We start from the raw sequence: 72089 nt of genomic DNA on the forward strand, positions 1-72089 counted from the left end.
TTTGTATCTTCGCGTAGTCTGCAGATATTGATTTTTATTGCACAGCTGATTTTTATTTTGTCAATTTATTTATTTTTTTTTAATTAAATGTTTTCCGTAAGATTAAAAATTTGTTAATATTAGCCTATCGCCATAATGTAGAATGTGTGCGTAATACATACGTACATAAGAAACGAAAATAAAATCAGCTGTGCAATAAAAATCAATATATGATAGATTGGTAAGTGTGTATGTATAATTAATTACGGGCCTGAGCGTGCGAATTCTACGCGATGTATCATTGAGTACATTTATACGGCACCCTTAATCGGGTTTAATAACATCCGTAGTTGTAAGACTGGCCAATCACAGCCGTTCCATTCTTCAGGGAAATGGCTGTGATTGGCAAGTTTTACAACTACGGATATTATTAAACCCGATTAAGGGTGCCATGTAAATGTACTCATAGGCAAACTTTCATTGCTTATAACTCAAAAACTATTACAGCCTCAATAATTTTGTCTTAGAATTTTTGACTCTATTTCACCTCTAGAATACGTTCATAAAGTATTGTAGGGAAAGTTGTGAGATATCTGGATAACTGACAACATCAACTATTTGCATTGCTTTTATGACTATTATTTTTCATTGAAAGTAAGCATTTTCACTATTTTTGTCCATAAGAAACTATAGTGGCCACAATGAAAGATATTTCATAGCTGTTCGGCATATTTTTTTTAAATTCAGGATACTTAAGAGTATAAAAAACATAAAAAGTAAATTTTTTTGTTGTTCTTTATAATTGTTCTTTTGGATCAAAGTAAAAAATGAAAAAATCGCTAATGTTTACGTTATTTTCATTCATTTGAATAATATCTATATGTTTTCTAAAAAAATTAGCAATTATACTGTTTTATAGAGCAAAGTTTCAGCTTTAAGAATCTGTTTTTTGAATTGCGATACGATGATTTTTAATGGAATTATAAGCAATCAAATTCAAAATGCTAATTTTTTACTTAATCCGCGATAACTTAAAACTTAAACAATAAACATTTTTAAAAAACGATTTTGTAGGGAAACCTTTAGCTTTCACAAGAAAAGTCGAAAATTGTCGCAAATTTTTTCTGAAAAAGTTACAGGCCCACAAATTGAGACGTTTCATTTTGTCTAGCTCGTGGTTTTCTTTATGTGAAAATTACGAAACTTATAGAAAATAAAAAGCATAAAAAATATAGACTTTTTGAAAGTAGATATTTCAAGCTCTTAAACCCTTTTTTTATTTAAATTTTATTCATTTGTACCGAAGTTATAGCTGAATTTTGCCTACTTTTTCAGAAAAATTAAGTGTTCTCTTAATTTTTGTGAGCAGTATACAGGGTGGACAAATAACTCTGTCCCCCTGGAATATCTCCGTTATTTTTAAAGATACAAAAATATTGTACTTACAATTTGTACGGTATCAAGAGAGCCTATGCTACTAATAATTTTTTTGTATTTCAAGGTCATCTCCATTTTATCCTTAGTGTAATAGCGATTTTAGACAATTTCAACGATTTTGAAATCTCTGAAGCGCTTCCACCTACAAAAAAACTATTAGTAGCATATTATGGCTCTCTTGATACCGTACAACTTTTGTAAGTACAATATTTTTGTATCTCTAAAAATAACGGAGACATTTCCAGGAGATGATTCCAGGTGGACAGAGTTATTAATCCACCCTGTATATTATACAAAAGCATTGTTGTATTTAAGAACAGGAAATAGACAAAATTGTTTTAAAAAACATTAATAAAATAATAATTGAGTCATTAATTTCCAAATTGGATCTGTTACGTCCTGTGGACTCCACGATTCTTTTCTTTCGGAGAACGCAAAGCGATATTTTAAATATCGCAGACGCGCAGATAAACCGACGATCTGACAGGTGAGGCAAACATATTCCGAGACAGTTCCATCATAAAAGTAAAGAATATATACAGAACTTGAGAAGCAAACAGATTAACTCATAAAATTCAAAACTGTAACTCGTAACTGTATACTCTAAGAAGATAAACTATAGTCGACAATTCTTTAAACAAAACCAACACTTGAAAACTAATAAAAATTTTAAGAGAGAGACTAATAACAGTAATCGATTCCAAACAATTCTCGTCTGACAGATCATCGTTACGCGATATCGGCCCGAGACAAACTCAAGAAGGTAATAAAAATATCAACCACACTTGATAGCAACAAATTCTCCATTGGTCGAAACGTAAGCGCCTAAACAAAAGCCCTGACCAACCATGATAATTGTGAAATCAAAAGCGACGCCTCCGGGACCCTAAGGGCGTCATTGAAAAATTTCCTATTCGTCAGGAAATGTTAACAAACCAATGGAGAGGAGGAGCAAGGAGGTTGATAGACCCGCGACATCCCTCGGGAGAGCAGATTTTACTCCGGACTTTTGAGCGTAATTTTCCGCACACGACCTATCCGGCCTCGTACTTATGTTAGACTTTTTCGGACTTTTCGAACACAATCATTTTCGAAATTCAGCCTCGCTCAAACTCAGATTCCGACGTTCGTTTGGTGCGTGAGTGCAAGAACATAGTTCAATTCCGATAGACCGCATATACAACCAGACCAGAACGATCCAGCAGCCATTGTTAACAACGCACCTCACAAACAGTAAGTCAAGACACATACGCATAACAAAAGGAAAATGCAAAAATAAATATTTCACCCACCGTACCGAAATAATTCTTGGACTCAAGATAAAACCATCTTTTTAAATTTCTTTTTGCGCGAGTTCTATCCTATCCAACCCTAAACCTCTCTCTCTCCCTCACTCTTTCTTCCATTCCGAAATCACTCAGGATCTCCCGTGACAACGGCGAGATTCGTGATTTCGTCCATTCTGGAAATCACTCAGGATCTCCCGTGATAACGGCGAGATTCGTGATTTCGTCTATTCTGGAAATTACTCAGGATCTCTCGTGATAACGGCGAGATTCGTGTTCCCGTTTTCCATAACCTTCCCCTATTCAACATTATCCAGTCTCTTCTCTCTCTCACTCTAAAATTATACATGCGCAGAGAATAGGAAATAGAATTAATAATGGCAAAATAGAAAAAAAATAAGTATTCCAAGAATTATGTCTAACACACACGAACACGTTTTATATATCTATTATTTGTTTATTGAAAAATTATTGTAATTACCAATCGGGACCCTAAATTTTAAACAATAACTCCCCTCTCTGTCCCGATTGAAGACCTCCGTACTCATGTATCACCCGCGATCCACACTCACTCACTCATACACAGGCGCATCTATTTGTTTTCTGACTTGCAGAGCAACACTATTAGAATAAGGAATAATAATAATAATATATATGTGTAATAATTCCGATAAATCTAATTTTTCTTTTCTTGTCCTCTATAAGAATAAAATAAATTAATTATCTTCGTGCCTAATACTCTTTAATAGACCCGATCTCATTACTTCCTTTCCCGAAGTCGCACTAGGCCTTGTCCCGCATAATAAAGATTAAATTTTTTTACCGAAAAGAGGCCACCGACCGAACGACCCTTTAAATAGAGTAAAAGCGACCTTCCCGGTCGTTGACCTATTTAGGCCTTTTTTTTTTTTTTTTTTTTTTTTTGCGCTGTGGAAACCTCATGGTACCACTCACCCCCCGGGTAGGGGATGAGGGTTATGTGGGACTCCTTGTCCCCCATCGCCGATCCACGTATAGATCGGCGGTGGGGTCCAAGACTTACCGCACTAAAACCACAGCGGGTACCTTCGCTGGCGCTTATGAGGATGGCAAGGAACTGCCGGAGCATTACATCTTGCCATCCCCTGGGACCTATTTAGGCCTAAGCACGTTCGTTCGAGTCGAACAGACGGATAGTCTGCCGTCGTTCGAAGTAAGTTTAGTTACGCCCTTCCGCTGACTCTTCCTTCCACGAGTCTGGACGTAACAGGTCATAGAATTAAGTTTCATTTGAAATGGAAAGAATGGTTGGAAAATAATTCATTAATTATTGAGCAAAGAGAAAGAAGATCGATCAATCTGTGACACTTACAATTGACCAAAACAACACAAAAGATGAAAATAACACAGAAATTATTCTTGATTTGAATTTACCAGTTACCAGTTATCGGGACTGCAAATTAAATTAAAATAATTAGTATAGATGCTTCTGATAAAACAGAAAAATATGTAAATATCAATTATTCTGCTATTTGTTCATATATACATGTCATAATTTATTAAAATTAATTCCTCACAATTTATGTAGGACCTAAAACGAATATTATCTGAGAGTATCGAGGAAAGGAAGTACTATCATTTTATAAACAGAATGGTCAACTCATTGATCGTCTCTCTTTGTAATTATGTCGCGGATTGCGTTCTCTCTGTCGAGCTTAGTGCAGATGTCGATAAAAGGTACATTCTTATTAATATTAATTTCAAATAAAAATAAATTAATCGTAAGGCTCGTATGATGCAAAGCAAATAATTGAGAAATAATATAAATATAAAACCAAGGCCAACTTTCGAGCATAAATAAACAGGATGTAATATTGATTAGTAATTTATTTCAAATATTACATAATACGTATACGTTTCGACTTACTTAGTCTTCCTCAGTACGTGAGTAGAGTTAATACAAAGAGAATATAATATAAAAAGCAAATATAATATAAAAAAATTGTTTAAGGTTCCGCCGAGCGAATGAGTTGCCATTATATGTAAGCTTAGGTAGTATACAGATAATTTATAAGAAACCATGGCAAAAAGGTTGTAACAATCCATTTGAACTTAACAAGTTTAAAAATTTTATAAATGGAACGCGTACGATGGTGATGATAAAACCCATTCTTCGTTGGAAGGCGAGAATAAGTTAGTTCGGTAAGATCAAATATTAATGTCATTGTATAAAATTGGTATGTTCCATGATATTCGATTGATACTTGTCTTTAATGATAAACTGGAATTGTGGGTAAAAAGAAGCGTTAAAATTTTGCCACGAGCTCAATATAGTGAAAAAAGTCACTTACAATTATATCTTGAGATATGTTAAATTTCTTGCCATTAGCCTCTCACTTACAGTGTATCTTAAAATCGACTGTGGGGAGCATATCTGAGTACCAAACAATAACTCTAAAAAGTACAAATCATCGTGTGTTAGTTATTTCCTCTAGGATGTCAAAATAAACATTGTCGAATAATTCTGTGTCCTTGTTTAAATTAATGCCGTTTTTTTGTTCTTTAATGTGTATCATTTCGGAAATAAGTCTTTTTTGATAATTATGTTCAAAATCTAAAATTTTAATATTGTTCCAATTGAATGTATGTTTTTCACTCAGAATATGCTCAGAAATTACCGAATGTCTTGACGAATCTAATTTAATGTTATTAATGTGTTCTGTGAGTCGAGTGCGTAATTGTCTTTTTGTTTGTCCGACATACGTTGCATTACAATCATTGCAGTTTATTTTGTAAATAACATTTGAATTATGTGGATGGTAGTTCCTATCCTTTTGTATCTTGACAAATTTCTCTAGTTTATTAAGACATCGATAACCAACAGTCATGTCCAATTTTTAAATCGATGATGCAATTAATTCAGAGATTGTATTGATGTAGGGAATAACAAAGAATTTTTTATTGTTGTTTTCGCTATTGTTAGATTGATTAATGACATTCAAGTTTTTATTTGTTATATTCAATTTGTTAAAAATAAGATTCTTTATTCTTCTATTGATCCATTTAAAAGTGAAGTCCAGGGGGTAGCCATTGTCGAGCGATATGTTAATAATTATCTCCAAGTTTTTTCTATGGAATTGAGGGTGTGAGAGCAATAAAGCTCTGTCGACTAAATTGTATATTATTCCTATTTTATGGCACATTGGATGGTTAGAAAAATATGATAAAATTCTGCCTGAGAAAGTTTTTTTATGAAACCAATCTATGTATAATATATTGTCTATTACTTTTAAATGTAAATCTAAAAAGCTTATGCAGCGGTCCTCCTCATATTCTACCGTGAATTTTAATCTTTCGTGATAATCATTAAATTTGTCGACAATGTTCGCAATTTCATTCGCCTGAGTTGCTAATATAATATCATCCACATAACGGTAGTAAAATATTAAGCTCGTTCCTAGACTATTTAAGATTGATTCCTCTAAATCCTGCATCACTAGATCCGCGACTGTGGGTGATAATGGGGATCCCATAGGAGTCCCATAAGTTTGTTTATAAATTGTGTCATTGAAAGTAAAAAATGTGGATGATAGTATAAAATTGGTAGCTGATATAAAATCTTTTTTTGGAATTTTTGTGTGGAATTCGATATGATTCCATCTATTACTGATGCTATTGATTGCAAGATCCAGAGGGATGTTAGTGAAGAGAGATACGACATCTAACGAGACCAAAATGTCAGAAGGTCCCAATGTTTTACCAGACAGTGTTCTGCATAAATCGAAGCTGTTGTTCACATGGCTACTGGTTTTTGGTAGACTCTTTAGTAATATTTTGTGAATATAAGAAGCCAGGGAATATAGTGCTGTATTGATCGACGAGACTATGATTCTGAAAGGAACGTCGTTTTTATGGATCTTGGGGAGACCATAAGCTTTTGGTAGGAGCGAATCGCTTGAATGTAGTGTATAATATTCTTTTTTAGTGATGTATTCTTTTTTTAGCCATTGTTTTATCGTGTTATTTAACTCTCTTTCGATTCGTAAGGATGGGTTGCTTTTAATAATGGAATAAGTGTTGTGATCTTTTAACAGGTCTTCCACCTTTTCAATGTAATATGTTTTATTCATTGCAACGGTGACGTTGCCTTTATCCGCTCGTGTAAATATGATGTTTGGATTATGGCGGCAAAATTCTGTTGTTGATTTGTGCATTGTTATTAATTTTTCATGTGTTGGATTTTTAGGGATGTCTTTATGTAAGTAGTGAGAAAATTGAGGAACCGCAACATTTCGTATCGTTCTGAGATTTTTAATATTATTGCGTTTTGAATTACCTTCGATGTCCTTGATGAATTCGTGAATTGTTACTTTTTTATTTTTATTGATTGGAAGGCTGAAATTAGCACCTAGTTGTAGAAGATTGGAGAACATTACTCGGAATAACTGAATGCGATAGATTAACAAACCATTTATTATTTGTGTGATCTAAAGGATTTACTAATCAACATTACATCCTGTTTATTTATGCTCGTTAAGTTGGCCTTGGTTTTATATTTATATTATTTCTCAAATATTAATTTCATTACTAAATTTTAATTTGAAAAAATATAGTATTTTTTAAATTGGCTCACTTTTTTAGCTGAAAATATTATCGAGCTATTTCCTAATAAACATATGGTACAGTTTTACTTTTTTATTAATTTTTGCTAAATATATAATAATGTATACCATGCTATATAATACTTTCAATACAAAAATGTAAAAGAATACAATTTCTAAAGTAAAATTATTAAATTAATATTTTAAGAAACTCATTAATTAAATCTGGATTGATCAATAAATATAATTCTACATCTGAAATTTTGCCTGTTAAAAATATTGCGAAAATATTGAAGGTAACATCCTCATACATAGATTTATTTAAAAAATTAAAGCATTAAATTCATTGATATGTTGTATATTCTTTAGAGCAATATCCGCAAGACATAATAGATCATCTTGATTAAAACATAATATACAACCATGATCAAGAGTTCTTAATTCTTGGGAAATAACTTCAAAAGCTAGAATTGAACAGTTAAGGCTCCTGGCTCCTCGCCGACCATGTCGGAATCGTGACGTCAGAGGCGAGAAAGCACACGCTAAAAATTCTTGAGTGCCATTTTTAAATAAAAAGATATTTTAATAAAACAATACTACAAAATTCTTTGGCACACTTGTAAAATTGTCCGAAAACTATCTTTTTCCCTTTATAATCAATCAACAACTGTAAAATGACCGTAATATGAAGTCCAAGTCGTCTGGTCTTTGCGCATGCGCAGTCATTCCACATGACAAAGTCCGATATCACACTCATTTTACGGTTGTTTATTAACTGTCAAGGGAATAGCATAGTTTTCGGACAATTTTATAAGTGTGCCAAAGAGATTTGTAGTGTTGTTTCATCGAAATATCTTTTTAGAATTTGTGAATTTAAGAATTTGTTAAGAGGGAAGAGCAGAAAAAGATTTAATATTCATGATTTCATCATACAGTATTCTGCTTTAAATACACTAATAAGATATTCATTGGTATATATGTTTTTATCAATGTGTTATTGTTATTAATATTTGTATTGTCTTATATAAAATTATTTCTTTAATTATTTATTTTATTTAATTATTTCGGTTTGAAATAGATTTAGATAAACTATCTTGGATCTGTTCAAAAACGTGAATCGCCAAAGCTATATTATTTTATTTTAAAGAAATTACAAAATAATAGTATTATATATTGCATGAACAATCGACAATAGGTTAGAATTTTTATTATATACAATCAATTAAATTTTTTGGTTACAGATTGGATATGTTTTATATACAGGTACGTATATTATGTATATTGTATTGTAATACAAATTTATTTTTAAATATAGAGAACAATACAGTGTCAATCTTGATGTTATTAAGCAAATTGTTTCCAGTTAATACTGCTATAAAGTAAAAAGCAGAAAGGAGTTGGTCAGTGGTAATCTTCGCTTCAAGAAATTACAGAAGACTTTATTTTTCATATAAAAGTGAGTTAATATCTCAATAATTAAAAATATGAATAATATATATATTTATATATATACATTATATATTATTTATTTGTCATATATTTAAATTTAAACATAAAAATGACAAAAAAAATTTAAAAAATTTTTTAATTTATAAATTATAATATTTCTGCATATACAGGATGTTTTAAGAGTAAAATCAGCATTCTATGACATAATTGTACACGCATCATTTTAAGCAAAAAGTTTAGAAAAATGTGCCTTATTCTGCACGATTATAAAAATGCCTGTTCAATATTAAGAACGAATATATTTATCAACTTGCAATTAATAGAAATGTTATGAAACAATCACATTAAATTTTCGTCGTTTCTTGTTATCATGGTTATGAATGTAAACATTAGGTCACATATATGATAAGTTATGTGTTAGTTTGAAATTTTTGGTTCCTGGTATAATTATAATAATGTTTCAAGTTCACTGTTAAAATTATTATTAATTAATTAAAATTATTATTTAATAATTATTATTATTCAAATTTATTGTAAACAAAATTTAATGTAATTGTTTCATAGAATTTGGTTCTATTAAGTTAAAAAATGGATTCGTTCTTAAGATTGAACATGCTATATCTTTATAACCGTCCATAATAGGACACATGTGTATATAAACTTTTTTGCTTAAAATGATGTGTACGATCGTGTCCTAGAATGCTGCATTTCTCCTGAAACGCACCCTCTATACTATAAGACAGAGTTTTCCAAATCTTTTTAGCTTACCGCCCTTTTTCAAACATAATTTTTTTCAGCGCCCCCCTCGGGAAATCTATCTCTATCTCTTATCTTAACTAATAATATAATTGTAAGCGTAGTTGAAATAAAACAATTTGGAACTGAAATTGTAAAGATATAATCAAGTGGATAAGTTTGCTTAAAAAAATATTTCAACGCCCCCGTACTACCCCTAAAGCAAGCAAAGCCCCCACAGATCCCTCCAGCGCCCACAGGGGGGCGGTAGCGCCCAATTTGGGAAACTCTGCTATAAGACATATTATAGAGTAATTAGCATATTTTGTTCGTTGTATTAAGAAATAAAAGATAATTTTACGTCTATAAGTGTACATATACATATCGGGTGTTCAAAACGTTACAAATTTTTATTGTCAAAAATATTGTTTCCAGAGAAAAATGTTTCGAATAGAAGTTGAAATATTTCAAAAAGGACATAAGTTGATGTTATAGGTATATTTGTAAGTGATGGTTTTAAGGTCATTTTAAGGTCAACTTGATTTTTTTAAATGCACAATGGTAAATATTGACAAAAGGGAACCCAGCCCCAATCACCTTGACCTTGACATATGTTGTCAAGGTCATAGGCCTGAGTAACCTCCAACAAATTTTAGCCGTCGCTCCTTCTTAAGAAGAAAGTTATTAACAAAAAAAGATTTGTAAAAATTAAAATTTGTACGTAGTCTAAAGGCTCATTCAGACAGGACGCGTCAAGCGTCAAGCAGCGAGCAGCAACCATTCAACAACCAATAAGCGAGGTAATATTAGCAATGGCGTAAAAAATATTGCCTCGCTTATTGGTTGCTGCTCGCTGCTTGACGCTTGACGCGTCCTGTCTGAATGAGCCTTAACAATGAAAAACTTGATGACAGAGTTCATAGAAATAGCTCTACCTATACTATATATCTATATATACCTAAATAAACATTCAATTTTTTATATAGAGTGTTCAAAAATAACATATTAATATGATGAATTAATTATTTACTGAATACATTTTGTTCATTATTTCAAAAAAAGCATCAATACGTTTATCTAAGAAAGTTTACTAAACACACACACACATACACGGGGGGGTGCAAGGGGGGCCTTCGGCCCCCTTCCCGCACCCGCCCCAACGGTAGGCAGGGTGGACCTCGCTTTACAACTTACAGCATGTGTCCATTGTGATTGAACTCTTCGCAATGCATCCCCTACCGGCGGGGAGGGTGCGGGAGGGGGGCCAAAGGGCACCTTGCACCCCACCCCCGTGTGTGTGTGTGTGTGTATGTGTGTGCATATACGTTTGTGATATTTTATATCTTCTTTGCAATTTCTTTTATTAATAACTTTTTATTAAACAACAAGCGACGGCTAAAATTTGTTGGAGGTTACTCAGTCCTATGACCTTGACAACATATGTCAAGGTCAAGGTGATTGGGACTGGGTCCCCTTTTGTCAATATTTACCAAAAATTGAATGATTTACGAGATATTTTATATCTTAATTTGACATGTTTTTTTATATAAAATACAAAATATCTCTAATATCTGTAAAATATTTAGTTCTCGATAATTTTACCTTAATATTTTTATGCATAGAATAATTAGACAAATCAATTGGTGTAAAGAAAACGCATAGTTATGTTTAAGAAAAAATATACAATTTGTAACATGCAGCTACATATTTTTTAAACATTCCTATAACATCAACTTATATTTTCTTTGAAATATTGCAACTTTTATTTGAAGCATTTTTCTCTAGAAACAATATTTTTATAGTTAAATGTGTAACGCTTTATTTTGAACACCCGGTATAGTTATAAATTGTTTTACTTTATTTGTGCAATATATGGTGATTATTATTTAGTAAATTATTATTTGCTATTATTACTATTTCTTATTCTTATTTTTTATTGTTTATTTCTATTAATTATTATTTTTGCTTATTTATTTCAATGAAAATTGTATATTAGCTTCTAAATATATAATAATGTGTGTAGACCCCTGAGATTCAACCATCTTTGGATAAAAGAAGAAAAATTAAAAAAGTTTTGGTTTAACATTACCTCAAACAATTATTGTCGGATCTACATTACAAAAAATTCATCAAAATATTTTTGTTTTCGACGATGCCTTATATGAAGTGGAAACGTCGTTAAAGACTATCGACATTACTTTTAAAGCTTTCCATACACTTCACGCAAATTATCCTGTAAAACACAAATATTTAGCATCTGCTAATGTGGTGAATAAAATTGTAATCGTACTTTTGATCAATGAGCAATTTTAAAAAAACATTTAATGAAAAAACTAAAATAATATTTTGCCAAGTAAGAGGTAAAATATAATATCAAAAAAGCAAGAAAGCAAATTTTTTGTTGTTGTTGTCTTTTTCTTCTTTTTTTACACGGGGTAATCTTCATGGATACCCTCCGATCCCCGAGGAAGTAATACCGAACTCGTACGGCGAAAATCCCGCGAATGTTTTACTCGGACTCTGTTTACGCGAGATGCCCTGCATGATTTGCATCGCTTTGGGACAGCCCGCATTCAATGCAACATTCTTAAATAGAATTGCAACAGTTCGAATTGATAAAAATAGCAGATACATATTTTAAATCATAATTTGTCGTTAAAAATTCGACTATTTTCAAATTGAGATAACAACGAAAAATTATCGTATCGAGTTTCGCCAAAGTGCATTTTAAAGAGAAAATTTTGAATTTTTACGTGATTTTTATCCCATTGAGCTACGTCAACTGATTCACGCCGTGCAATTCAGGAAAGTGGACCTTCTATTTATCAGTTTTGTAGGTTCTTACTCTGTCACTTGTCAATGCAAAACTGATCATTCCACGTAATCGGAACTAAAATTTTCTTAAACTACAGACTTCAAGCTTCATTTTCATTTTTTAAACACCTTGATATAATAATTATTAGCTGAGTTATAAGTTTTTAAACTTTCACTATTTTTTATTACTTTTCAAGTGTGCCGCTTTTTTTTTGGCCGAGTTTATACATGTATATATAACTCATGATTGACATGCAAAAGTCATTGTCATATAAGCGTGTAAACGAAAGACTTATTGTTCATAGTTAATTTCCCTATTTTTGCAATTTACAATGAGTTATATTAGAATCCCACCCTTTGCTTCATAAGGAAAGTCCCTTAAGGGTTTCTGGGCAAAAATCAAAATCATCTCGATATATTAGCACATAAATCGAAAAGTTAAGCACAGAGAACCCAAAAAAAATTTGTTTTGAATTCCATATTTTCAAAAAGAATTCTTTTTCCATCCCATTTCTGTTCTAAAAGCATTCTTAAGAATTCCAAACGAATTCACTTTTATGTCACCAATTCTGAGCCCTTTTTCGAATACAAAAGGAAATCTTTTTATATTCTATAAGAATTCTATTTTATATTTTATAAAAATTTGAAATAGTATTTTAACAGAGCTCCATAAGAGGTCGCTTTATTTTCTTTCTGGATTTAAAAACTGTTCTTGGATAGATTGTAAAGGATTCTTTTGCGATGCTTCGAATAAAATATATTTTACGTTAAAAATATGTTTTATGGAAAAATGTATTTTATACGATAAATCTTTTTTTAATTCACGCTATATAGAAATATACTGCAACAAAAAATGACAATACGGAGAAATCTAGTAAAATATTTGTATTATAGTAACAAACTGATTTATCGTATAAAATACATTTTTCCATAAAATATATTTTTAATGCAAAATATATTTTAATTTATATTTCTTAATTTTAAAGAATAAATCATACTTTGATTTTTATTACAAATTAAATATTACTTTTATTAAAAGTATTATATGTTTGTACATTTTTGTACGTTTTTTATATTCTTTGGTTTCAAACCTAAATCACATTGTTTCCATTAATCGTTTTAATATCACAGATTGATTTACAATATAAAATAATGAGTATATACTTTTATCAAAACGACGTACACAAATTAGAATAATACATTAACAACAAAAAGTTCAAATACATTGAAAAGAACAATACATATATGGCAATGTTCAAAATATTATAAAACTAAACGTTAAATAAGAGTTAAGCCACACACAAAATAATCTTGAAAATATTCTGTGATAAACTTTGAATCAAAAACAAAATGTATGAATCACTATATTATATTTTAATAAACTATGAAAGAAAAAATAGTTTTTATACCGTTATTGAAAAAGTAAAAAAAATCAATTTTTACTTTTTAATCGGTCATTAGCGTGCTCCAGCCACTTCTTTATTATTATTTCAATATCGTTTTTAGGGACGCTTTTTATTTTCGAAATAGTTTCTGTAAGAGAAAATTTTCTAATTAGTCATATAGATATGACAAAAGAATTCAATATTAATATTTGATTACTGATTCAATAAAAAATGATGATTTGAAAAGAATGGATATTTTTTCAATTAATCGCTTATCACTGTGTAAAAGCTGATTGTGAGAATATGCAGACAAATTTGCATAGCGCATAAAAATACGCATAAAGAAATAGACCAATCCATTTCTTTATGTATATATATTATACTTATGTTATGTTATGGATCTATGACAATTTATTTGGATATACCTTAAATATTACCTATAAAATATTAAACCGACAATAAGTTGGGAAATTAATATCTCTCGAAATTTCCGCGTATTCTTTTGACCAGACCAGGAATACTTCAAGGCTACCTAATTTATATAAAATAGCGTAATGTGGTTCTTGCACATTTGCCTGGATCAGATCCTCCAATCATTTTCATTTCATGAATCTGTAAAAAACAGGCAAATACGATTATTATTATTATTATTATTATACTGATATTGTAGAATATTGTATACATACAGGAAATGACAAATGATTTCCTTACGTATAATTTTTGTAGTTCCAAGGATGTAACAAAATTTTCTTGAAACTGACTTCGTCAAACTCTTGGACAGTCCTTAAAGGAAAGTTTGGCAAAAGATTTTCTCCTTCATCTAGTTGCATGTCTGTATGACGATCCTTACGCGCGCGCGCGCGTGCGTGCGTGCGTGCGGCGTGTGTGTGTGTGTGTAGTCGTGCGAGTATAGTATATCTCATAGAACACAATAGCATGCAATAGCAAAAAATCTCGTTATATTGTTATATATAAATAGAGCAATTTTCCATTTGTCCAATAGCATAAAGTTAAAAATTAATAACTTACAACGCGCGCGTGTACGATTGCGTTCTTGCACTTGGTGATTTTGTGCTAGGCGATCTTCCGCATTTTTGGCAAGAACAGGATTCGCGTTTGTTTCCAATTCAGCATTCGCAGCTGCAAGAATATTTCAATTTTCTAGATAAAAGCTTGATATTTTATATGAACTTAAAACTACTTTTCCAAAATTTCATTATTTTCAAATACTTCTGTTGATACAAATGAGCTTCCACAGTCTAGAAATATATTAATTCATATAGTATTCATATTCATATTTATGCGAAAATCACGTGCAATTAAAAATAAATATAAATATATATATATATATATGTATATATATGTATTTAACATATAATTACCTGACATATTTGTTTCATTTCTGTCTTGTGAATGTAACGATGGTGTATTTATCAACAAAGTTTGATGTTTATCCAAATTTTGTTGCTGATAATGAGATAGTGATAGCCAAAATGAAGTTGTAGCACATTTTTCTTTACATCTTTCGGTTTCTGCAAAATACAAAATATTTCGTTAAATATATTTGTTTTCCTGTATTTGAAAATAATTGTATCATACATTAACGACATTACCTTGCTCTTCTTCTGACGTGTCGTCCAAATATGCTGGCTTTTTCCTATGTCGTTTTTTTTCTACTTGATTTAGAAAGAGAGCTTTTTCGCACATATTATCAGTATCATCATTTGTAGATGCGTTAATACAATGCTCTTCTATTTGATTAGCTATATGAATAGTCTCTGCAAAATAATTAATTTTTTATTAATGATTTGTATAGTTAGTTAATATTTTATAAATATTTAATATTGATAAAGACGAACCAAAAGGTCCTAAACGTTTAGGGCATTTGTACGTAAGCCAGTCAGATTCTGGTTGTAGATTATGCATTTTGTGCTTATTAAATTTAACGTTTTTTGGAGGCCAAAAAATTTCATTTGATTCTACATTCATCCAATTTTCTGGTACGAGATTACAAAAGTCGTCAAAAAATACCACATAATACCGCATGTCTGCAAATTTGTGAATCAATATCACCTCATAAATTATTTTGTAAAAGAGGCATAGCGTAAGTGATATTTTCGTATGTCACTAGAAATCCTTTGCGGCTTATGCATTGTGCAGGTCACATATGTACAGGTGACAGATTTTCGACTTTGTATATATTCAAGTTATTTGAAGAACACGGATAATTTAAAATATCGTTTTTCTGTAGAAATTGACGACCAAGAATAACAATCACATTTTCTATTAATCCAATATGCTTGATCATCACGATAGTTGCATCAGTCAGGAAGCAACAGTTGTCCGGCCTCTTATTCGATAACTCAAAATTGCGGAATTGTAGAATTTTGTGCTTGCTGTGGCAACCCAAAGGAAGTTCTGTCACAATTGGATACTTGAGTAGAGGATACTTAACAATTTTTGGATTCTTCTTCTTTTGCAGATGCTGATCGCGATTGTGCCCTTCGCTCAATCGTTGATGAATTTGTTGCAAGGAATTTGCATGTTTTCGTAGCATTCGCTTTAATATTTGCATATGATTTTCAAAATCAAAAGCACTATATGAGTCTAATGGACCTTAATACATCTTTACATCTTCATTTAAATGAATAAGATAGTGAAAATTACTTGTAACATACTACTCTCCATACAATTTTTTAAATTCTTGTACGAAATAAATGAGCAATTCTTTAGCATAAGCGTTGTTTCTGTTACAGTCTCGAGAGTCGCACAATATTCGTATAGCACAATTTAAACTAATAAAGTGAATTAAATTTTCTTCAGGAAGAAAATGTTGTAAGATAATCGGTCCAAGGTACAATAGGAAAAATTGAAATTCAGTGCCTTTCCAATGACATAACTCCTGCAAGTCTCGAGGTTTTCTATTAAAATCTGTTGGCACCCATTGTGCGACGACAACTATTGAATCTAATAATTTTTGTACAGCTTGAGAACTAAACTTTGGACGTCGACAATTATCTAACCAGCTCATTAACAGGGATTTCATGACACCCAACAATACCATGTGTAAAAAGTCCAACGGAAATTGTTTTACCATATCGATTGGTAACGATTCAAACGGTGAAACTGCAATATGGTGTTCTTTATTCATTCTACTTCTGAAAGTATCGTCTGTTCGTAGTGGTGCTGATTTGGTAAGAAAAACCATTCAATCTCTAAATTCTCCTTCTACAATACATTTGTCGCAACTGAAGTATCCATTAAACTGCTTAGTACATTTAACGTAAGATCGTGCAGGACTGTCGCAAATTATGCATCATAAATTAACCTGGAATCTTTTTCCATCTATGACAACTCCTTCATTTTGTATTCATTTATAAACGGTGTCAGGTAGGTGTGAACTGAAGATGGTATTTTATTACCATGATAAATTCCAATAACGAATGGCGTATTCAAAGAGCTGTGAACAAATTTTCCTAATATAGGACATAAACATGTTTTAGAAGATTTCGCTATGGGTAAACCATCGATATTTATATCAAACATCAATTCCGTTTTATCGATATAAGTCGAATCACATAGCTGGTTTTCGATGGTTGTTTTTAATCCATAATGAAGATATTCTTCAGGCGGACGAGGACTAATTTTTAAATTAGAAGTTCGAAGTGTTCGTAATAGAAATCGAGAGTCTTCAGTAGGGATGGGCGATGTTCAAAATAAAATCGATTTTAATAACATTAATTTTAAAAAAACCGATTCTGAAAATCGATTTTCTATATAAAATTATCGACGATTAATCGAATAAAAAAATTATTGGTGAGTATTATTGAATTTTTATGCTTTTTATATTTTATTTTATATTTTTATATTTTATTATTGAATGTTTTATTATTGAATTTTTTTTCATATATACACTTGTTTCTTATTATTTAAGACTCCTAATACTCGATTGCCAAGTCCGTATTTGTACGACAGCGCCACATTTGGCAAAACTATAAACTATAAAGCGTGAAAATGACATAAATTATTCTTGTGACTTATAGCGTCATTTATCATTTTAGTGCAGTGTTTATATTTTTAAAATAATTGTTATAGTGTTAAAATATACCGAAGACTCTCATTTTGTTATAATTTAATATGTAAAAGCAAATATTTATTTCATTTCGATGCCTGTCAAACAGCGGGTTTTCGTCCTTGATTAGGCTCAATTCAATTCGACATATACAATGTTATTTATTGTTTACCCAAGCAAAAGGAGAGTTTTCGGTATATTTTACAAGTCGGTTCTATCGGTTACAAACCCTATTTTATTGAAAAACGTTTCTATTTTAGCGTAAGTAGCAAGAATTTTCATGGTATATTTTCTCGCTTCTGACGTCATCAATTCAAGATGGCTGCAGTCAGTATGCATAGGAGCCTTACCCAGCGAGAAATGATTGGCCGAATCGACGTTAATTCGACATCAAATCGATCAAATCGACGTTGATTCGACGTCGAATCGATTCGATCACCATTTCTCACTGGGTTAATACATTCCAGTTGTGCCCAAAGTTCTTCTATTTGAAAAATTATTGTTATTATTAAGCCATTAATATATATACCTATATATACAGGGTGTCCCAGATCACCCGTACACCCTTTTTAAAATGAAAATAAATGGCTTTTATCAAAAATCGCGAACATTCTTTAAGTAAATCGGGTATGTTCTATCGAATGGTGATATTTTTAACTTTTGATTCCGACCGGAAATACGCCATCCGAACCGGAAGTTAAATTTTTTGAGGGGAACATGGTACTTTTTATTACAGATTCGAATTGTACGTGAAAAAACGTTTTTTCTGAAAGTGCCTCTGTCAACCTTAAAATTGACCTTGAAAGTAACTGTGATGAAATTATGAACTTTAAATGTTCCTGTGGCGTAACAATTTTAAGGTTGACAGAGGCACTTTCAGAAAAAACGTTTGATACAAAAGTTTCTTATTTTTTCACGTACAATTCGAATCTGTAATAAAAAGTACCATGTTCCTCTAAAAAAATTCAACTCTGGGTTTTCTGCTTGGCACAGTGTAGAGAGGTGCCACTGATTTCATGAGCAATTTGAAGCTCTCGTTTTGCACTGTAGATAATGGCATTTTATTGACCGCGATCATGTACAAAATGGCATTTGTAATTTTGTTAGAAGTCTTACCTTCTGTTAAAATAAAACCACAAGTGTTTTGCCAAATAATCAAAAATTAAATTAAAAGATTTCTTTTACGGCATACATACCTAAGAACGATTTTGTATGCTCAAATACTTCGTTGATTCTAGTCAACTTTTCCTGTAATCAAAAGTATTTGTTATTTTTGTTGTACTTTTGTTAAATTTATGAATCAGTCATTTTACGATTTGCTATAATATTGTTTATTTACTTGTTATTATACACTTTTTTATTTTTTACTTGTTATTTATATACTTTTTTATTATTTATATATTTATATTTATTTTTATTCTATTTTATACTTGTTATTTATATACTTTTTTATTATTATTTTTATTATATATATTTATATTTATTTTTATTCTATTTTTTACTTGTTATTTATATATTTTTTTACCTGTGGTTTAAATTTTACTCGTTTCGGCTGTGGAGGATCATCAATGGAATCATTACTAGATCCGGAAGTTACGTTAGCTTTTCGCTTTAGTTTGTCAGCTTGGGGGCAAAACAATGCGTGGCTTGCACTAAGGTGCTGAAACAAATTCGTTGTGTTCGCGCCATGTTTGTATACTTTATTGCAAATGTTACAGCGGGCTGTAACATTACTTTCGCTTTCAAAATATTGCCACGCTGCACTCGATTGTTTTGACCTTTTAAATATCAAATAATAGTCAAAAACAATCTTTTAAAACGACCCCTAAAAAAGTAAAAATTTGCAAGGAATACTAAAAACAACTTATTCAGATTTATTCTTTGTTACGCCCGAACTTTTTGGTGAGGCTTCAGTCGGCGTGATCTCCTCTTGGGCTACCACTTGAGGATCTCCAGCATCATCCTCTGTATTTTTGATCAATGTACTAAAAAAACAGATATTATAAATTCAATAAAGTACACAAGACCATAGATCGTGAACAATTTTTACACTCACTAATCCACATCATCAATGGATCGAAACAGTGTTTCGATTTCTTCGTCGTCATTAACGATCTTCCCACTTTCGCACAGATTGTGAACGTATTCGAATGCCTTATCGTTATCTAAAATTAAAAGTACGCATATAGGATATATGATAAGAATACAATAATAATCTAACATCGATCCGAAGATATGTATTTGTTTAAATAAATACGAAATATGTATACAATTAAAGAAATGTACTTTTCAATGAAATATATATGTAATATTGTAGATAATCCTCGTACATGAAATTAATCCTGTTTGTTGATTCTAAAATATATTGTGTGCGTCCTGGATTCTATGATATAAAAGTGTATTTGTGTAAGTGTAAAACATTATCGTCATGTTATTATCATCGGAAAACAAACAAAATTAGGGGGTTTTTGTGTTCTATTCATCGGTTGGTGAAATAACGCCTTCAACCTCGTATTGAGGTTATATGACGTCCTATTTCTGAACCTTTTATTCCTTTATTTTCTCTAGTATTTCCTAGATCACTTTTCCAATCTTTCTAATCATACAATTAAAAATGATTATAATCTTCTCCCATTGATCGTGTTTGATTAATTCAATTAAATTTTCACTTCCTCTCATATTCCTCCTCTCCAATTCTATGCCCAAAACCTCTCTCTCCTCATCAAACCTATGACACTGCCAAATCACATGATCGATATCCTCTCTCTCATAGCCGCATCTCGCATCCTCAATATAATTTTTTCTTGCCAGAGATTCATTAAGGTTATAATGATTAGATCTAATTCTATTTATGAACGTAATAAAGTATCTATCCATGTTAAAATTATGAAACCAAGGTTTTTCAATTTTTCATTGTAGAAGTTCTTAAAATAAAATACACCTTTAAAATTCGACTCTAATTTAATTCTATGTTGTGTATTTTTCCATGCTTCTTTTTTAAACAACTTTCTAGCATCTCTAATTGGGACCTCGATAAATTGGTTAGATTCTTCATTTGCCGCTTCTTTAGCTAGTTGATCCGCAATCTCATTTCCTGTAATGCTCTGATGTGACGGAATCCATATGTATATTATCCTCTTCTTATAATTATTTTTAATTATATTATGTAGAGTTTCAATTTCTAGGATATACTTATTCTGATAAACATTTATAATATTTTTTGTAATCGCTTTTAATACAGCTTGACAGTCTGTAAATATAACAATATCATTATTTATATCATACATATGATCTGATCTTCGAATCACTAATTCCAAAGCCACTTTAATTGCAAATGCCTCAGCCGTAAATGTTGAACACATTCTAGGTAAACTAATGCCATATCCCTCTTCCTGATCCTCGAATATCACACTTGCACCCGTAGCTATTGCTTTTTTTGGCCTAGAACCATCTGTGTATATCACTGTTGGATCTATCTGTATATTGTATTTCTTTTTAACTTTAGCGATCATTTCAATGTCTTCTTTATTATATCCTGTTATTGCCTTTGCCCTCCTAATCTTCGGCTCCTTGTGATTTCTCCATTGATTACCCATTAATAAATCAATTTCTATTCTATCTGTCAGTATCTCAAATTCAGACTTCCAAACATCAAATGTGGATTCAGGAGTGCCGAACAAATTTCTCATGTTAATAATATATTTCCATGCTTCACATATAACGCTTTTTTTAACTAATGGATTTCTATATCTCGCATAATTTTCCTTAGTATTTAATTTCTCTAAACTATTCTTGATATTTATTTCACCATATTTTAATATCTTACAACAAAAATTTTTTGCTAACGTATTTGCTCTGTCTAACAATAAAACAACTTTAGCTTCAGCAATTATCACATTATTTGGAGTGCTATTTCTATATCCTAACGCAGTTCTAACACCTAAAAATTGAGCTCTTTCTAGTTTCAAGATTTGACATGAATCTTTAGGAGCATATACAAACATTCCATAATCTATTGTAGATCTAACAATACTCTTATATAACATTAATGCAGTATTTACTTCAATACCTCTTGAAACTTTGCTTAGATATTTTAAAATTGAATTGGCTTTATAAACTTTACCTCTAATTTCATTGATCTGTCTATTAAATTTAAGCCTATTGTCAAACCATATTCCTAGAAATTTCGCCTCTCTGCTATTGGGGACTCTAGTCCCTTTAATTCTAATATATTGTTTTTTATCACAAAAACCGCTTTTTGAAAATTCTACAAGTTTAGTTTTATTTGGTGCAAGACTTAAATCTATTTTATCTAAGTTTTTTGATATTCTATTTACAGCAACTTCTAAATTTATCCTATTATCTTCTCTGTTATTACTACATATGTACAAGGCTATATCATCTGCAAATTGTAATATTTTAATCTTAGCTTCTATTCTATCTGTGATTTTGTTTGTATAGATGGCGTACAATAATGGACTCAACACCGCACCTTGAGGCAAACCTTTGTATACATATCTATGGACTGAACATTGATTACTAATAACAAATTCTGTTTCGCGAGATTGCAACCAATTATGAATATATCTTATTATCCCGACAGGACAGTTCTCATCTTGAAGTTTTTCCAACATTATTTCAAAGTTTACATTATCATAAGCCGATGTTATATCAAGAAATGCCGCCAGTGTATACTCCTTATCGTATATAGAGCTTTTTATATCTGCTACGATCTTAACCAAGTTTTCCGCACAGGATCTACCTCTCCTGAATCCATTTTGCATACTATATAATATCTTCTTTTTTTCCGCCCACCATATAAGTCTTTCATTTACCATACGATCCATAATTTTGCCAACGCATGATGATAAGGCAATAGGTCTTACTTTTTCCTTTCCAATCTTGTCAATAAATATTACTTGATACTTAAACCAATCTATAGGTAGTTCTCCCTGATTCCATATTTCATTATATATATCGAGTAATATCTGTTTCGCCCTTATAGGTAGCTTCCTTAACATTATGTAATCTATGCCATCTCTCCCTGGAGCAGATGAGTCACGTCTTATCATGTTTAATGCCCTATCTAACTCCTCTATACTGAATATATTATTTATTCTATGCCATTCATCTACATGTTTATAATTAGTACTTGTTAAATCACCAATTCTTTTATACGAAACCCAAGGCGGTGCTATTTCTTCTATAGTTTTATAGATTTCCTCTTCTCTATTTTTTGTCTGCCACGTGTTCCATTTAATTTTTTTTAACGTTTTTAGAAATCCTCATCGTATTCCATACGTATGATAAACTAACATTCTTATTAATACTATTGCAAAATTTAATAAAAGAATCCTTCTTCTTCTTCTTAATTATTTTCCTCGCTAAGGCACAACAACGTTTATATTCAATAAAATCATGTAGAGTTTGAGAATTTTTCCATTTTTTAAGTTTTTCTTTTCTTAGACATATAGCTTCGTCACATTCAGCATCCCACCATCTGACTGGATGACCCTTCTTTGAATTCTTTGATTTTTTATATTTTGTATTATATTCTCTTTTATTTTCAGGATCCTCAGGCAATCTTTTACCCGATGCTAAATGAATCGACGTAGTTAGCGATTCTATAAATTTTTTATATTCCACTTCTAAAGGTGAGTCCAAAAAATTAAGTTTCTCAAAATTCTTCAGACGCATACTCTCGGATACACGCCAAGTATATTCATCCCATTTTGTTTTTTTTTTGATGAAATTCTATTAATGACCTTCCTGTATCGTTGTATATATAAATCAATTTTGATGCTAATTGGAAAATGATCTGACTCCCATGTGTCCTCAAATTGCTGATAATCAATAATTTCAGTTAGTTCATTATTAGCAAATATTAAATCTAAATTGGACGATAACTGATTGTTGTAACTCATCCGAGATTTAGTATCGTTATTAATGCATATATATCCATTATTATACATTGTAATATATAAGTTCTCAACATTACTATCTGTATTTCTGCAATTCCATGAACTATGATGTGCGTTGAAATCTTCTACTATTATTGAATTGGTTTCTTTCCCTTTAAATTTAAGGATATCTTCCCAAGCTGTTCTTGCTTCTACTCCATAAGGTTTTCTATATACAGCTATTAAATTGTACTTAATCATAGAGTTTTTTACAGTTATACCTATTACTTCCATGTTGACAGAATTCAATTTCCATGGTTGAATAATATCAAACTCTATATCATTTTTAATTATAATAGCAATTCCTCCAGAATTACCTTGATTCCTACTTCTAACTACTTTATATCCAGAAAAATATATAACTTTATTCGGATTCAATTTAGTTTCGGTAATTATACTGATATCAAAATTATTAATGTGTCGTTCTACTTCCGCTTTTTTACTTATAATACCTCTAGCGTTCCAAAGCATTAAATTAGCCATTTTTTTCAAATAAAAATAAATAAATAAATAACTACCCAGGTAGCAGACAGTCGTCATAATGATGTGATTCTTACGTCATTTTATGACGTAAGAATCACATCATTATGACGACTGTTACGTCATTTATTCCTAAAGTTTAACGTAAAAATGACGTATTTTTCACGGTCCTAAGTCATAGACCAGGGACGTCATTAGTAAAGTCAATAAGACGTTATTTAACTCTCACAGTGACGTGAGTAAAATATTCCTAGGTAGTAGAATAACGTGTTAATGCCATCTTAATGACGGTTTAAATCGTCAATAATACGTCATTAAGACGTCTTCAAACATATCATCCTGCTACCTATATAGGTACTTTACTGACGTACAGAAATCCGTACGTCGACAAACAATTTTAAAGTTTTAAGTCTCATTTAAAGCCAAAATAACGTTGTATCAATGATGTTGTATTGGCTTTAAATAAGACTTAAAACTTTAAAATTGTCGCTTTTAATTTGGTATAACAAAAATTTAAAGTTATAACAAAATAGAAAATAGAATTTAAATATTTTTAATTAAAATAGAAATTAAAAACTATATAATAACGTTTTACTGTGACATCGGACTATTTTAGAAAAATTTATTTTCAGGATAGGTTGCAATTGCAATACAAACAATCAAATTAAGGTATCATGTACAAAATATATTTCTTTTTTATTACAAAGAAAATGGCACATTTTGAAATTTACAACAATGTTGAAACTTTAATAATTTTGCGGAACATAACTTTAATGAAAAACGTTATTTTGAATGTAATGATATTGTTTTGATATACATATATCTTAATCTTAATTAAAAACTAAAATTACATTGCAGTTCTATCAAAGAATAATAAAATATATGTATTTGAAGGGAAAAAAAACAAAAATATTAAAATTAAATTCATTGCACAAAAATGATGCGAGAATATAAAAATTAAATATTTCTTATCATAAACATTGCTTCTTAATGTTATGTATGAAGAAGAGGAAAACACACCCAATTTTTATCATGTTTAAGCAGTAGAAGAACACATTTCACTTTTATATCATTAATATCCCATACTTGTAATTGTTCAGATAACTTTGTAACACAAAAAATGTTTAATTTTTTAGAATCAAACGGATACAAGTAGAGTGATTCAGATGAAATGTATTGCTTTCCAATTAATTTTGTTGAACCGTTTGTAGTTAATATTATGTTATTAATCTGTACTACTTCATTATTTTTACTTAAAAAATGTGAATCAGCAAAACAATGTGAATAGGTGGATAAAACGTAGTCTCTAATAGTAATCTTCTTAAATTGTTTAAAAATATTTATAATACTTAATAATGGGCCATTATTGTGTTCTAAAAAATGCTTAAGAATTGGATAATTTGGTTTATGGTAAGGATTATTAATTAAAAATATTTCATGTAACCTACGACATACTTGTTCAAGTGGTTTTCGAGATGATTTTACTAATTTTTTCAATGTGCCTAAATAACTTTCATATGGAAAACAGGACCAATTATCTAAAGGTCCATACATTTGTACATCACTTGTCAAATGACACAATATGTGCACATTGTAGGCATAAAACTCAAGACCATATATTTTTTCTGCATGATTAATAAAAGTTTCAAGTAATTCCTGCGCTAATGATAAGTCTAAATTATTAATATTGTGTTTCGAAGTGAGAATAGATATGGCTGAATGAAATAGGAGAAAATGCTCATAAACTGATATATCAAGTATATCACGTAAAACAACAGGTCCTAGGTAAAGTAAAAAACTCCTAAATTCAGTTGCTTTCCATCTACACAAATCTGTTAAGCTTCGTGGTTTTCGATTAAATTCAGAAGGCATGAATGAACCAAGTGCCACTAACTTTTTAGATAATAAATCAGTTAACCGATGACATAACTTAACGTTAGATTTACCACTTATCCAAGTATGTAATAGTTTTTTTGTAACACCTAAACACACTCCATGCATATAATCAAGGAGGAACTGTGTAACCATTCCAAATTTTAATTCAAGGAGGGGCGAAATGCCAACATGATGGTCTTCATCACGTTGTAAAACAAATGACTCATCTGTTCTTCTTCTTGCATTAGTATTTCTCAGAATAATACGCCGTTCAAAATATGTACCACTCTCTTCACATTTTTCGCAACAAGAATATCCATTATGATTTTTTACTTGTTTTATATAAGCCCGAGCCGGAGCATCACATACAAAACTATGAATTTTTATATTAAAGTATCTATCATTTACTTTAAGTCCATTTTTTAACAATAAAGAAAGTTATGTTATGAAATCTGCAAGATATAAATGTAAGGGAGATGGTTTAGACTCACCATAAAAAACTCCTATAACAAATGGAGACATATTTTGCACATTTTTTACAAGACCTAAAATAGGCCATAAATGTTTATTTGTGCTATTAAATAATGGGAGACCGTCAATGTTAAAACTTAACTCTATAGTAGTTCCAACATAAAATTTAGCAATGTTTTGTAAACTCTGTGTTAAGTGTTAAACCAATATGACAGTACTCTCCTGTATCTAATTTCTTTGTATTTATAGATATTGGAGTTTGCAGCAAAGTTTTAGAATTTAAGGGCAATTCAGGATGAAAATTATGCAAAATGCAGCAAAGTTTTAGAATTTAAGGGCAATTCAGGATGAAAATTATGCAAAATATGTAAAAGATCTGTTAAGGCGGAGTGAGTTATGTTATGTTTAATAACAGCCCAGTGTCTTATCAACTCACAAAGATTAGAATCAGATGTGCTTTCATCCTCTATATTACTAATTACATTATCTAACTCGCAACTTAAATTTAAGGAAGACTGATTTTCAGTACGCTCAATATCAACATTATCTAACTCGCAACTTAAATTTAAAGAAGATTGATTTTTAGTACGCTCAATATCAGAAGTGTCAATGTCATCGTCAAAAGTGTCATTAGATACTATTTCTTCGTTATTATTAGAATCTTTTTCTATTTTATCATGCTTTACGTTCTTTTCTTGATTATGCTCTTGAGAATTAGACACAATCAATTCTTTAAAAAATTTTACCTTCTCATTGGCAATTCTTCGATATACCTGTAGTTCTCTAACGCAACACTTTCTATATGACATTAGAGACATGGTGCAACTAATTATTGTTCTTCTTCTTTACACGTTGAGGAGCGTGTTTTAGCCAGACTTTTATTGAATTTTCAATAGCTTGATTGTTAGCACCCTCTGTCGTAGATTTAACTGCGTCTGAAAAAAATTGAGGTCTTCATGTATACAAAATTACTTCAAATTTTTTAATATTTTATTAAAATGTAACAGACATAAAATTATTTTAATTATTTGGAATTAAACATTTTTATTTAAAAAAATAAAAAAAATTTCTTACTTATATCTTTTATCAATAAGGAAGAAAATGGTTTCTTTCCTAATCTTTTTCCATAAAAACTATAGTTTTGACATAATTCATCTGAGAACAACTGCTTCAAAATTTTATTTGTTTTGCTTGCAATGTCCCGACCTCCTAAACTAGACAGAAATGAACACTACAAACAAATATTTCAATTAATTGTCAGTAAGATTAGAAAATGTTTTTTTTTAATGGTCTAACATTATTATGTACAAAACTTAAAAAGTTATCCACATAAAAGAACGAAAAAATTTGTATAATATCGATAAAAATTATGTAAAAATGTAAAACCTTCAGAAGAAAATTCCTTTCTTGCATTTTTGCAATTCTATTTTCTTGAAACACTATATTAGACATTATTTTATCAAATATTTAGTACAATATTTCCCATAAAGATCATAATATTTAAATTATTTCTATTATAAAATCCTAGAATAGATTATCCATTTATTATTGTTCATTTAAATAAAAACCTTACAAATACAACCTTACAATACTTATTACTTAAATTTTAAAAATTAGTAGTTATTATATTTGGTTTTTTATAGGTCTCTTTCCAGTATAATGGTGTGTATAACTTTTTTTCTGTACATCACAATATTATTTTCATTTTGAAAAATCACCTTATATAAATAATTATTTTTCTTTAAAAAATCATGATTAAATCAAAACACATGTTCAATATTATTATACAACATAAACATATTTTGCATATATTTACCAAATTATGTGAATTATCTTCATCTGTAATGAACCTTTCCAAGAGATCTACACTTTTATTTGTTTGTAATGGTAGATTAACAGGTAAATTTGTCGGCACAGAAAAAAAAACAGCACCTTTTGCTTGAGGAGCTTTTCTAATATAACCTAATATCTGATTATTTTGTTCTTTAATAGTGATAAGAATTTCTACTATTTTTTTGTTTCGTGCTAAAAGAGGAACACAAATAAAATATGCATAACTCAATAACTGTATTATGAATACAACATAAGATATCTTATTTTACCTTTTTCATCCAGTTCATTATTATTCAATATTCTGTTTGGTGTTGAATTCGACCGAGAATTCGACGGTATGTTATTACCATATTCAGAGAAATCTGCAATTATGACTATACATAATTAAACACTTCTCTAATATATTACAGAAATTTCATGTTTTACCTCCTTCATTCAGTATATTTAATGTTGAAACATTATTCTCAGAAGAGCCTGGAAATCCATTATAAAAATTAGGTAAAAATATAAATAAATTCTAAAATCTGCAATTATGACTATATATAATTAAACACTTCTCTAATATATTACAGAAATTTCATGTTTTACCTCCTTCATTCAGTATATTTAATGTTGAAACATTATTCTCAGAAGAGCCTGGAAATCCATTATAAAAATTAGGTAAAAATATAAATAAATTCTAAACAGATATATATTTTATACGTTATTGTACAAGATATAACGATTAAAACAATTCTTTTTTATTGGAGGTGGTCGATCAAACTTTGAAATTGCACAACTTTCCTCGGTTGAATCATCAGAATTACTATTATCATCATATAAACGCCGTGGAGGATGCCGTTTTCTCTTAATTGTGTCACTTTCTAAATCTGTATTTAAATCACTCGTAATTTCTGCCTCTTTAGCTTTCTTATGTGCTACATCTTATTATCTGCAAAATATAAAATACTGTTAGTTGAAAAGGATGATCGAGTTATATTGCCTTAATTATAAATATATGTATTAATATTCATTGAAGATTTGTATACTTTGCATAAGCGTTAAGTATAATGTCTCCAAATATATACATGTGGAAATAGAAGATGTTAATGAATTGTGTGTGTGTGTGTGTGTGTGTGTGTGTGTGTAATAGAGATAAATAATTAGTTAAACTTACTTGTTTCATAAAAAATTTTTTGTACTCCATACAATGTCCATTTCTCTTCATTAACTTCTTCATGCTTTTTTAATGCCTTGTTATAACTATTTGTATTTTTGTATGGTGGCCAGAAAACTTCTCTTTTACGAGGCGTCAGCCAAGTAGTGCTGACAACGGCCAAGTTTGCGCCACATTTTTCATCAAACTGAATCACCGTAAACATATTCGATTTTGTACATCTAATAAGTTATAATACTGATAATGAAATCTTCCGCGAACACGAGACTGTTCCATCAAGAATACAATTATATTTGATAACACTGTTGTAAAATATACTTCTTTTACACGTACATGCAATAAAACCGAAGATCTCGTGTAAGGTACATGTTTTAGTGGTGGAAAAGTACAAACGAAATATAACTCACCAAAACTCATACAGTCAGGACTAATTATAAATTATACAGATCGCAATATTGCCTGTATACAATTTTACACAGTGTACGAATTAAGCAGTAGCACGAATAATCACCATATATATTGCTCGCACCGCTCGCGCGAAACAGGAAGAGATTAGGTTAGGTTAGGTAGAGAAAGACCGCTCGTGGCGCTCGTCCCTTTGTCGAATCGAATTGTATTGTTTTTTGTTTGCTTGCTTTCGCGCCAATACTGGATGAAACAATTCGAAACAAATAGACTGCGTTCTGTAATTCTTTAAGATTAATATTCTTGCCTTTGGTTCTTCCCCAGATTTAAGTGAAACCAATCGTAATAAATAAGAATCATTGAGCGCTCACTGAGCTCTGCTTTATCGTCTCAAAGCTCAGGCTTTGCGCACAGTGGAGTATATATTTGGAACAGGAATATAATTTATTAGGATATAATAAATATCATTAAATATAATTTATTAGGATATATAAATATAGGAATATTCCTATAATAAATATTGAATATTACCTGCAGATAGTAGGATGACGTCTAAGACATCTTAATGACGTATTATTGACGTTAAGGTCGTCATTAAGACGTTATTAATACGTCAATTGACGTCACTCTATTACCTTGGTAGGATCTATAAATGTAGGAATATTCCCATAATTATATATTATCACTGTTGTTAAAATATTATTATAATTGATTGTTACATAAAAATACATCGCCAAGAATAGCAAACATTATGTCATCCGAAAAAGAAATTTTCCTACAATATGTAGTCAATTAAACGTCTATATAATGTCATTTTACAAAGTCTTTTTGACGTATTAAAACATGACGTTAAATATACGTCACTTAATCGACGAATGACGTCACTGACCAATTATGACCAAATATTGACGTCAAAATAACGAGTGCTTGCTACCTGGGTAAATATATTAAAAACTGGATAATTAACTAAATAAATAAATAGTCAAACCTACAAATAAATAACTATATAAATAAATAACCATAAATAAATAAATAAATAAATTATGATTAAACTCAATTAAAATTCTATTCACATCTATCATTCCAATATTTCTTCTTAATTTCTTCTACTATATTTTTTGCTTTACTTAAATCCTCTTTAAATTTTTGCTCTCTTCTTCTCAGTTCTTCATTATTCATTATTATTTCCTCATCTTCTTTTTCCACTTGTTCATCTTCATTTGATTGCATGTGGCGACTTATGTTTTGCACACAGTTCCACATCATTTTTTTAAAATCCTGTGGATATTCTAAACTATCCTTATATTGTGTTAATATTTCATTATTATCTTCTTTGTTAGGATGTATATCCAATCTATCAATGTTTTCCCAGCGAACGTTATTATCATTTTCCAATTCTGACTTTTTACTAAATTGTCTAAGCGCTACTCCTCTTTTCTCTCTAGTGATATCCTCTCCTCTATTATTAAATTGCCTGTAATATTCTTTATTATCTTGCTTCCTTTTACCTGTATTTTCCTTCTCCCTACTCTTAAAATGACTAACCTTCTGACTTGCTGGCATATTTATCTTATCATACCGAACTACCTCAGAATAATTGCGTACATTACTCTGTCTATCATCATTTCTCATCGAATTTTCTTGACTTCTTCCAAAAAATTTATTTCTATCTCCGATTTGTGGTCAAACTTCCGGTTTACTGTATCTATCGTATTGCATTTCTTTATTATTTTCTTTACCATTTATTATTCTCTCTGCTTCAAAATATGAAACATTATTATAAGCCATAATCGTTTTCACAGCCTTATTTTTTTCATATATCGGACATTTTCTATATGTCGATTTATGATCCAGCCCACAATTACGGCACTTTATTAATTTAGCACATTCACCATGAGCAGTTTCTCCGCAAATTATACATATTGTCTGGCTTTTACACATACTTTTTATATGACCATATCTAAAACAATTGAAGCATTGTTTTACAGGCTCAATATATGGTCTTATTTTTAAGCGATAACGAAGATTTTCAAATATTATGATATTTTCTTTAAGTTTACTTCCCTAGTAATTATAATGTTATCAGTATTCCTATTCTTCATTATTTTTTCTTCATGACTCCAAACTCTGCGACTCATCCTTTCCATTTTCATGATTTCCTCCTTGTTTATAATTTCTTGCCACAGCTGTGGAATATCGTAAGGCCAATCTGTAATGACACCTCTACAAAAAACTGATCTATTATTAATAAATCCTATAACTGATTTATCCTGAGCTGTTTCCATAGTATCTAAACAAATGTTTGCCTCATTACAATTTGTAAAAATTGCTTCAGCTAAATTAAATCTAAGCATATTAATTCTTAGCAGATAGATCTTATTATTATTAAACCACGTTAATATTTTTAAATAATTTTTTCCCTTATTTGTTGTGATTTTATCTATAGCTAGCTTACATGTAACCTTACATTCCCCTACCATTGTATCTTCAAACCTGCTTTGTTTATTATTTATCCCGTCTGTTATTCTATCTGTACTGATTTCATTTTTATTAACCAGTTTACCTTCTATATTATGGAATATTTCTAAATTAGTTTGTGTTGATTTAGCAGTGTCATTCCTATTATTTGCATCTTTCTTATCCTTATTTTTAGATTGATCTTCTATCAGTGGATTATTATTTGTATTATGCCTCCTCATCTCCCCTTCTATCATAGAATAGCTACAAGACGGAGTCTCAGAACTTATTAAATTTTTCGTAATTTTATCAGCCGTTGAAACATCCTCCACAACATCTTCAAAACTCTCATTATTACTATCTTGCATCTCCTTATCACTGTCTGTTATTATTTCTCTCCTTTCCTCTACGATTATTATTGGTGACCTTGATCTGTTTCTTTTGTCTCGCTTGCCTCTACCTCTGCCTTTTTCCATATTCTCTGTACTTGACCACTTTTACACAATTCCCCCTTCCGACAGGGGGAACTAATTAATTATTACTAACAAATTTGTTAAATACAAACTATAGATCTATGCTATATAACCAAATTACTATATACTACAAATATATACACTTTATATAATACTAAATTTAATACGCCTATATCTCCGTATTCTCACAACGATCCGTCTTCCACGTCAGACAAGATCCAATTCTCAACAAACAAAATTATAGATGTTGGAGGTTATGTGATACACTTAATCGAAAAAATATAAATTTTATAGTTAGTACTTACCGTTCTGATATTCATCGCTGACTCGCATTAAACTATAAAACACGAAACACACAACAGCAATTTTCGATTTTTATGAGACAAAATCGAAATATTGGCTGGGTTCCATAAAAAAAGCGCATATGTCATATGTGCGCATTATCTATAGTACACGTTACGGTTACGTATACTATAGATATATGCCCTTTACGGAACCCAGCCATTATATCCTTCCCTTTCCTACACGATATCCGGCGCGGTGCGCGGCCTACAACAGCCAATCAGAAACTATAATATCTTATATTTTTTGCGTCACTGGGTACGTCACAGCCATTTCCCTGAAGAATGGAACGGCTGTGATTGGCCAGTCTTATTACAACTACAGATGTTATTAAACCCGAATAAGGGTGTCGTGTAAATGTACTCTATATCGCCATATAATATATAAAATCTAGTAACGTTGCTCAACTGTTGTGTATTCTGAACGCATCCATGACGCAAAAAAGATAGTTTCTGATTGGCTGTTGTAGGCTTAGAACATATATAAATGGAAGGGGAATAACAGGCTGAAATTTCCAAGGAAGTGAGACAGAAAATATGGTTGCCTCTCTCTCGTGAGTTACTGCTCGAAAGTGTGTATGCGCGGCTATTTGACCACGAGAGAGAGGTAACCATATTTTCTGTCTCACTTCCTTGGGACATGTTTTTCTGTCGAGAACAATAGGCATTCCCCTTCTATTTATATATGTTCTAAGGTTGTAAGCTGCGCCAGATGCCGCGTCGTGTAGAAAGGATATAATTATTTCGATTTTGCTTCGTAAAAATCGAAAATCGATTAATCGACCGACAAAAATATCGACGAAATATAATCGATTATTTGAATCAAAGTATCGACACCTCCGATTAATCGAAAAACATCGCCCATCCCTTTAACTATAGAAATATGGACTGCCAGTAGCTAACTTCAGCTTGTAGCCAAGATGTGTAGCGCCACCATCGACCAATTGAGTAATGCGGGAACTAAAGGGACACTGTCGACTTGTGATTGTTCAAGCGTCTGCCAAACAGTTCACTAGGCCTGCGCACAATAGAGAAAATATTAGAAATAAATATTAAATATTAGGAATAAGAATTATTCTAAAATAATAAAATAAAAAAACTCTGATATCAAAATACAAATTCGGGTATAAAGGACTAGTAAGGGCTAATAAACTAGTAAGAACCTTTTATACCCGAATTTATATTTTTATATCAAAGTTTTTTCGATTTCATTATTTTAAAATAATTCTTATTCTTAATATTTAATATTTATTCCTAATATTTTTTCTATTAATCACAAGACTTTACACTTGATCGAATAACGACTGTTAGCACATTAAATTATCATTATATTTAATTTTTAGACGATATCAAATTAATTGTCTGTTTTCCAAATATCTTGCTATAATAAAATTAATTATAAAATTAATTTTTCAGTTAATTTTAAAAATTAAATTGTGTTAGCAGGCCCTTGATGATTAAACAATTGTGAGATGACGGGCTTTTAGTATGCATTAGGGATTCTTACGGCAGGAACTGCAAGGAGACTTACTGCTAAAGTCCGTTGTCGGCATGTCCGGCATTCGCATGGTTTGAGGGACGAATGAGTACCTTTAATTAGTTATATGCTGAGGATGGTTCAAATCTGAACCGAAACGTTCAATAAAACTTTCATAAGAAGATAAACTGTGCAATTTTTACCGCACCCGGCTCTCAATGAGCCCATCATCTCACAATTGTTTAAAAATTAAATGATTTTATTATAGCAAACAATTTACATTGAGACAACACAATTCCTTTCTTAGACATAATTTAACAAAACCAATTATTCTTAGTGGTCAGTAAACATATCTGCATATAATTATACAAAATGTTAAAAAAGTGTCGCATACGCTCAACGCCATTTGATAGAGAATGAAAATCTAAGAAAAAATGTCTCAGTCGTTAACTACCGCGGGAGTGACGAACCGTGGGATCCTTATCTCTGCTGACACACACACCCACACGCATCACGTACACACTTAACATTGACGTATACATACACATGATGTGCAAAATCCAACCGAGTAATCTCCCCGTGGTGCACATTAGATAACGCGAATACCGGCGGTATTGCTAAAAATCTTGCAAAATGCAGGGGTAACTTTGAAATGCGATAATTCGGCTCCTAGACATGATAGAGCAATGTTTCTTGCTTTAAAGGGGAGGGTTCCTACTTCAAAGCCAATATGGTGGCATTTATGGTTCCATCCCTGCTTTTTCCAAGGATAACTACAAAGTCAAGAAATTTTCAGAATTTTTTCGCCATCTGATTTTAAGCCTCACACGAAAAACAGTTCGAGACGAATAATGCTATATTACCCACTTTAAAGTTGAGGCTTCACCCGTTAAAATGCGCCCAGAAACATTGTTCTACGATCTCTCTAAGCCGAGATATGGCTTCTTAAAAATCATCAAATTCTGCTAGTTTTAAAGCGCTCCCTTAATTGTTTTGCGTAGTGTATATTTGTAGTGTATTAACATGTATATATAGTATATTTGTAGTGTATTAACATGTATATATATATACATCTCAGACAGCACAGAATATTTATAAAATATTTATAAAATATTTATAATAATTATTTTAATATTTTACAAATATTTATCATAAATATTTTATAAATGTTTTTGGGGTCTTAGATTCAATAGATCATAAATATTTATCATAAATATCAGAAAAATATATATCATAAATATTATAGTAAATATTATAATATATCAAAGGATCTGTTTTAAAAATAATCGACCAAACTAGCCAAATTTTATTTATTTATTAGATGTTAATACGACGTTTTGATCATATGGTTGTGGTCCTTTTCAAGTATAAATTTGATAAAAATTGTTCGAATTACATCATTAGATAGTGTGGTGTCGATATGAAACTTCATCAAAGACTGAACATTTTTAAAGATTAGAAAACCAAGCTATACGACCTTTATTATTTTTTCGTAAATATTATTTAAACTGTCTGTGTCCTTATGTAAATTGATTGTGTTGTCGACTTTTTTAATATAAAACATTTCCGCTATTTCTCGCTTTCTCACATATTTCTCGTTATGTAGCAACTTAGGTTTTGTTCAATCAAAATCATGTCCATAATCTGACCTATGTTTACTTATTACCGAATGGTTAGTTACATGCAATTTTATATTATTATAATGTTCTTTAATTCGATGATTTTGATTGGACAAAACCTAAGTTGCTACATAACGAGAAATATGTGAGCGCGAGGAGGATCCCGGGTCGGCTCTGAGGGCTGGACCGCAGCTGCTGGACGCGCCGCTGCCTACAGGAATGGCGCAATACCAGGCGGCGCAACAACCTTGCCTTTTGCTTCCGGGCGCGGAGGTGAGTTGCGTAGGCATGAGAATGCCAGAGTTTATTCCGAGCGACCCTGAACTGTGGTTCAAAATAGTGGACCGGAGTTTTCAAGCTGCCGGAATTACCACTGATACAATGAAGTTCGATTACGCGCTTACGGCTATCGGTCCGCGACATACTCTCGAAGTGCGCGATATAATAATGAATCCGCCGGAACGGGCGTACGAGACTTTAAAAAACGAGCTTATTAAACGACTGAGCCTGTTGCAGGAGCACAAAACGCGGCGACTCCTCGAGCACGAGGAAATTGGTGACCGTAAACCGTCACAATTTTTGCGGCATTTACGGGGTCTCGCCAGTAATGTAATCGGAGACGAGGTTTTGCGGACCGTTTGGTTGAGCCGTCTACCCATTTATATTCAGCCGCATTTAGTGACTCGGACTGGGGATTCGTTGGAGATACTCGCGGACATGGCGGATGCTATCGTGGAGGCGACCAGGGCACCTACTTTACAAGTCGCGGAGGCTGCCCGACCGACGGTGTTAGCGGACGCAGAAATGAATGGAGTAGCCTCATTGGAGGCTAGATTAAATTTACAAATGACGCAGATGCGTCTCGCGATGCAGCAGGAATTCGCGGAACAGATGTCAAGTCTCAGGAAGAGTATCGAAGCGATAGGAAAAGGAGCGCCGCGCCGGAGCGGCGGCGGCGGCTTTCGTCGCCGTCGGGAGCGTTCCCGGTCGCGTTCGCAGGGCCGCGGTCATGTGTCGAACAACCTGTGTTACTTCCATTGGAGATTCGGACCGGATGCACGGCGATGTGATTCCCCCGCCTGGAGGGCGCTACGACAAGAAAAAAGTTAAAATGATTTTCAGAACTTGTTGCCTAATCATGACACATTTGAGATTGATTAATTTCTCAATACGCACCTTTCCAACTGTTACAGAAAAGTTTTCGAAGATGCAATACTTCTCGTTTTTGTGACCGCTGTACGTATTTAAGTATCCCCTTCCCTTTGCTGTAATCCCAGAGCTTCAGTGTGTTGTCCAACGTTTCTGCTAGAATGTATTTGCTGTTCGGTGAAAATTTCACAAACGACACTGGATTATCACTCGTCTATCAGAGTTTTCAGACGTTGTCCTGACACGATATTCCAAATTCGACTGTAAATTGCGCATAATATATGATATCAATTACTAAACAAATAAATTTTCTTAGAAAAAAATATGCGGCACTGTTCTTTCCAAAGATTTTGATGTTGCGATACTTACCACAATCCGTCGTAACTACTCGAAACAAAGAAACTATCCTTAATAACTTAAATTTAGTGCGGCTCCCGACTGCTTTTGTAAATTGTAGAATTAATAATAATAATAATTACAATGTAAAAAAATTTTTAGTACTATTGAATTCTAAAATCTGAAATCTTTGTAAATTATATAGCGCTGAAGATGTGTGATAAGAATAAATTTAAATAAGAATAAATTATATAATAAACAACAATGACTTATTTGTGTGTGGTTTACTATTTTATTTATAACTTATACTTTATTTGATATTTAACAATTATTACAATATGACATACACGTATAGTTTTTTTTAAATATAATATTTAATAATAATTTGTACTTAATTGTATTAATACCAATAAATATTATTTCAAATTTTAAAAGCTTATTTTTACTTTAATTTTTCATTATTTATTTATTTTTTAATTTTTGTTTTTTTGTAGTTTTTTGTTTACTTTTTACTCTTTATTTGTTTACTTTTTTATTTGTTTACTTTTTACTCTTTATTTTTTAATTTTTTAATTTTAGTTTTTTGTTTACTTTTTACTTTTTATTTTTATATTATTTATCATTATTAGCTTTTATTCACTTTCTTATTTTATCAACAATTATAAATATACTTATGAAAGAAATAATAGTAGGATGGTGGAGCAATAAAAAAGTAATTATTATGAAAGAAAAATATGGTAGCGTAGAAATAATATGCATTAAGAAAGTAATCCCAGTAAGCAAGGAACATTAGATTAACATTTTGAAATATTGATTTTATATGAATTTTATTAACGTTTTTATATAATATTTTATAAATGTTTTCAAAATATTATTTAATGAAATGATATTTCTGAATGTTTAAAAAATGTTATAATAATATTATTCCAAATATTTTATAAATGATGCTGTTATACATTTATTGAGATAAATTCAACATATCTACAATATTTGCAGAATATTTTATTTTATCTTTTATGTAATGTTAAAATAATAAGAGTTTTGTGTTGTTATAATGTTTTCTGTATTACTTTAAAATATATGTTATGCAATATTACAGTAATATTAAATAATAATACTTTGTTGCTTATAAATGAACGATTTTATTTCTATATAATCATGATTGATTTATTTGTAATAGTAATCAAAAAGCAGATAAATAACTCCAAAATAAAGTTTAGATTTTCAATACTAACAGTGAATATTGCAACATTAACTTCAGTAATAAATTAATTACTACATATAGATGAATAATTTTACATTCGTTGCGATTTATTTATAATTGCATTATACACAAATGCAATTTTGCTGTATAAAAGCTGCACTTATACATAATGCGATTGACCGCAATCCATGAATTAAAACACTCGATCGCCTCGTACTAAATACCTGCGGTGTCTTGTTCGAAGCTTAAAGCTCACATGTGAGGGCACCTTAAATCTTGCTCAATCACGTGTGTGCTTGCGTGTGCTGTGCCGATGCCGACACGAATCGACGTTAACTTAATCCAAGGTAATCCTTCCTTTTCTAAGTAATAATATTTATATAATAGTACATAAATAATCAAATAAAGTTGGAAAAAATATTGTAACGTAAATTTTTGATATTTTTTACGTATACTTGACTTATATTATTCAATCATTGTCGTGCTTGATGAAATAGGTTAGTTTGCTAAGTTGCACGCAAAACATTAATAAATTCTAAGATGTGGCATTCTAAAACGCGTGTGTTTACAGGTTTATATGACTTAACGAACGGATTTAACAAACTGAATCTTTGTTTATTTCAATCTTATGTGATTTAACCTGAAAGCCATTTCAAATATTCCAACTAAATTTGGCTTATAATTAGTTTATCACAAGTTAACATTTGATATATGCAAAATATTGATATTTTTTATCCTAATACATTTGCATGTGTTACAGTATTGCCACAAAAAATTTCAAAACTTGAAAAATAAGGATTGGTGAAATATATATTAACACGTGGAACAAAAATTATAAGAGAGGTAAGTTTAATAATTAAAAAAAAATAACATGAAAGCTTTCTAATTATGGGATGAATTTGTTTACTGTCTATTTAATCTTTTTAAAAAAATTTTTTTTTGACTGAATAAGAGGAGAGCACAAAGATTTTTTTGCACATTTTAAAAGTCCATTATTAGTATATAATTGAATTATTTCATTGTTTGATTTTTATTATATAAGAAGATTTAACTATAGGCAGATGTACGCATGCTACTGATTTCTAACTAAATTTATTTTACTGTTAAATAGATATGCATAAAAAATGCTTTAAATTTCAAGTAGTCTTAATTATCTCCATTAATTTATCTCCATTAATACGATATATAACTTCATGCGATATATAACCACAGTATATTTCAATATTTATTATTTTTTGTCAAAATATCCCTTTATACATAATAGCCTCTATTTTATATATATGATCCACACAATATATTTGAAACTAATTACAGTATTGAAAGATAGAAGTGATAGAGGGTTCCAACAAAACAGAATATTCCATATTTTTTGTCAATAAAATATTAAATATCTTTTATAGTATAAGCTTTATTAATATCTCAATGCTTTTTTATAGAAAATAAAGAACAGAAAACGATTTGAAAGCATGGTTTCATGAAAAAAAATTGATTTTCGTGTCTAGTCTGATTTTCCACGTACAAGAAAATATTGCCATATCAGATTATGTCCCCTTTTGTCGGAAGAATTTTCAACTGTATAATATTTTATTTTGATTTCACGAATAGTCGTGAAGATATTCGCGTTATTTGAATTGGCTTTTATTTAAAATGGGCTACTCTATACATTATATTTTATTGTTATTTTCATTTTTGATATTTTTTCTGTATGATATTCAAATTTTTAATGAGTTTTTGTATGCACATTCTTTTATGTGTACATATGTATATATGTACATACATAATGTATAAATATACAAAATTAAACTTCTCAAGAGTTTTGTCTAAGTTGATAAAATGTACATAATATTATTTAATATAATTATTATAATTTGATCTTTTTATCTATTTTTATTACTTTTTATTTTTCAGAAATAAGTAAAAAGTATACCATTATTTTTTCTAAATAATGTACTAATATATATAAAATATTTGTGGCTTTTATATCTAAAGAATCTAGCTCTCAAAACAGAATTATCAAGAAGTTCAAAAAACTAATTTTTTTAAAATTATATTCTACCCCTAAATATTAATTATGGAAAGCAAACAAAATTTAACGCATAAGGTAAGAGTTCCAAAATTAACAAAAATGTATATATTCTCCGATATTTTTTATTATTTATATTTTGATAAATGAGATGTCAATTGAACTATTATTGCAATGTGTATCAAGTCTACAAAAGAATTATGAATGAGATAATATTATTTGAAAAATATTCTTATGTATAATTGTTGTAATTTTTTTAAAAGTAATTACTATTTATTTTTTTACCGAATAATTACTATTTATAAAATAAAAAATAATTACTATTTATATTTATACCGACTAATTACTATTCATATTTTTAAATTATTATTATTATTTTTAGTTTTATAAAAAATATCATAATGAGAAATATTTGAAAAGACTCGTGCGTAACAATATTCGAAAAAATGCTGTAAAAACTAGGAAAAATAGAACCGTTTCCAGTAGGTATATATCACGGAGAAAGTAAACCTAGTAATTCTAACATGTTTCTCTCAACATTTATTGAAGAAATAAAAATTTTACAAAATGAAGGTTTAAATTTCAATGGCAGAATTGTAAAAGTGATAATTAGTAAAATTCTGTGTGATGCTCCTGCAAAATCCTTTATACTGTGTATAAAGAATTTCAATTCATATCAAAGCTGTACAAAATGTTGGGCTGAAGGTTTATTTCAAAATAGAAGAATGACCTTTCCAGAATTAAATTCAAAATTGAGAACGAATGAGGAATTTTATTCTCAAATTGATGAGGATTATCACAAAGAAACATCTCTTTTATGTGATTTGAAAATTGATCTTGTTAAATCTGTCCCTTTGGATTACATGCATTTAGTGTTACTGGGAATTATGAAACGTTTAATAGCATTTTGGATTAAAGGAAATCAACAAGTTCGTCTATTAAAAGAGGATATTGATATTATTAACGAAAAATTGAAATTAGTATACAAATCAACTCCCTATGAGTTTTCAAGAAAACCAAGATCAATAACAGAATACGACAAATGGAAAGCGGTTGAACTGAGAACCTTTTTACTTTATTATGGTCCATGGCTTATGAAGCCATTTTTAAAGGAGCAGTATTTCCTCCATTTTCTTTCTTTACATTGTGCGATTCGGATTTTGATATGTGACGATTTAATAGAAAAATATATTGATTATGCTAATGACCTATTAATATACTTTGCAAGTGAGTTCGGCGATTTATATGGAAATGAGTACATCAATCACAATGTTCATAATATTATACATTTAACATTAGACGTGAAAAATTTTGGTTCATTGGATAAATTCAGCTGTTTTCCATTCGAAAACTACATGCATAAAATTAAAATGATGTTGAAAACGTCGAATAATCCATTGGCACAATTTATAAAGAGAGTTAATGAGTGTAATAAATACGCTTCACATAAAATAGATGAAAAATTTCATGTTAAAGAAAATGGTTTTGCCTTCATAAATAATACATATGTAGAGTGTTTTTCAGCAATTTATTATAAAAATTTCAAAATTGAGACTAAAGAACCCAATTGCAATTTCCTTTTAAAAAGCAATGAAGCCGCAAAAGTAATTAATATTTTTCGATTTCATAACGAATTTCGTATTAAATATGTAAAATTAGAGTTAATACCGTATTTTGAAAATCCCATGGATAGTACCATATTTTGGTGTAGTCTTGCTCACGTAACTGATGAAGAAAATATTATTTCTATTGAGGAAATATCACGAAAACTTTTAAAATAGAAGACTATTTTTTATCCATATTGCATACAAATTAATTTTTAAGGTGAGACATGTTATGTTACTTCATACCATCTTAAAATTTTGTCTGTGTTTGTGGGGGGGAGGGGATATTCCAATCGCATTTTACAATTTTTATTACAACTTTTAATTTTAAATTTATTGAGCTAATTTTATAATTAAGTTCTTATGAACAGTTTTTACATTATTTACTACTTTTTTCGTGCTTTACTGCTATTTTGTGCTTTAATATCATTTTATATTACTTAATATATATAAAACATTATTTATCAACTTTTTTCTCTTTAGCAGTTATTTTCTACACATTGTTTATATCTTTTCTTATTCGGAAAATTCTTTATTTCTTGTATTTAAAAATCAAAAGCAATATTTTTGTTATTTTAGTATGCACTGGTACAATTTGAGCATATGGAATTCTCAGTAGTTCCTATATTCTGGCTAGAAGAACCAAACTATTGTTATTGGCCTCACGGAATGAAAAATATAAGAACTGCAATAGTTAGAGGAATACCAGTGGAAGATAATTGGATGAAATATAAATGCAATGTTATTAGTAAGCATAGTAAGTACAGTTAGATTGATTAACATATAATAAGTACTATTGCTAACGAAAATTTAGAAAAATTTATTCAAACATCTTTTGTTAGAATATAAATTTGACTTTTTGTAACATTTATAAGAAATATGGATGAATCAAATTTAAACATAAACAAGTACATTCAAAGAATATTAAAATTCATTTGTTCTACATTTTTATAGTACTTAAATGTTTATATAAATTTCCTTTCTAATTTGTATGAATAGAAAATTGTATATTATATTTAATTGATGTAATGATTACTTCTTATTTTTAGTTACTTATGAGTTAGTTTTAGAGGCTGAAAAAACCGCTGTTGCTTCGTCAGAATCTGAAAATGAACGATCAGGAAAAAGAAAAGTTAAATATAACAAACATAAGCAGGATTATGTTGATTATGTTGGCCCTCCAAGAATGGTCTCCTCATACAAGAAATCAGGTGACACAAGTACTAGTACCGCAGGTAAATTTTTTTATTTGGTCGCAAGTATATCATAAGATTTAGATATAGATTATATAATATATTTATGTGTTATTATATGTATATAGGTATATATATGATTATATTGTATATATGTACATTCTGTTCAAGTATTTTGATTACTTGTATCTTTGATTATTTATTTGTGTTTGTATTGGTTTGCTAAATGTAAGTTTATTTTTAAAATTTTACTTATTTCATTGAAATAAATATTAATTAAGAATATGTATTAATAATAAATAATCTTACACTTAATGTTAAAAATAATTAATAAGAAAAATATAAGTTTTTAATTCTAAGTATTTGTTATATATAATAAAATTATATATATATATATATATATATATATATATACTAACAAACAGAATCTAATATTAACTTTGATTTATTTTCTAACAAAATTTTCAAATTCGATAAAATTTTTTTCATAACAAGCATGTATATTAAATACATAGAATATATCAAATATGTTCATACATATTTTTATATTGTATAATTTTATTATTCCATATAATTCTTTACAATATTATATAATTCTATAGATTTAAACCATGTGAATTTATAAACGCTCTATTTATACATGCTTTTATATGAAAAATTGTTTACCGGTAAAATATGTTTGAATATATTTCATTTTACAAAATAATTGTATTCTATTTTTAGAATCATTGGAACAGAATCACCAAAATTCAGAATTAGATAATGCAGAAGAAAGCGATGGTAATGCAAAAATTATTTTAATAAAAAAAGTAAAATTTATTAATTTTATTAAATCTTGCAGAAAATGACATATTAACGGATGATATCAACAATGCGCCAGTAATTATTGCACAAGGGACAATAAATGATGATTTCATAAATGAATTTAAAGAAATAATGAAAGATATTCAATTTGAACTAGAAAGTATGAAAAACAAACAGGAGGAATCACTTTCGCAGATTCAGGAAACTGTAAATATGATCCTGGCTAAAATTAATAATGAGCAATATCGCAATAAGGAAGACATGATAATAAAAGATAATAAGATTGCAAAATACCTTCCATTAAATTCGATTGAAAATTTCCTTGAGTTAGAGGATATACTGAAAGATGATGACGAAGTTTTAACGCAAGTAGTAAGTAAAGCTAGACATCACACAGACGCACGCTATTAAGTTCTTTTTCTCTTTTTTTTTTACTAATACAGTATTAATTAACCCCTTGATACACACAACTGTCAAAATATGCAATGACATATGTACAGATGTTGCTCATATCTACAGACTATATTTATATATATATACATATATTTTTTTTTCTTTTCCTGATAAAAGAAATATCTTAGACAAATAAATCGATATTCCATTAGATTTTATAAAGATTTCTTTTATTATTTTCAAAAATTATATTAATAATTTTAATAATTATATCAATAGTATAACAAATTTTTTTATAGGTTAATAAAGTGTTACTAATTGGAGGAAAAAATGAGAAAGATTTTCTTCGAAGAACCTTAAGTGCAATCTTTACTGATAATTTAGCTTCAATATGCTCATGGACAGGGCAAAAAAATAACTTTAAAATTAAGGATACATATATTATAATAGGTATCAAAAGTAAGTACTTTTGTATATATGTACATACATGTATGTACACGCGCAACATATACACACATTAATTGACATGTATAGTTATTCTAAATCTTAAAATGAAATATATCAATTGGAATAGCAAGAGAAAAGTTACATAAATAAAATAAAGGCTATTTTGTATTATGATGCAATTAAAACAAAATTACATTTTATGATTTACATTTTTCTTATTCTAGAAGCTTTTAGAACAGCATTTCCTCGGGTTACGGAAAGGGATTTCGAATTCTCAATAATGGAATGGTTTAGATTTGCCACCGTTCGTAAACAAAGAAAACAAAGAGTTTAAGAGAAATAAGACAACATAGAGTGCAAGTAGGTATGTTATTTGATTATTTGTCTCGATAACTTTATTATTAATTATTACTGTAGATTTTAAAATCTTGTAAGTGTAATATACTATTTTTATTTTTTAGGGAGAAAATGTGGGAATTAAAAGTTAGCACTTTTTAAAGTATAAAAGAATAAATTTTATTTTAATGTTTTATATTTTTAAATTTTATTTGATGTAAACTTGATATTTCAATTTTTATATTTTATTGTATTTGATTCAATGCCTTTATAAAAATAAAATATATGTTCTGTATCTTCTATATTTTTCTTTTATTTCACATATCCATACCTAAATACATACAGAGTGTTCCAAAATTTGCAAATCAAAATACTATATAAACAAAAAAGTTATCGAAAAACAAAGTAAAATAGTTTTATTTGTAGATTTTTATTTCAAGAAATGATTTTTGAGATTTATATTTCAAAAACTATTTTTTTAAATAAAAATGTACGAGTAACTATTTTACTTTATTTTTCGATAACTTTCTTATTTACTATAGTATTTTGATTTGCGAATTTCGGAATACCCTGTATGTATGTATGTGTATGTACACACACACACACACACACACACACATATATATATATATATATATATAATGTCATATACATTTAAATATTTTAGTAACATTAAAAATATATTGAAAAAATGTTGAAAAATATATACTTGTAATAGAAATAAAATATTTCTAACAATTTTAAATAGATGTTAGAATAAATATTGTTTTAACGTAAGAAAAATATTAATACAACATCATTTGCAATGTTATACAACTCTCATTTCAACGTTTTTAAAACCTTTAGATGTGCGTCAAAGTTTGTTTACGATGACGTTGTATACAACGTTACGAACTACATATTCTGAAACGTTACATGTTGTTAAATATCATTTTAGTAACATTGATGAAATGATATTTTGCTTACTGGGATTATTATGATAGAAATATGGTAACATAGAATAGTGCAATAAGAAAGTAATTATTATGAAAGAATTATGGTAGCGTAGAAATAATATTATGAAAGAAATATGGTAGTGTACAAATAATTTATTTACTTCCTTATTTTATCAACAATTATATACTTATGAAAGAATTATGGTTGCGTAGAAATAAGAAGGTTTTAACTATGAAAGAAATAAATCACATATATGTTGTATCGCATATGACATGTATGTAGTATGTAGTATAATATTGCAAAATTCTATTATTTCTTTCATAAATATATATATATATATATATATACTCGTCAAAAAAATTATCGCAACACGTAATCAATATCAAAATTTAGCATAAATTCAAATAAGCGTATCTCCGCGAAAAATTGTCGTATTTCAAAAATTTTTGTTTTGTTTTAAAGGGTAAAGTCTCTACTTTAAGGAACTTTCGTTCGATTTTGATTTTATTCTCTCCCCCTTTCTCCATCCCTTTAAAAGAAAGGACGTGTTTTTTTTTCAAAAAATTGCATAGTTTGACGAACTCTACGGAGTGTACTAAATTTTTTCCGCAAATATCATCATTACTATCGTAAAATATGGACTTTTCTCTACAAATTTAAAAAAAAATTGAATACCGTACGATTTTTTTTCGCGAAGTTACGGCGTATCAAAGTTACCTATGCATTTTTGCCTATATATTCAATTACCGCCAACATTAGCATTACCCGATGGGCACTACGGGGAGGTTGCTGGTCGGATTTTGCCCATCGTGTGTGTGTGTGGGTGTGTGTGTGTTGGGGCAGGGATATATGTGTTCGTATTTAAAATTGTATATTTCTGCCTCGTCTTCGGATGACCTCTTGCAGGCGCTCACGCATATTAATGCAGGCTCTAATTGTGGGTTGCAGAATTTCGAACCATATTCGATGTAGGGCTGCTTCCAATTGCTGGAAATTGGTTGGTAGTCTTTCAAAATCATGCAGCCATCTTCACATAAAAGGTCATCCGAAGACGAGGCAGAAATACACAATTTTAAATACGAACATATATCCCTACCCCAACACACACACACACACACACACACACACACACACACACACACACACACACACACACACACACACACGCGATGGGCAAAATCCGACCAGCAACTTCCCCGTAGTGCCCATTGGATAATGCTAATGTTGGCGGTAATTGAATATATAGGCAAAAATGCATAGGTAACTTTGATACGCCGTAACTTCGCGAAAAAAAATCGTACGGTATTAAATTTTTTTTTAAATTTGTAGAGAAAAGTCCATATTTTACGATAGTAATGATGATATTTGGGAAAAAAATTTAGTACACTCCGTAGAGTTCGTCAAACTATGCAATTTTTGAAAAAAAAACACTTCCCTCCTTTTAAAGGGATGGAGAAAGGGGGAGAGAATAAAATCAAAATCGAACGAAAGTTCCTTAAAGTAAAGACTTTATCCTTTAAAACAAAAAAAAAAATTTTTGAAATACGACAATTTTTCGCGGAGATACGCTTATTTGAATTTATGCTAAATTTTGATATTAATTACGTGTTGCGATAATTTTTTTGACGAGTGTATTTATATAATAATTGCAACTACTTTCTACTTTGTTACGCTACAGTCTTATTATTTCTTTTATTACAATAACTACTTTTCTGTTACGCAACCATTTTACCAACTTATCAACAATAACAAGAAAGTAATTGCAAATATATAAATATATACTTATGAAAGAATTAGCAGAATCTACAGTTTGCAATACTATACTGCATACATCAATGTGAAATACAATCTGAAATGCAATAGCACATCCCATACAGCACAGAACATTGCAGTTACATTGCGGCAATGTTACAATCTTGCAAGTTGCAATGTAACGTTGTAGAGACATTACAGAAACATACAATTGTAATATTTCATGAGAATGTTACAGCAACATTCCAGAACATTACAAAAGCAATATATGTATATACATATATATTCAATTTTTATTTATAGTCGCTAAATTTGTTTATTTATACCGTTATGACGATCTTAGATCCAACCATAGGTATATAGGAAATATATTTTTATACAAAATATATATATATATTATATATATTTATTATAAAATAATTTATTTATAAATATATAAAATATATTTATTTATAAATTATATATAATAATATATATCTATATTTCTATGTGTATGGATCTAACGCATCATCATCGATGAATAAGACGGCAAGTTAATATATTAATTATTCTGCTGAACGCAAGTTATCGAAATCGTTCATGTGATTGGTAACGTACATACTCGCATGCGCATTGCGTACGTGTAGAAAGTTCGGGAGAAGACTACGCATGCGCATTGCGTATGGAAAATTTCGAGTTCCGGTTCCGAGAGGACTGAGACCCCAGCAAACACAAAATATAGTTGCTATATACCGTAGAAGTCACATGTAATATAACAAATGTTACACTTTATTTATATTATTGTTATATAACATTTCTTTATACATGTGATATAATTGTATTATATAAATGTTATATTGCTTTGTTTTTTACTAGTTATAAAAACTAATGGCAATATATCTTTAATGTAACACATGTTATAGAACAAGCGTTACGTAAGTATTATATTGATGTTATGTGACATATTGTTTATTTATAATAAAATATCTATTTTATTTTCAAAATATTATTTAAAAAATTAAGTAAAATAAAATTAACTATAATATGCAAAATACGCAATTATATATTAAATCATACTGAAAATCTTAAATATGTACAATGAATATATAATTATGGATTTTCAGTACTATCAGTAAATTTCGAAATACAGTGATGTAGGCGCATATAATGGCTTATAATTTTGCGTATAGATGTGGAAATATTTGCTGCGCGGCAAAAAACGCGGGAAAAAAGCAAAGTCGACTTTCTCATTTTATGAAAAAGCAATCGTAACTGTTGCGCGCGCAGCGACTACTTCGTTGTTAATTGGTCAGGGCATGCCTGCTCATGCGTACAGTTGTCCTACGCTTGCATTTAATGAGCCGATTGGCTCAGGTGCGCGTAGTGGGGCTGTATCTGGGTAAGAGAGCATGGAAATATATGACATGCGGTATGCGGAAGCCAGGTAGCCGATAACAGCCATTACGTTTAACATATTCTGTTCCCGCGTGTAAATGGTGTAAGACGTACTCATGTCTGCAATTTTTCCGAGATTTCGCCTGGTTTTTTGATATTTACCAGTTCTAGTGTCTTCATATTGTGTTTAAAAGTTCAAATATACTTTTATATGTAAGTAAAATTAATCTAATTTATTAATATCATGTATAAGGGTACATATTCCACTTAACGTCCGCAACACTCGCGCAATCATTTCATTTTTGTTCGCCTGAAGTTAAACAAATAAGATGTATAATATACTCGTGAATGTTACGGGCATTAAGTGGAATATGAACGTTTACACACACACAAGCATTTCGGTAACATATGTTACGTAAACTTCAATCAACGCACAGAGAAAATCGTAACGTAATGATGCTTTTTCTACTTAACGATTTTTGTGCGTTAGCTGAAGTTCCGCAACATGTTATGGAAAAGCTTTTATAAAAGCCAATATTCCACTTAACGTATATACGTATATATTTTTAACCTACAATTGTATACAAGTATTTTTATATAGAATTTATGTTGCAGCGCTCAGTATTCGCAAGGATGGTTGTAACATAGCATCTAATACACTTCTAGAGTACAGAGACTTTACTTTTATGAAAACTTGGAAAGCGTGTGCAATTCTACTCATCCCACGAGTTCAGTTCAGACATAGTTTTATGTGTAAGTAAAATGAATCTCTTTTTTTTAAATTACTTATAATCAGATACGCATACGCAACACACACATTAATGCAATCTTAACTTGCAATTGTATACAAGTTTTCTTATAGTGTTTTTATATATTTATGTTACAGCGCTCAGTGTTCACAAGGGTTGTTGCAACGTGTAGTCAACGTATTGCCAACCTCTAATACACCCTTTGTACATAGACTTATTTTTATAAAAACTTGGAAAGCGTGTGCAATTCTCCTCATCCCACAAGTTCAGTTCAGACATAGTTTTATGCGTAAGTAAAAAAAATTAATCTATTCCTTCAAATTACATATAGGCTGACACGCGCGCGCGCGCGCATAAGTAGTAATACTATGAGAGTTCTAACTCAGGTCCTCTGAGGGGGGTGCGGGGCGCGGGGGGTTCTCCGCGGCGAGGGGTATGACGTCACGCGGGGCGGGGGTATCTCGTAGGCGCGGGGGCTGACGTCACGCGGGTGGAGGGGGATGTTTCGACAAAAGAGGGGGAGTTTTCTGAGTGCAATATTTGTAGATGGTATCTTTACGACTTTTTTATGAGGGTTCTTAGACATTTTCCCCAAAAAGGTATAGAACAAGCGCCGATGATTAACAATTTTGTACCCTCGTTAATATAATTTTATTACGGAAGCGCCGATGTCCGGCTGCTCGTCAACGGAGCGTTCTAGAATCCATTAAAACTATGTTTTTCATTTTATAGACATTTTATCATTAGGAAAGGAATGAAGATTTTAGGACCGACGCTGCGACGAACATGTCAAACTTGATTTAATAGGCCTCTACCTATTTGCGTTGACGTTCGGCAGCTTGTACCCTCGCGGAAAATCTCCCATAAAAACGAGAGCGAAACATTTTTCTTAATATTTTTTAAGGAAGAATGCAACGTATCGGTGCCAACGTTCGGCTGCTTTGTACCCTCGCAGAAAATCGGTCGTAAACGAGAGCGAAACATCTTCCTAAATATCTTTTAAGGAAGAATTGCGATAATTTTGAGAGGGATGGGGGTTGAAACTTATGGAGAGAGTCTGTCTCCGCGTCAAAAAGTCTTTAGCATTCGACGAGTTAAAGTGTCCTATGCGAAGTGTCAGTGGTACAGTGTAGTGAGTTAAAAAGAAATGGAAAATGATAATAATTTCGAAGCGATATTAGACGAGTCGTCTGACGAGTCGTCTGACGAAGATCACGCGCTGTCGGATGACAGTAATTATATTAGTGATTGCAATGAGGATCTTACGGATATTGACGACAAGGTAGTGGACAATTCACAAATCCTTGCGCTAAACGGACGTACAAAAGTTTGTACAATATACTTTTATTATTCGACGGGTACTGATCAAGCTCTATGTACTACATGTATGATCTCTATTCAAGACTTCGGGCACATGTATGCTGTTCGGAAGCATGTGATTCAATTACACGACGCAGTGGAGAGTCGATCGTGCTGCAATTGTAGAAATCCATTGTATATAATAATTCCATGCAATATGTGCCCTATTTGCACACAATAAACTTTGAGAGATTGTGCTGGGATACTTAAAGTGAGAATTCTGAAAGTGAAGATGGCGTCTCAGGAAAGATTGAAGAACATTCCAGTGACTTCGATTGTGCATTATTTAAGAAATCGCGAACTTGATGTGCAAAAACCTCAAGCAAGAGATGTGACCCATTTTCTGCAATCTCATGAAAGGCAATTATTGGGAACTACCGTATGTCACTGCGTCACATCATCTAAACACAACCGAATCGCGTGTTTTCAGCGTCGATATGAAAAGGTATTCCATTTTTTAAGTGGAAAACCGAAAGTTAGTAGGAACCCAATGAATATGACATTGCCACCATGGCCATTATTGCTATTACCATCCAACTCAGATGTGTTGCCATCCGAATCGGAGGAGTCGCCAGAACATAATATTCTGAACTCAGACTTAGAAATCGATGAGTCGGATGTGAGGGACGAAGATTGAGAGTGTGTTGTAAGTATTTCTTTTTAATTTAAAAATTGTTAAAATAATTAATAAAAATTTTTTTCTGTCACAGAAGAGACCCCTCGCAGTAGTCCCACGGCCGTCGTCTTGCCACCCCCACCATCGTCGGCACAGCCGCCCGACCACCTCACCACCGTTGCCGCCACCACTGCCCAGCCGCTGCTCCTCCGCTTGCCGCCGACGCATTAAAAATTTTTATATATTATAATATTTATATTCTTATCTTTATATTCTTATCTTTATATTCTTAGTGTTTATATTCTTATCTTTATATTCATATTATATTATTATATTCTTATATATTCTTATATTTTAAATTTTAAATTCACATTCATACGCGCGCACGCACACACACACACACACACACACACACAAAATTATAAATATTACGCATACTCATTTTAAGAATAAAAATTATTTTAAATATTAAAAAATATATAGTTTATTTTAGAATAATTCCTCTTTCCATCTATATTAAGAATATTATTATAAAAGAATTATATATTAATATTATTATAAAATAATTATATATTAATATTATTAAAATATTATTAAAAATTCTCTCTCGCGTTCACCTCGCGCTCTCTCTTTCTCTCCTAAGCGCTATCTCTAGCAGTCCCTAACCTCGCGTCATCTCTCTCTCTCTCTCTCCTCGCCGCAACATCTCTCTCCTTCACGTTCGCCTCACACCCTCTCTTTCTCTCGCGTTTCACCTCGCGCTCTCTCTTTCTCTCCTAAGCGCTACCTCTCTCGCAGTCCCTAGCCTCTCGGTCCCTAGCCTCGCGATCCCTAGCCTCTCAGTCCCTAGTCTCGCGATCCCTAGCCTCTCAGTCTCTAGCGTCACGTTCCCCCTTCCCCGCATGACGTCATCCCCCACAAAGCCGTGCAACGAGCTACGTATGAGAGCTGGGACTGGTTACGGGTGGGAGAAAGATGGAGAATGGAAATGCATGCAAAGAAATTACATCATAATTTAGATTTAAAAACTCTTTATTCTTCTTTTAAATATTTTTTTTCTTACATATTATGGACTAAAAACTAAAGCTGCCAGCTCGCAATCGATGAGCTGATGCTTGTTGAAGGCGTCGCTCGCGCGTATTACATTTGATACTTCTTTAGGATTCGTTACATTGGACGCGATATTTGAAAATTGCGTAAACTTGATATCGACTGTATTGGTAATTTTAACCAATCGGTCAAAAGTTACATCAATGCAAGGATCGAGATCGAACATACGGTGTAACGTCGATTCGATCATCATCATGCATACATTTGAAGATTCAAGACTTATTAACTTGGCGTCGTTAATCGTACGAACTCGCACTGTTAACGGTCCAACGCTTATAAAACTGTAGGCATCTTTAAAATCGTTTCGAAGCAGATTCTGAATATTGTGACGTTGCTCGTAGAGTCCTTTCCACGCTTCGAGAGATAGTATCAGTTCCTTTCCTCGATGATCTCCTATGGCGATTTCCACGTAACTCGGTGGATCCACTTTGATACCAATTTCGAGGAATTTAAATTCCGTAGCTGTCAATGCGTATCGTCTGCCTAGTATACGAACCGCACGACGCTCCAATGAAATGCTGTAAAAATGAAATTAGTTTGAAAATAATACAATTTGTAAAAAAAAAAAAAAAAAAAAAAAAAAAAAATATAAAGATAGAAAGAAGTTAAACTTACTCGTCACATTTATTCTCAAACGATGGAGTGTCATCACGACTCGGGACGTAATTATTTACAGGTCTGCCGGAGCCACTGCTTCTTTTAGCGTAGTACATATTTCCAGATTTTAAAAGTGAACCACCAGTATGAACGGTTAACGCTACACTGATCGTATAAAATTAAGAATATACGTGACGCTTATTTTTAAAAGTAGTGGGGTAAATGTGGTGGGAGATTCTAGAATACTATTGGCGCTATGAAATTTAGGAGAAGGGGAAACGGCACTCGGATAAAAATAATTCTTAGAAACGATTCGTGAGGAAAGGATTGGGGAAGGGGAATAAGAGATAAAACACATTAATGTTTAAATATTTTATTTTTCCAAATCTTGCAATTCTTTCTGGCGTTGCGACCACCAGTTAAATATTTTGAATACATTTTGTAATGCGCAATTCTTAACATGTTTTCCACATCGCATAGTGTTTTTAACATCTAGATTATTTAGAGACTCAATATCGTCGTAATCAGCATCCAAGGTCTCAATAATGAAACCGTTTCCCGCATCATCCAATATATCGGCTAACCATTCTCGCTTCTCAAGTCCTTTTACATATACGAGAATGGATTCTTCTTCTTCTTCATGTGGTCCACCAATGATAGCTGTTGTAATCAAACGCTGAGCCATGCTGTATGGAACGTTTCCATCTTCCCATTGCAATCCATGATGATTTCGAGTCAACCATGAGGCTTGGTGTCTCTCCGATTTTATGAGTACACTCCATGGTACAGGACATGCGAAAAAATAATGTGACAAAATAAATCCTCTTCTCAGGATTGCCGCTTCCTTTACAATGAATTGTTTATTGAGGATAAACCCCTGTAGATCCACAAACGTTGGTACGGACATGACGAGATCTCTCTCTTCGATGTATCAGTTAAAAAGAAGAATGGCAACTATCTCATAACACTTTGATTTATATTCTGCTATGCTTCCCCCTCTCTCTAAATTGTTGGTGTGTTTAGGTGATTTTGCGCACAACGTTGGTCAACGGGTTGTACTGGATCACGCGATCATGTATGATGAGACAGTACGCAGTGGTATTCATCGGCACATTCTCCTTACACTCGAATTCCAATCTCACATCCACGGTTGCGCTCTTGACCGATTCGTTTTGTCGAGAACAATCGATGATCACGAACGGACCGTTACGTAGAAACATTGAGACGGTGAGACTCGGCTCGAGATACTCGTATCCATAATAGTTCTTGCAGAAACGCGCATACGTATCGTACAGAATCGACCATCTGTTTTTATCGAAATCCAGATTCATATCGTCGTACGGATAACATTCCGAGTTCAGATAGAGTTTCACATTGGTCATCTTGCAATCGTCAAATCGACTCATATCCTCAGACATGATATTTTTCCGACCTGTCTGCAGAGCGAAGATAACATATCGTGGCTTCTCCAGCTGAGTCGCTGTCTTAATGGCCCATGAATGCTTGGTTGTACGCTGCAATAGCGGATACTCATACAGATCCCACGAGCGAAAACCCATGCTGAGGTAATGTCCGCTTTCCAGAGCGCGCAGCATCGACAGCTTCTTAATCTCGCTCAACAACACATGCGGCATTCGCCATTGTATCTTGAATATGTTGATCACAGGCTCCAGCGTCGAATCTCCAATCAGACAATTGTTGTCGTTGCGCGATCGTATTAAGATTAACTCATGACGAGCGTTCATCACCACTCGTCTGTAATCCTCGCAAAATCCCAATAACATGTAGAGCGGTACGCAAAAATTGAAGTTTCCATTCGCAGTAGTCGGATCAGTCCAGCCGGCGTTTCTCATAATCACGCTTCTATCGGATGATATCGTTACATAGTTTTTGAGCAAACTTGTTATTCCCACGTTTCTATTGCGATCAATCTCCACGCCATCGAGTTCGTATCGAATCTCATCGAACATGAATGCGACACAATTATTTCCCAGTATCACAGCAGATCCTTCGGCTGGTTTATTTATCTTTAGTTCTCCCTCGATGTATAGGAAACTTTCATACGGCAACGTATACAGATCCTGTTGTTGTATGGGTATTCTTATCTCATCACTGTGTCCGAATGTTGTGTTAGCGAACGGGTTGTACGTGTGAGTCTCGATCTTGACGATGCGATCGTCGAAGATTGGCTCGTCTCCAATGTTGAGGATGTCGGTCATTGTTCAGATGTTTCGCACCGCGAATCCCAAAGATTGTAAAAACGCAACGTTTGATGCGTTCAGTTTCTTTTTCTTACTGCAACCGGATGATTGGATATTAGTGAATGTCGACGTTGTTGTTGTTGTCGCTGGCTCCGTAAAGATTGTGTTATCTCTCGTATCTTTCGATCCGTTCAACACGAGCATCTCATACGCCACACACGTACGTTATCGCTGTCGTCGTCGTACGTGCAATCTAATGGTGATCTCTTCTCCTCGAAAATCGAGCAATCGTCTGTCCTGGTCGACAACGCGTAACGTTAAATCCGTAATGCTCCGCACGATGATCGGCAGGTAAATGATGTGCGCCGGAGTTTCCGATATCTTATATCCTGGTGGTACCCTCGGTGAAAATTCATGTATCGTATGAACGAGTTTGCCGTTGCTGTACGCGCCCGCGGTCACATTACATTCTACGCGGATAATGTTCACGTTGATAATATTAATCGGCATGTCCGACTTGTACCATTTTCGCGGCTGCAGTATACAGTTCGAGAATCCCAGCAGCGATCCAATGTTGTTAGGCTTGCTAAAATTCATTCTGTAGGCGCATTTGATCTCGCTCCTCATCGTATTATAATTAGCGCGGAGCACTATCGGATATTCTCCATCTTCAAAGTCACCGTCGTCATTCGTCCGAATATGCGTGGTGTCAGCGTGTTTTTTATCATCGTCATGAACAGCGTGTCGCGGACGTTTTCGTAAAATTGCATGTTTCAAAAACTCATGTATCGCTTGCAGCTCGTACGATCCCTCGGGAATCGTAATTTCCGCGTCATCTTTGCCAAAGTAAAATTTATTATTCGAGGAATTCACGTTCGATATCGTGTGATAAGTCTCAAAATCCGCTAGACCTAGCTCGTATTCATCGTCGCTCAAATCTACGGCGGGAAAGTAGTTTGCCGCGAGAACACTACTCTTCCCGGTCAGTGTGAATGTCATAGACATATCGGCAAAACTGTTTAACGAATACTGAGTTAAATAGCGCAATGTCAGTCTTTAAATTCACATGCATCGACCGCTCGGAGAAACTGTAAGCACAATTGTCCACAGATGCTTTGATTGTAAGTTTGAACAGGTGTGTAATTGTATTGTATCTTTGTCACATTTAAATATCGCACCAATTCATTCGGCGGTCGAAGATTGCAGAAACTGTCAAAATATATAGCGCGATCCCCTCTCTTTGCATACGCTACCCAATGAGTACCCGATCCTTTAGCGTTATCCAAATTTACGATGCCGCTCTCGTTTCGATATATACCACCGATCGGTAATGAATCACGCATGAAAACACCTCTAAAATACGGAATGTGCATACGTTTTGCCAGTTGTAGCAATTGTATGTTGGTAGTTACGCCCTGTGGCATTTTTAGCGTCTCTTTGATGTTTTTTTTTTTCCCTTTTTTCTCGTTGAAACTCCTCGTCCGCGTTTGTATGGAGCGAGATACAATCCGTGACCTTCCATGGCGCGATTGTGACGTAGCATCTCTTGCAACTGACGTTGTGTGGCTTTTCCGTCGTTTACCATCTTTGCTACACCAGCCGCTCCACCGACCAGAGATCCGAGCGCGCCCAACATTGGTAGAATCGGCAATACACCCCCACGTTTCGCTACCGGAAGTATTCGCTTCTTCGCCATCTTTTTCTTCGTCTTCGTCTTTGTCGTCTTCAGGCCCATACCGAACTTCGTCTTGGCTTTCATCGCTGCCCAGACAGCTGTGGCGGCGGCTCTCTCACCGAGAGTCGAATCTCTCGCAACGATGCGAGTTTGCGCTTCCTTGGCGAGTATCCTATCTGCCGCGTGTCTCTCGATGAGATCGTTGCTTCGAGAGTACGCTATATCGTGTTCACGGCACGCTGCGTCCAATGGGTTGATACCTCGATCGCCTCTGGCTAATCGCTTTTGTAGTCGCGTGCCCGGACCGCAAAACTGATAGCCGGGGATATGGAATTCGATCGGAAGTGCGTTTATCGCGAGATTTAATAGGCCTCTACCTATTTTCGTTGACATTCGCTGCAATCCTTTATCATCGGCGCTGGACCGTCGATGTGCGTCTGCTGCCACGGTCGATTGTAATGTTCGAAACAGATTGGCGATAAGTTTGAACCTCCAAATCCGCCTTTATATGTTCCGGAAGCTTGTCCCACACGCAGTGGACGTAATTGCCACACATTCGCAATAAAACTGTTTTCGACACAAATTGTAGCTGTTCGGCGCTCAAATTACAAATATCGTAAGGACTTGATAGCAAGACAAACATTTTTTCGTTACTGAGCGATTCGTGGTTCCGCGCAGCTATAAATAGGCAAGCGTTCGATTCAATCGGGGAGTGGGAAAATGAGATTCGTGCGACAACCTTTCGCGATACGCGTGACGAATTACGACGCCAGATTACGATCGATGGGGGACAACGCGGAGATGCGTAGACACGGTACGATACTGCCGACTACTATACGCGCGATCGTTTGCGGCCCCTCGAATTGCGGTAAAACTAACGTGTTGATTAGTTTGATAGAAAGCCCGCACGGCGTCCGCTTTGAAAACGTGTACGTGTACTCAAAGTCACTGCAACAGCCAAAATATCAGTATCTGGAGAATTTGTTGACGTCGATCGATGAAATCGGCTATTTTACATTCTCCAATAACAGTGACGTCATTCCACCGAGCGAAGCATGTCCAAACTCGATTTTCGTTTTCGATGACGTGGCGTGTGACAAACAAAATACGATAAGAGAATACTTTTCAATGGGACGCCACTCGAACGTCGACTGCTTCTATCTCTGTCAGACATACGCAAGAATACCGAAACATCTTATACGCGACAACGCAAACCTGCTAATCTTGTTTAAACAGGATGGTACCAACTTGAAACATGTGTACAATGATCACGTGAATACTGACATGTCATACGAGGATTTCAGTGAATTATGTCGTACTTGTTGGCAGCAAAAGTATGGATTTCTAGTGATAGATAAGGATAGCTCGCTTACGAACGGCCGATACAGAAACGGATTTAACGTGTTCGCGATACCGCAAAACAATTAGTCGTTGCCGATGTTCTGTCGAGAGAGGTGAAACACGAGCGTTCGACACTCTATCGACATGGCTGAGAACGATAATATTCGCGAACGTGAAAAGATAGCGAAGGAGATTGCGAAAACGAGTGAAGCAATCCGCAAGAAACATCGCGCTTTGAAGACCGGTAAGATCGATGACGATATCGCGGTCAAGACCCATTTTAGACCTATTATTGAGCCGCTACAAAAGATTGTCGACAACTCGATCGCGGTGAAAAACGAGCCGGAAAGTACCGCAAAGATTAAAATCTTACCCATCAAGCGGTACAAGGAGGAGGAGGAGGAAGAGGAGGAAGAGGAGAAGGATGATGCGACACCGAAAAAGAGGAAACGGTCAAACCCGAATCGCTCATCGACACCGCGTACATCGAATGCTTTATTGGATGAACCGATGATAAGCTCTACACCGTTCGCGACAACGAGAATCGTACAACCTATGATACCCGAAACACTCGCAAACGAAAATGTTTTCGAAACCTCGGGCAGCACGCTCGAAACATCGTTTGTTCGAAACACATTACAAACGCTGGAAGGTCAAGAAATGTTGCGAAAGCACTTGGGACCACTGGGACAAGAGTACATGAGCACTCTCCTCGGTGGCGACAAAGAAAGGAAAATCGATCACGTGTACGGTGTCTATTTCGACAAGGATGAAATGCGTCTCGGTAACAAACGATTCGACATTGACAAATATGACTCTATAATTATAGATGAAGTGAGGTACATTGGTACACCAGGATTATACGAATTGATCTTCAAGAGAATTCCCGATGATGACATTTACACGGAGGATGATATGCGTAAATACAAGAGTATATTATTGGCGACGAACGCGCATAAACGCAATTATGACACACAAGGCCAATTACGAAGCAACAGGGGATACAAGTACAAACATATAATCGCACCATTGATATCGATTGAAAAGAAAAAATCTGGAAAGGGAGTATTCATGCCTCACGCGATGGCGCTAACCGACAATAAGATCGATTACATACACTGGGATGACCCCAACGAGCTAGTGGATCGGGTACGATTGCTGGACGCTTCGCGCCGAGCTGGCCACAACGCTCACGACAATGAGATCCTGTCGATCATCGAGGAACTTCGCGAAGCAGGCATTATTATAAATTGAATGGTGTCTCGACAAATCTAATCAGTCGATCAGCGTCACTCATCGGTGGAAAAAAAAAATGCCTATCAACAAATTTGGATTATTCGAACCAAGAAATGAGGTCAGGAACGGCTACGAACGGGTCAGGAACGGCTCAAGAACGGGTTAGGAACGGCTACGAACGGCTCAAGAACGAGTCAGGAACGGCTACGAACGGCTATTGAAGAACGACAAACGAAAATGAATCATAAAACGAGCGACAAACGGCGATCGAGAAAAACCGACGAAGCGATGAAACAACATAGTTTGGAGAAACGGCAGTTGGTGAACGAACTGCACGCGCCGGCAAGGAAAAATTTTCCCCGAAGACACGTCATAGTGCGGGGATACGATGACCTGTGGCAAGCTGACATCGTCGAGATGCGTCCGTACTCTCGTTTCAACAGAGGTTACCACTACATACTCACCGTCATCGATGTGTTGAGCAAGTACGCGTGGGCCATACCACTCAAGAGTAAAGGTGGAAGCGAGACGGCTGACGCTATCGCCGAGATAATTCGAGATAGCAAGAGATGCCCGAGAAACATGCAAACCGATATGGGGAAAGAATTTTATAACGCCGACGTGCAACGGCTTATACGGAAACATAACATCAATCACTATTCTACATATTCGGTATTGAAGGCATCGGTTGTGGAGCGATTCAATCGCACGCTGAAGAACGACATGTGGAAGATGTTTACGCTGAACGGAACTTACAAGTGGATCGACGCGTTGGCGGAACTCATATCGGATTACAACGCGCGCAAGCATCGAACGATCGGCATGCGACCCGTCGACGTCACCCCCGCGATCGCTGATAAACTTTTAAAAACGGTATATAGTAACATAAAGATTGCCGCTCCGGCGAAATTCAAAGTAGGTGACCCGGTACGCGTTAGCAAGTACAAGAAACTTTTCGAGAAGGGTTACACACCAAATTGGACAACCGAAGTGTTTAAAATTGTTAAAGTGCAGCGTACTAATCCCGTAACCTATCTACTCGAGGACTATCGCAAAACATCTGTCGCTGGAGCGTTTTACGAGCACGAGTTGCATAGCGCGAATTATCCGGACGTATATCTCGTAGAGAAAGTACTGCGCAGGAGGGGTGACGAGGTTTACGTAAAATGGCTGGGATTTGACAATTCGCACAACTCTTGGATACATAAGGACAATGCAATTTAATTCATACAAATTGTATTTATTAATTACTCAAAAATTAAAAAATATATAATGTGTACAACAAATAAAAGTATTTGAAATATTACAATATACATGAAATATGTGAAATACAAAATCTTTATTAATACATCCTTTCCGTTCCAATATATGAAATACATACACATATGTTACATAACATATCGCACATACATTATATTACATTATATTTTATAAGGGTATCTGATAATGTCCCCATGGTAATGTGTCGGTCGAATCAGGTATGATATACCGCTTATCGTCGTACGGACTTAGAGCAATTTTTGTCTCGCAGATGGTGTATACTTCATGCAATTTCGACCTAATACATGACTGACTACGTGTCATTTCAATCTCGTCGTTCAGGCACCGCGTATAATCGTCGAATGTTATCGTTCTCGCGACAACGTTACTTTTGACACCTTTAACCTTTTTTGTATCTTTCTTACCATCTACTCGCAAAGCGTACATTTTTGCTCTAAGTCCTACAAATTCAGTCATTATCGCGCCATTATTTTCATCCTTCATTAGACCTGGCACCTTTTTATTCACAAGCGGTATACTGTACGCGTTGTCAATTGGATAATCGCTCGTATCGAATCTAGCGATATCGCGTTTCATATTTTCATACACGTCTTCGCATTTAATATGATATATTAAACTATCTGTATCGGTGTACATTACCCGACATCTGTCACGATAGAGCGGTGACATGTACTCGTGATGAAATTCGTACAGACACACTTTCGATATGTCGAGTATACACATACCAACATAGATTGGTTTGTTAAATTTTACTTCTAGTTTACGTAATTCTACGGCAATTAAATTTTCTGGAAAGACGCTCCTGCTATGGAAATTTGGTTTCGCTATCATCGCCTCTGCTCCGTATCGTCCGTCCCACTTTGTCAATAATTTTACATCTACATGATTACGCACATTTTCCATCGTTTTGCCAAATACCGCGTTGTTCATCAATTTGTACAAATTTTTCTCAAAATCATTTTTCGCTTGTGTTCTAAATTTTGTATTTAGTTCAATGTAATCGCGGAGCCATGCGGATTGAGTGAATTGTAATACGCGATGTATTTTTGTAACGCGAAGGCCGTGACGTGTGCACTGCTGCAGGTTGCGGTAGTGTATGACGTAACGCTTCTTATCATATAGCGTTGCGAGAAGCTTATCTTCCCGCTTGCCGGGCGGTTTGTCACGTGTTGGGCAAAACGGTAGGTCAGTGTGCGTGTCGTGAAGATGTTGTGGATACTCTAAATCTACTTCGAGGATATAGCCTGTAGGTGAATCGAGCGCTATTGACGAGATGTCAAAGTTAGATACATCGTCGACCCATCGAAAATCGGCATATGGCAACGGTTGACACATTGCCCATCCATACAAATTATTTACATCTAAATACATTAAATATGATGATGGTTTCGATGGATCATATGACTGCATGTACTTGTTATTAGCATGCGCGTATCTTCCTGAACATTGACTTAGACCGCCGCGTATACCCCGTTCAATAAACATAACCATATCGATATCGGTAAGCAGTTCGAAATTTACGCATGTATGTTTTAACATGGCGTCCCATGTATACCCAGGAAGAGTATAATAATACGTAGGGTCGAGTCCGTAACTCGCGATGCAAGTGTCGCGAAAGTTTTCAAATATATCAGCCAACAACAAGACATCAGTTTTTAAGTACAGATCGCTGTATTCACCCAAGGTTTGAATGGAGAACTGCTGCCACACGTTGACGGCGTGTGCGTAGTCGCTCTCGGATACAGTGTCACCGGTTAAAGAACTGTAAAACGATTCGCGTGATGGTAAACGCGTGTCTTGCAGCTTGTCCACGCAGTCAATGTACTCGTACGGAAAGACACCTTTTCGCGTTAATAATTCAAAATTGTTAGCGGATAATGCGGAAAAATTGGAACGCAAAATTTTTAACTTATCCTTATTCAAAAAAGATGCCAATTTGTCAAGACTAGCATTGAGAAATTTGTATGAATCGATGAATCGTAATTTCATGCAAGCTTTCCGATCTTTATCGTCGTCGGTACTATTGACAGTCTTCGTAAATGAAATGTATTTTTCTTTTGTTATTGGAAGCACATCTACGCGTCCTTCATACGCGGTAGCTATTTCTTTTATGATAAAATGTGCGTCATAGCCGGATAGATTATGGAAAACTACAGGAATGACATAAGAGTCTTTGTAGTTTAGATTACAGTTAGAGTGCGCGGGACCCCTGTATCGCCCGGTCAGATGACAATGATCGCGTACGCGTGTATCATCCGGCGCAAACGGTTTTTCGCAAATGTGACATTGCGTGACGCTATGAAATTTTTCCCATTCATCTTGCGTTAATTTTGTCATGTGGACATTATCAGACAAAATACCCTTTACGCGATGCGCTAAATTTTTAAGTTCTTCGGCGAACCATGAAACGCAATCGATACTACGGCGAGAATTATACGCGGATAACGAGTTGTCGTACGAACATTGCACGTAATACCCAACGCTAAATACCTCGTGATGTTGGGAGTATGACACATGTTCCGGCGTCTTCTTCAGCACACACTCCAAGTCGGCGTACACCACGAAGGGAAATCGCTCCTTTTTGTTGTAGTTGTCGAAGTCGAGCCACTTGTCTTTATCGCTTGGTAATCGGATAGCGCAGTCGTTCATTTCTCGACAGTCCGCAATGTGAGCCTCCAATTTTTCGCTCAAATTAAAGAAGTGCAAGCATCTGTGAAAAAAAATTACAATTTTATTTACAATTTTATTTAAAATTATTATATAGTTTGCAATAAATATACATACCGATCGCAGATATATTTTTGACCATTGTGTTTGCTCAGTTGCGTGCTGACAAGCCGAGATAGATTTTTTATATACGCGAAATGCCCAACGCTGTCGTCCTCCTCCACATACAGCATATTTACATGTTTTTCTCTCTTCCGATCGGTGAGCTGTATCGGAAGAATAGATAATTCCTTCTTCCTCTCAATGCCGTAGACGTTGATTGAGATGTTATTTGCCAGTTCAAACTTTTTAATTTGGTTTAACGTCATCGGAAACTCAATGTTTTGTAAATTTAGCACTGTCGTGTAATGAGGATATGAAAATTCCCGTGTCACATTTCTTTCGGCGGGGTACAGAGCGGCCACCACTGACCACGCGAAACATGCATTGTCTTTAGACTGCACGTTCACCACTGCTCTCTTCGTCATAATTTCTCGCGGTAAGTTTAGATAACACCCCGCGCGCATAGGATTGCACTTGTTGACATTGACCGTAAGATCAAGGATTCGTGACAATGCCCATCCGCTATCACGTTCCTGAAACTCTTCGAGAGACGCCAATGTGGATTCGATGACATGCCGCTCATACCACTCGTGTAAATCGGACGTGCGAAAGAGTTCATAATTTCGCGTGTTAATGCTTTTGTTGGAGCGCTTATCACCTGTCACAAACTCACCGTTGAACACGGTATTTACTTTTGCACAGTTGTGTATTTTTATAACATCTTGCACTTGCTCGAGTACTACACTACTAGCGTCTTCCAAAAATTGTCGCGGTTCGATATAGTCTGCGTTAATCACCGCACCTGTCAGTATCCGATTTTCGAACGCGGTATCGATCTCTCGCCAAACGAGTCTTCCCCTGTTATTATCGCCACTGTAATTACCGCCACTGTAATTACCACCACTGGGTATGAACTGTCTCTGCAATCGAGTCTTTGCACCCTCGAGTCGCGCGATTCTAGCAACCAAAGATTGTCTATATCCAATGGAGAGTCGCGGACGCTTGACACGACTGCGTTCTTCGAGCAGTTTGATAAAGTCCTCGCAGCGCAGCGCCCATTCAAAATATTCGCCCAAGGTGGTGACTTGGCGGGACCGCTCCAACAGGTCGCGTTCGTTCTGCTCGATGTTTTCCATTATTTCTTTTATTCACTATTATACCACTAACACTTCTAATACAAGAAAGTAACCACTAAACTTTTTTCACCGCTGCATCTATGCGCTTTCATCCTCCTTATATATATTTCACCTAATTCTATCTTCTTTTCTAACATTTGGCGTATCTCAAAAGATAGTTTCCCGAGATATCGGTTTTATGGATAGAGGAGTAAGGACACAAGCTGCTGAACGTTGGCGCCGATACGTTGCATTCTTCCTTAACAAATATTAAGAAAAATGTTTCGCTCTCGTTTTTATGGGAGATTTTCCGCGAGGGTACAAAGCTGCCGAACGTCAACGCAAATAGGTAGAGGCCTATTAAATCACGTTTAGACATGTTCGTCGCAGCGTCGGCCCTAAAATCTTCATTCCTTTCCTAATGATAAAATGTCTATAAAATGAAAAACATAGTTTTAATGGATTCTAGAACGCTCCGTTGACGAGCAGCCGGACATCGGCGCTTCCGTAATAAAATTATATTAACGAGGGTACAAAATTGTTAATCATCGGCGCTTGTTCTATACCTTTTTGGGGAAAATGTCTAAGAACCCTCATAAAAAAGTCGTAAAGATACCATCTACAAATATTGCACTCATACGTAGCTCGTTGCACGGTCCTTGTGGGAGATGACGTCATGCGGGGAAGGGGGAACGTGACGCTAGAGACTGAGAGGCTAGGGATCGCGAGACTAGGGACTGAGAGGCTAGGGATCGCGAGGCTAGGGACCGAGAGGCTAGGGACTGCGAGAGAGGTAGCGCTTAGGAGAGAAAGAGAGAGCGCGAGGTGAACGCGAGAGAAAGAGAGGGTGTGAGGCGAACGTGAAGGAGAGAGATGTTGCGGCGAGGAGAGAGAGAGAGAGAGAGATGACGCGAGGTTAGGGACTGCTAGAGATAGCGCTTAGGAGAGAAAGAGAGAGCGCGAGGTGAACGCGAGAGACAGAGATAGCGAGAGGCGCATGCGAGAGATGACGCAGTGAAGGAAAAGAAGAGGAATTTTTAAATGAATATATTAATTTAATATTAATTATTTTTAATTATGAATAAATGTGTATTATACATTTGTGTATGTGTGTGTGTGTGTGTGTGTGTGTGTGTGTGTGTGTGTGTGTGTGTGTGTGTGTGTGTTTAAAAGAATATAAATGGATATAAATGTATATAAATGTGAATATATAAATGTGAATATAAAATGGATATAAAATTTTTAAAAAATATATATAAATGAATATAAAAATAAGAATATAAAGATGAAAATATAAAGATGAAAATATAAATGAATATCATAATATATAAAAATTGTCGGTGATGGAGGTGGCTATGGTAAAGCCGACGATTGTGGATGCGAGGCGGTGAGGCAGCCGAATGCTAGGTGCTGTGAGAAGCGGAGGCGACGGCTGGGCGGGGACTCCTGCATAACAGAAAATTTTTATTAATTATTTTAATAATTTATAATTAAAAAGAAATACTTACTAGTTCCAATTTTCCACCACAGGTTCTGGTGGATATGGCTCTAGGCCAAACAGTTCCCGAAGAGCATACATGTTCTCCCATAGCCAACTGTTATTGGCATCCATTTCCCGCGCCTCTGCTATTTCGCACCACATTTCTGCAAACATTTGTCGATGTTCCCACCTCAGCATTCTCACCCACTCTCGTTCAGTTAAACTTTGCTCCACCACGTGTTGCGGCCGTAAATTTTGCACAATGTTATAGATCATCTGAAAAATATGAATATTTAATATATATCTAAACATATTGCAATATTCTGTACAATAGTTTTAAATAAATTGTACAACTTACTATTTCGGGGAGCGTACGGCGCAGAAAACCTCCAGTCATTTTTTTCACTATTTTTTTACACTCACTTCGCTCGGCGACTGTTCGAGACTTTTTGATGTGGAGACAGACTCTCTCTCTCCATAAGCTTCAACCCCCGTCCCTCTCAAAATTATCGCAATTCTTCCTTAAAAGATATTTAGGAAAATGTTTCGCTCTCGTTTACGACCGATTTTCCGCGAGGGTACAAAGCTGCTGAACGTCAACGCTTTTACATTTGCATCCCTATAAATAACGTTTGACATGTTCGTCGCAGCGTCGGCTTAAAATCTTCATTCCTTTCCTAATGATAAAATGTCCATAAAATGAAAAACAGTTTTATGGCTTCGGGTAGCCATAAATCACAAAGATAATCAGTTGCCGAACATGCTTAGACCCCCCCCCCCTCCCTCCCTCCTTTGTCACAACATCCCCCTCCACCCGCGTGACGTCAGCCCCCGCGCCTACGAGATACCCCCGCCCCGCGTGACGTCATACCCCTCGCCACGGAGAACCCCCCGCGCCCCGCACCCCCCTCAGAGGACCTGAGTTAGAACTCTCATAGTATTACTACTCGCATACATATACATACACAAATTTTAAATATTTAATTCTGTAATATGATTATTTAGGATTATATACTTAGAAAAAATATCGATGGACATGTGTTTTTTATCAAAACGGAGAAAAAACCAGTTAATTCGTTCAAGAATAAATTTTTATAAGAATTATATTAAAAGGGACAGTGCACATGATAATGCTCAATCTGCAATTTCATATTCAAAAGAGAAATCCAATATTGAAAAATCAGTTCCTGAATTATCGGAACACATTGTTCTCGAGTCTCCGAATATTGAAGAAAATTGTCGAGAAAATTTATTGCTGACAACATTTGAAAGTGTTGAACAGCATACTATTTCTTTAAATTCAAGTTTCTCGTCAAATGAAAATTACTCTAGTGATGATGATAGTAGTATTTCACCGAATTTAAGTAGTAAATTACAATCTTGGGTTATTGAAGAACAAATATCTCACAAATCTGCTAATGCCTTATTAAAAATACTTCGTGATTGTGGTCATAACTTGCTACCTAATGACATTCGAACGTTAATGAAGATAGAGCGAAAAGCTACGCAACACATTGAAAAAATGGATAATGGTTTTTATGTACATTTCGGTCTGTTAAATGGTTTGCTACGTTCATTGGAAAGATACTTTGAAGAATGTCCAGATTCTATTAAATTATTAATTAATTGTGATGGAATGTCATTATCAAGAAGTTCTGGTAGCCAGTTTTGGCCTATTTTAATATCAATATATACGAATATTCGTACAGAACCTTTTCCCGTTGGTGTATATCATGGCTTTTCAAAACCAAAAAATGCGAATACTTATTTAAGTTTTTTCATGAATGAGGTGATAGAGATTCTCAGAAATGGCATTTTGTATAATGATAAAATATGTAAAGTATCGATTGCAGGCATTGTTTGTGATGCTCCTGCAAGAGCTTTTATAACATATACAAAAAGCCATTCCGGTTATTTTAGTTGTAATAAATGCACTCAGGAAGGAGAATATATCAATTCTGTCATTTTTCCGGATGTAACATTTACGTTAAGGTCTGATAAATCATTTCGTAGTAAAGAACAAGAAGAACATCATATAGGTGCATCTGTTTTGGAAAAATTAGATATTGATATGGTAAATCAAATTGCATTAGATTATATGCATCTTGTTTGTTTGGGAGTAATGAAACGACTTCTCCTATTCTGGGTAAAAGGTTCGAAGAATATTCGTTTAAAGGTGGATCGCCAAGAATAAATATGCAAGACGTTATTAGCAGTAAGATCTTCAATTTCATTAGAATTTGCAAGATTACCACGAAGTTTAAAGAAATTAGACAAATGGAAAGCAACTGAATTTCGTTTATTTTTATTATATATTGGACCTGTTATTTTAAAATCAACAATGTCTGATGTATATTATACTCATTTTCTTACGCTTAGTATTGCTATAAGAATTTTGTGCGATTCTAAATTATGTATAAAAATGAATGATTATGCACATAATTTATTAGTTCATTTCGTAGATAATTATAAAAATCTCTATGGCCGAGAATATATGTCGTATAACGTTCACAATTTATTACATTTAGCAAATGATGTTAAAACTTTTGGCTCTTTAGATAAATTCAGCTGCTTTCAATTTGAAAATCATTTATAAAGGATAAGGCGAAAAATTCAAAACTCAGGAAAACCTCTAGAACAATTAATTAATAGACTTAGTGAAGAAAATCAATTGCCTATTATAAAAAATTCTATAAAATTATATAGATGTGTTCATTATTCGAAATCAGGAAAAATTAAATCTGTAGAATTTAACGAATTTATTATTTCTACAAAAAATCCAAATAATTATTGTTTATTGAAGGACAATTCTGTTTTTATTGTAAAACAAATTATTCTTTCAAACAAAAAGTTGTCTATTGTTGGCGATCAGTTCATTAAACTTGAACCATTATTTCTACAACCTTGTAATTCATTAAATTTGCAGATTTGTGTAATAGATGAAGTAGATAATGAAAACATTACTGTTCCAATAACTGAAATTAAAAAAAAATGTTTAAAATTCGTATATTTTGGATGTGCTAAACCTATAATTGTACCCATAATTCATAATGAAAATAATTAACTATAAATAATCTACATAACAATAAAACAAAGACAATATAAAAAAAAATTGCACCTTATTTTTGTACCTGACTACCTTTATCCATTTTTATATATCAAAGCCTCTCATTATTACTAACAATAAAACAATTATTGTTAATACTTGTAACATACAAATATAAGTACTTATTAATTTATTTTCTATATTTATCATAATTTTTACGCAAAGAAAGTCAATATGCTCTTTTATAAAAATTTAATTGTTAGTTTATTGTATTATATATAAATATAAAACGTTACAATTCAAATGCGAATACTTTATATTTGCTTATTTTAAATTTTTTACTGAAATTATTTTTATTTTCTTATTTCGGCTTTTTATTATTCTTATTTCGTCTATTAAAAAGGATTTGTAATTACTATAAATGTTTTATATTTAAAATAAAAAAAATTATATATTTTAAAGCAAAATTTATATTGCTTAAAGTAAAAATTATCTAATTAAAACCTATATATTTTATAGTAAAAAAATTTTTTAATTCATATATTTTAAAATCAAAATTATTATCTTGTATAATATTATTTTTCTTATTTTAATTGTTAAAATTTATTACATATAGTTTTCTGTTTAGGTTAAAACATGGCTTACGCAGTAGTTTATTTTATTGATGATGAGCTTACATCAGAGGTTCCAACAAACTGGTTACATAAAGATGAAAGTGATTTTATGTGTTGGTGGCCACCATCAAATACAAAGAATATAAAAACACTTATAATGAAACGTGCTGAACCAGATATTACAACTTGGTTACTACTACATGTAGAAAAATATTGTGGTAAGAATTATATATTTTACATATAAATGTATTTTTAATATATAATAAATTTAGTATAATAAATATAGTATAATAAATATAGTAATATAAATAAATATAATATTTGCATTCATATTTGTTTTAGACACATTTGAAAAGGCACGTAAAGTCGCAGAAGATGAATATTATACCTTCGCAGAGGATACACAGTTGGGAAAAGGACATCGAAAGAAATGTCCTCCAAGTCGCTACATTAATACTATTCCTTCATCTGACTCCTTGTCAGATGAAGGAGATAACGAAAATAATAATAAAACGAAAACTAACTCACAATCAGTTAATGTAAAATACAAAAAAAAGTATAACCAAGATACACATACTATTGATATTCAAGAACATAATAATAATACAATAATTGAAAGTTGCACAAGCAAATTGCCAGAATGGCCTTCTTCTTTTACAGTCAATTCCAAAAATGAGAATATTATGCCTACAGATGGAATACTTATTTTCGAAAATAGTAAGTATTTATGACATATATAAATAAAAAAGGTACAAAATAGAATATATACATATAAAACATTTTTTTCACATCAATTTTTCAAGTTGCAGCAAAAAATCAATGTGAACTTGATGAACCTTATGATGACAATCATAACAAAGACTTACAAAAATGTGTTCGAGATATTAGAGGTAAATTTATAATAAATATATTTATGTAAATAAATTATATTAATGTAAAAGTTGAAAAGAGAGAGAGAGAGAGAAGTACAATTTAAATCACAATAATTTATTTACAGGAAATACAGAAACATTAATAAGAATGTGTGCATCTTTAGATTTGCAAATGAAAGACATATTGCAGCAC

At 32.8% G+C, this 72089-nt stretch overlaps 3 protein-coding genes and 2 long non-coding RNA genes across 7 annotated transcripts; 2 read left to right on the plus strand and 3 right to left on the minus strand.

Annotated features, from left to right (window-relative positions):
- Window positions 1–13648: 13648 nt before the first annotated feature.
- On the minus strand, window positions 13649–15791 carry LOC145937887 (uncharacterized). The gene is made up of 6 exons (XM_083041248.1): window positions 15525–15791; window positions 15279–15443; window positions 15048–15197; window positions 14377–14805; window positions 14103–14277; window positions 13649–13813 (listed from the first exon to the last, which is right to left on the minus strand). The coding sequence occupies exons 1-4, from the start codon at window positions 15709–15711 to the stop codon at window positions 14585–14587; spliced, it is 723 nt and encodes a 240-aa protein (XP_082897374.1). The 5' UTR covers window positions 15712–15791; the 3' UTR covers window positions 13649–13813; window positions 14103–14277; window positions 14377–14584.
- Window positions 15792–29134: 13343 nt separating this feature from the next.
- On the minus strand, window positions 29135–29723 carry LOC145938245 (uncharacterized). The gene is made up of 2 exons (XR_014425696.1): window positions 29513–29723; window positions 29135–29287 (listed from the first exon to the last, which is right to left on the minus strand). It is a non-coding gene; the product is annotated as an uncharacterized LOC145938245 (long non-coding RNA).
- A 6780-nt stretch (window positions 29724–36503) lies between these two features.
- LOC145938492 (uncharacterized) lies at window positions 36504–37394 on the plus strand. Its single transcript, XM_083042174.1, has one exon. It carries the CDS (start codon window positions 36504–36506, stop codon window positions 37392–37394), a length of 891 nt encoding a protein of 296 aa, XP_082898300.1.
- Window positions 37395–38832: 1438 nt separating this feature from the next.
- LOC145937826 (uncharacterized) lies at window positions 38833–46037 on the plus strand. 3 transcript variants are annotated; one of them, XM_083041199.1, is made up of 9 exons: window positions 38833–39320; window positions 39734–39816; window positions 43180–43357; window positions 43650–43835; window positions 44517–44573; window positions 44635–44969; window positions 45290–45449; window positions 45662–45797; window positions 45899–46007. In XM_083041199.1, the coding sequence occupies exons 3-8, from the start codon at window positions 43204–43206 to the stop codon at window positions 45769–45771; spliced, it is 1002 nt and encodes a 333-aa protein (XP_082897325.1). In that variant the 5' UTR covers window positions 38833–39320; window positions 39734–39816; window positions 43180–43203; the 3' UTR covers window positions 45772–45797; window positions 45899–46007. The 3 variants fall into 3 exon arrangements, with proteins under 3 accessions (XP_082897325.1, XP_082897323.1, XP_082897329.1); XM_083041197.1 differs by having other exon boundaries at window positions 38834–39320; window positions 45662–45801; window positions 45899–46037; XM_083041203.1 differs by lacking the exons at window positions 38833–39320; window positions 39734–39816 and adding an exon at window positions 41505–42820 and having other exon boundaries at window positions 45662–45801; window positions 45899–46037.
- Window positions 46038–67058: 21021 nt separating this feature from the next.
- On the minus strand, window positions 67059–68047 carry LOC145943556 (uncharacterized). Its single transcript, XR_014426537.1, has 2 exons — window positions 67393–68047; window positions 67059–67330 (listed from the first exon to the last, which is right to left on the minus strand). It is a non-coding gene; the product is annotated as an uncharacterized LOC145943556 (long non-coding RNA).
- Between the last annotated feature and the right edge of the window lie 4042 nt (window positions 68048–72089).

Source organism: Prenolepis imparis, unplaced genomic scaffold (assembly GCF_030444845.1).
Source record: "Prenolepis imparis isolate NDT839.2.m4 unplaced genomic scaffold, iyPreImpa1.0 SCAF_1, whole genome shotgun sequence".
Taxonomy (NCBI): domain Eukaryota; kingdom Metazoa; phylum Arthropoda; class Insecta; order Hymenoptera; family Formicidae; genus Prenolepis; species Prenolepis imparis.

Excerpts from the sequence above, each read along its gene's own strand:
- LOC145937826 (XM_083041199.1), top strand. The coding sequence starts at position 43,204 with ATGGAATTCTCAGTAGTTCCTATATTCTGGCTAGAAGAACCAAACTAT. Across the intron at positions 43,836-44,516 it reads CACAAGTACTAGTACCGCAG|AATCATTGGAACAGAATCAC; the intron begins GTAAATTTTTTT and ends TTCTATTTTTAG. Across the intron at positions 44,574-44,634 it reads TAATGCAGAAGAAAGCGATG|AAAATGACATATTAACGGAT; the intron begins GTAATGCAAAAA and ends TAAATCTTGCAG.
- LOC145938492 (XM_083042174.1), top strand. The coding sequence starts at position 36,504 with ATGGCGCAATACCAGGCGGCGCAACAACCTTGCCTTTTGCTTCCGGGC.
- LOC145937887 (XM_083041248.1), bottom strand. The coding sequence starts at position 15,711 with ATGCGGTATTATGTGGTATTTTTTGACGACTTTTGTAATCTCGTACCA. Across the intron at positions 15,198-15,278 it reads CACGTCAGAAGAAGAGCAAG|AAACCGAAAGATGTAAAGAA; the intron begins GTAATGTCGTTA and ends TGTATTTTGCAG. Across the intron at positions 14,806-15,047 it reads AAATGAAACAAATATGTCAG|CTGCGAATGCTGAATTGGAA; the intron begins GTAATTATATGT and ends ATATTCTTGCAG.